Genomic DNA, 72,089 nt, shown 5'->3' with positions numbered 1-72,089 from the left:
GAGCTGATTGGTATGCCCTGTGTTGATTGTTGCTGGGGGGCTGATTGGTATGCCCTGTGTTGATTGTTGCTGGGGAGCTGATTGGTATGTCCTGTGTTGATTGTTGCTGGGGAGCTGATTGGTATGTCCTGTGTTTATTGTTGCTGGGGAGCTGATTGGTATGTCCTGTGTTGATTGTTGCTGGGGAGCTGATTGGTATGTCCTGTGTTGATTGTTGCTGGGGAGCTGATTGGTATGTCCTGTGTTGATTGTTGCTGGGGAGCTGATTGGTATGTCCTGTGTTGATTGTTGCTGGGGAGCTGATTGGTATGTCCTGTGTTGATTGTTGCTGGGGAGCTGATTGGTATGTCCTGTGTTGATTGTTGCTGGGGAGCTGATTGGTATGCCCTGTGTTGATTGTTGCTGGGAGCTGATTGGTATGTCCTGTGTTGATTGTTGCTGGGGAGCTGATTGGTATGTCCTGTGTTGATTGTTGCTGGGGAGCTGATTGGTATGTCCTGTGTTTATTGTTGCTGGGGAGCTGATTGGTATGTCCTGTGTTGCTGGGGTGCTGATTGGTATGTCCTGTGTTGCTGGGGAGCTGATTGGTATGCCCTGTATTGATTGTTGCTGGGGGCTGATTGGTATGCCCTGTGTTGATTGTTGCTGGGGAGCTGATTGGTATGTCCTGTGTTGATTGTTGCTGGAGGGCTGATTGGTATGTCCTGTGTTGCTGGGAGGCTGATTGGTATGCCCTGTGTTGATTGTGGCTGGGGAGCTGATTGGTATGTCCTGTGTTGATTGTTGCTGGAGGGCTGATTGGTATGTCCTGTGTTGATTGTTGCTGGGGAGCTGATTGGTATGTCCTGTGTTGATTGTTGCTGGGGAGCTGATTGGTATGCCCTGTGATGATTGTTGCTTGGGAGCTGATTGGTATGTCCTGTGTTGATTGTTGCTGGAAGCTGATTGGTATGCCATGTGTTGATTGTTGCTGGGGAGCTGATTGGTATGCCCTGTGTTGATTGTTGCTGGGGAGCTGATTGGTATGCCCTGTGTTGATTGTTGCTGGGAGGCAGATTGGAATGCCCTGTGTTGATTTTTATTCCGGAGCTGATTGGTATGTCCTGTGTTGATTGTTGCTGGGAGGCAGATTGGAATGCCCTGTGTTGATTGTTGCTGGGGAGCTGATTGGTATGTCCTTTGTTGCTGGGGAGCTGATTGGTATGCCCTGTGTTGATTGTTGCTGGGGGGCTGATTGGTATGTCCTGTGTTGATTGTTGCTGGGGAGCTGATTGGTATGCCCTGTGTTGATTGTTGCTGGGGAGCTGATTGGTATGTCCTGTGTTGATTGTTGCTGGGGGGCTGATTGGTATGTCCTGTGTTGATTGTTGCTGGGGAGCAGATTGGTATGTCCTGTGTTGATTGTTGCTGGGGAGCTGATTGGTATGTCCTGTGTTGATTGTTGCTGGGGAGCTGATTGGTATGTCCTGTGTTGATTGTTGCTGGGGAGCTGATTGGTATGCCCTGTGTTGATTGTTGCTGGGGAGCTGATTGGTATGTCCTGTGTTGGTTGTTGCTGGGGAGCTGATTGGTATGCCCTGTGTTGATTGTTGCTGGGGAGCTGATTGGTATGTCCTGTGTTTATTGTTGCTGGGGAGCTGATTGGTATGTCCTGTGTTTATTGTTGCTGGGGAGCTGATTGGTATGTCCTGTGTTGCTGGGGAGCTGATTGGTATGTCCTGTGTTGCTGGGGAGCTGATTGGTATGCCCTGTGTTGATTGTTGCTGGGGAGCTGATTGGTATGTCCTGTGTTGATTGTTGCTGGGGAGCTGATTGGTATGCCCTGTGTTGATTGTTGCTGGGGAGCTGATTGGTATGTCCTGTGTTGCTGGGGAGCTGATTGGTATGCCCTGTGTTGATTGTTGCTGGGGAGCTGATTGGTATGTCCTGTGTTGATTGTTGCTGGGGGGCTGATTGGTATGTCCTGTGTTGATTGTTGCTGGGGAGCTGATTGGTATGTCCTGTGTTGATTGTTGCTGGGGAGCTGATTGGTATGCCCTGTGATGATTGTTGCTGGGGAGCTGATTGGTATGTCCTGTGTTGATTGTTGCTGGGGAGCTGATTGGTATGTCCTGTGTTGATTGTTGCTGGGGAGCTGATTGGTATGTCCTGTGTTTATTGTTGCTGGGGAGCTGATTGGTATGTCCTGTGTTGATTGTTGCTGGGGAGCTGATTGGTATGTCCTGTGTTGCTGGGGTGCTGATTGGTATGTCCTGTGTTGCTGGGGAGCTGATTGGTATGCCCTGTGTTGATTGTTGCTGGGGAGCTGATTGGTATGTCCTGTGTTGATTGTTGCTGGGGAGCTGATTGGTATGCCCTGTGTTGATTGTTGCTGGGGGCTGATTGGTATGTCCTGTGTTGCTGGGAGGCTGATTGGTATGCCCTGTGTTGATTGTTGCTGGGGAGCTGATTGGTATGTCCTGTGTTGATTGTTGCTGGGGAGCTGATTGGTATGTCCTGTGTTGATTGTTGCTGGGGAGCTGATTGGTATGTCCTGTGTTGATTGTTGCTGGGGAGCTGATTGGTATGCCCTGTGTTGATTGTTGCTTGGGAGCTGATTGGTATGTCCTGTGTTGATTGTTGCTGGAAGCTGATTGGTATGCCATGTGTTGATTGTTGCTGGGGAGCTGATTGGTATGCCCTGTGTTGATTGTTGCTGGGGAGCTGATTGGTATGCCCTGTGTTGATTGTTGCTGGGGGGCAGATTGGAATGCCCTGTGTTGATTTTTAATTCGGAGCTGATTGGTATGTCCTGTGTTGATTGTTGCTGGGAGGCAGATTGGAATGCCCTGTGTTGATTGTTGCTGGGGAGCTGATTGGTATGTCCTTTGTTGCTGGGGAGCTGATTGTTATGCCCTGTGTTGATTGTTGCTGGGGGGCTGATTGGTATGTCCTGTGTTGATTGTTGCTGGGGAACTGATTGGTATGCCCTGTGTTGATTGTTGCTGGGGAGCTGGTTGGTATGTCCTGTGTTTATTGTTGCTGGGGGGCTGATTGGTTTGTCCTGTGTTTATTGTTACTGGGGAGCAGATTGGTATGTCCTGTGTTGATTGTTGCTGGGGAGCTGATTGGTATGTCCTGTGTTGATTGTTGCTGGGGTGCTGATTGGTATGTCCTGTGTTGATTGTTGCTGGGGAGCTGATTGGTATGTCCTGTGTTGATTGTTGCTGGGGAGCTGATTGGTATGCCCTGTGAGGGGTGTTGCTGGGAAGCTGATTTTGTAGGTCCTGTGTTGATTGTTGCTGGGTAGCTGATTGGTATGTCCTGTGTTTATTGTTGTTGGTGAGCTGATTGGTATGTCCTGTGTTTATTGTTGCTGGGGAGCTGATTGGTATGTCCTGTGTTGCTGGGGTGCTGATTGGTATGTCCTGTGTTGCTGGGGAGCTGATTGGTATGCCCTGTATTGATTGTTGCTGGCGGCTGATTGGTGTGCCCTGTGTTGATTGTTGCTGGGGAGCTGATTGGTATGCCCTGTGTTGATTGTTGCTGGAGGGCTGATTGGTATGTCCTGTGTTGCTGGGAGGCTGATTGGTATGCCCTGTGTTGATTGTGGCTGGGGAGCTGATTGGTATGTCCTGTGTTGATTGTTGCTGGAGGGCTGATTGGTATGTCCTGTGTTGATTGTTGCTGGGGAGCTGATTGGTATGTCCTGTGTTGATTGTTGCTGGGGAGCTGATTGGTATGCCCTGTGATGATTGTTGCTTGGGAGCTGATTGGTATGTCCTGTGTTGATTGTTGCTGGAAGCTGATTGGTATGCCATGTGTTGATTGTTGCTGGGGAGCTGATTGGTATGCCCTGTGTTGATTGTTGTTGGAGGGCTGATTGGTATGTCCTGTGTTGCTGGGAGGCTGATTGGTATGTCCTGTGTTGATTGTTGCTGGGGAGCTGATTGGTATGCCCTGTGTTGATTGTTGCTGGGGGGCTGATTGGTATGCCCTGTGTTGATTGTTGCTGGGGAGCTGATTGGTATGTCCTGTGTTGATTGTTGCTGGGGAGCTGATTGGTATGCCCTGTGTTGATTGTTGCTGGGGAGCTGATTGGTATGTCCTGTGTTGATTGTTGCTGGGGAGCAGATTGGAATGCCCTGTGTTGATTGTTGCTTGGGAGCTGATTGGTATGTCCTGTGTTGATTGTTGCTGGGGAGCTGATTGGTATGCCCTGTGTTGATTGTTGCTGGGGAGCTGATTGGTATGTCCTGTGTTGCTGGGGAGCTGATTGGTATGCCCTGTGTTGATTGTTGCTGGGGGGCTGATTGGTATGTCCTGTGTTGATTGTTGCTGGGGAGCTGATTGGTATGCCCTGTGTTGATTGTTGCTGGGGAGCTGATTGGTATGTCCTGTGTTGATTGTTGCTGGGGGAGCTGATTGGTATGTCCTGTGTTGATTGTTGCTGGGGAGCTGATTGGTATGTCCTGTGTTGATTGTTGCTGGGGAGCTGATTGGTATGTCCTGTGTTGATTGTTGCTGGGGAGCTGATTGGTATGTCCTGTGTTGATTGTTGCTGGGGAGCTGATTGGTATGTCCTGTGTTGATTGTTGCTGGGGAGCTGATTGGTATGTCCTGTGTTGATTGTTGCTGGGGAGCTGATTGGTATGTCCTGTGTTGATTGTTGCTGGGGAGCAGATTGGTATGCCCTGTGTTGATTGTTGCTGGGGAGCTGATTGGTATGTCCTGTGTTGATTGTTGCTGGGTAGCTGATTGGTATGTCCTGTGTTTATTGTTGTTGGGGAGCTGATTGGTATGTCCTGTGTTTATTGTTGCTGGGGAGCTGATTGGTATGTCCTGTGTTGCTGGGGTGCTGATTGGTATGTCCTGTGTTGCTGGGGAGCTGATTGGTATGCCCTGTATTGATTGTTGCTGGGGGCTGATTGGTATGCCCTGTGTTGATTGTTGCTGGGGAGCTGATTGGTATGCCCTGTGTTGATTGTTGCTGGAGGGCTGATTGGTATGTCCTGTGTTGTTGGGAGGCTGATTGGTATGCCCTGTGTTGATTGTGGCTGGAGGCTGATTGGTATGTCCTGTGTTGATTGTTGCTGGGGGGCTGATTGGTATGTCCTGTGTTGATTGTTGCTGGGGAGCTGATTGGTATGTCCTGTGTTGATTGTTGCTGGGGAGCTGATTGGTATGTCCTGTGTTGATTGTTGCTGGGGAGCTGATTGGTATGTCCTGTGTGTTGTTGCTGGGGAGCTGATTGGTATGCCCTGTGTTGATTGTTGCTGGGGAGCTGATTGGTATGTCCTGTGTTTGTTGCTGGGGAGCTGATTGGTATGCCCTGTGTTGATTGTTGCTGGGGAGCTGATTGGTATGCCCTGTGTTGATTGTTGCTGGGGAGCTGATTGGTATGTCCTGTGTTGATTGTTGCTGGGGAGCTGATTGGTATGTCCCTGTGTTGATTGTTGCTGGGGAGCTGATTGGTATGTCCTGTGGTGTTGCTGGGGAGCTGATTGGTATGCCCTGTGTTGATTGTTGCTGGGGAGCTGATTGGTATGTCCTGTGTTGATTGTTGCTGGGGAGCTGATTGGTATGCCCTGTGTTGATTGTTGCTGGGGAGCTGATTGGTATGCCCTGTGTTGATTGTTGCTGGGGTGCTGATTGATATGCCCTGTGTTGATTGTTGCTGCGGAGCTGATTGGTATGTCCTGTGTTGATTGTTGCTGGGGAGCTGATTGGTATGCCCTGTGTTGATTGTTGCTGGGGAGCTGATTGGTATGTCCTGGTGTTGCTGGGGAGCTGATTGGTATGCCCTGTGTTGATTGTTGCTGGGGAGCTGATTGGTATGCCCTGTGTTGATTGTTGCTGGGGAGCTGATTGGTATGTCCTGTGTTGGTTGTTGCTGGGGAGCTGATTGGTATGTCCTGTGTTGATTGTTGCTGGGGAGCTGATTGGTATGTCCTGTGTTGCTGGGGTGCTGATTGGTATGCCCTGTGTTGATTGTTGCTGGGAAGCTGATTGGTATGCCCTGTGTTGATTGTTGCTGGGGAGCTGATTGGTATGCCCTGTGTTGGTTGTTGCTGGGGAGCTGATTGGTATGCCCTGTGTTGATTGTTGCTGGGGAGCTGATTGGTATGTCCTGTGTTGATTGTTGCTGGGGAGCTGATTGGTATGCCCTGTGTTGATTGTTGCTGGGGAGCTGATTGGTATGCCCTGTGTTGATTGTTGCTGGGAAGCTGATTGGTATTCCCTGTGTTGATTGTTGCTGGGGAGCTGATTGGTATGCCCTGTGTTGATTGTTGCTGGGGGGCTGATTGGTATGTCCTGTGTTGATTGTTGCTGGGGGGCTGATTGGTATGTCCTGTGTTGATTGTTGCTGGGGAGCTGATTGGTATGTCCTGTGTTGCTGGGGAGCTGATTGGTATGCCCTGTGTTGATTGTTGCTGGGGAGCTGATTGGTATGTCCTGTGTTGATTGTTGCTGGGGAGCTGATTGGTATGTCCTGTGTTGATTGTTGCTGGGGAGCTGATTGGTATGCCCTGTGTTGATTGTTGCTGGGGAGCTGATTGGTATGCCCTGTGTGGGGTGTTGCTGGGGAGCTGATTGGTATGCCCTGTGTTGATTGTTGCTGGGGAGCTGATTGGTATGCCCTGTGTTGATTGTTGCTGGGGAGCTGATTGGTATGCCCTGTGTTGATGGTTGCTGGGGAGCTGATTGGTATGCCCTGGGATGTTGCTGGGGAGCTGATTGGTATGTCCTGTGTTGCTGGGGAGCTGATTGGTATGTCCTGTGTTGCTGGGGGGCTGATTGGTATGTCCTGTGTTGATTGTTGCTGGGGGGCTGATTGGTATGTCCTGTGTTGATTGTTGCTGGGGAGCTGATTGGTATGCCCTGTGTTGATTGTTGCTGGGGAGCTGATTGGTATGTCCTGTGTTGATTGTTGCTGGGGAGCTGATTGGTATGTCCTGTGTTGATTGTTGCTGGGGAGCTGATTGGTATGCCCTGTGTTGATTGTTGCTGGGGAGCTGATTGGTATTGTTGCTGGGGAGCTGATTGGTATGCCCTGTGTGGGTTGTTGCTGGGGAGCTGATTGGTATGTCCTGTGTTGATTGTTGCTGGGGAGCTGATTGGTATGTCCTGTGTTGCTGGGGAGCTGATTGGTATGCCCTGTGTTGATTGTTGCTGGGGAGCTGATTGGTATGCCCTGTGTTGATTGTTGCTGGGGAGCTGATTGGTATGCCCTGTGTTGATTGTTGCTGGGGGGCTGATTGGTATGCCCTGTGTTGATTGTTGCTGGGGGGCTGATTGGTATGTCCTGTTTTGATTGTTGCTGGGGGGCTGATTGGTATGTCCTGTGTTGATTGTTGCTGGGGAGCTGATTGGTATGTCCTGTGTTGCTGGGGAGCTGATTTGTATGCCCTGTGTTGATTGTTGCTGGGGAGCTGATTGGTATGTCCTGTGTGGGGTGTTGCTGGGGAGCTGATTGGTATGTCCTGTGTTGATTGTTGCTGGGGAGCTGATTGGTATGTCCTGTGTTGATTGTTGCTGGGGAGCTGATTGGTATGCCCTGTGTTGATTGTTGCTGGGGAGCTGATTGGTATGTCCTGTGTTGATTGTTGCTGGGGAGCTGATTGGTATGCCCTGTGTTGATTGTTGCTGGGGAGCTGATTGGTATGTCCTGTGTTGCTGGGGAGCTGATTGGTATGCCCTGTGTTGATTGTTGCTGGGGAGCTGATTGGTATGTCCTGTGTTGATTGTTGCTGGGGAGCTGATTGGTATGTCCTGTGTTGATTGTTGCTGGGGAACTGATTGGTATGCCCTGTGTTGATTGTTGCTGGGGGGCTGATTGGTATGTCCTGGGTGTTGCTGGGGAGCTGATTGGTATGCCCTGTGTTGATTGTTGCTGGGGAGCTGATTGGTATGTCCTGTGTTGATTGTTGCTGGGGAGCTGATTGGTATGCCCTGTGTTGATTGCTGCTGGGGAGCTGATTGGTATGTGTTGCTGGGGAGCTGATTGGTATGCCCTGTGAGGTGTTGCTGGGGAGCTGATTGGTATGCCCTGTGTTGATTGTTGCTGGGGAGCTGATTGGTATGTCCTGTGTTGATTGTTGTTGGGGAGCTGATTGGTATGCCCTGTGTTGATTGTTGCTGGGGAGCTGATTGGTATGTCCTGTGTTGCTGGGGAGCTGATTGGTATGTCCTGTGTTGCTGGGGGAGCTGATTGGTATGCCCTGTGTTGATTGTTGCTGGGGGCTGATTGGTATGCCCTGTGTTGATTGTTGCTGGGGAGCTGATTGGTATGCCCTGTGTTGATTGTTGCTGGGGGGCTGATTGGTATGTCCTGGTTGTTGCTGGGGAGGCTGATTGGTATGCCCTGTGTTGATTGTTGCTGGGGAGCTGATTGGTATGTCCTGTGTTGATTGTTGCTGGGGGGCTGATTGGTATGTCCTGTGTTGATTGTTGCTGGGGAGCTGATTGGTATGTCCTGTGTTGATTGTTGCTGGGGAGCTGATTGGTATGCCCTGTGATGATTGTTGCTTGGGAGCTTATTGGTATGTCCTGTGTTGATTGTTGCTGGGGAGCTGATTGGTATGTCCTGTGTTGATTGTTGCTGGGGAGCTGATTGGTATGCCCTGTGTTGATTGTTGCTGGGGAGCTGATTGGTATGCCCTGTGTTGATTGTTGCTGGGGGGCAGATTGGTATGCCCTGTGTTGATTGTTGCTGGGGAGCTGATTGGTATGCCCTGTGTTGATTGTTGCTGGGGAGCTGATTGGTATGCCCTGTGTTGATTGTTGCTGGGGGGCTGATTGGTATGTCCTTTGTTGCTGGGGAGCTGATTGTTATGCCCTGTGTTGATTGTTGCTGGGGGGCTGATTGGTATGTCCTGTGTTGATTGTTGATAGGGAGCTGATTGGTATGTCCTGTGTTGCTGGGGAGCTGATTGGAATGTCCTGTGTTGATTGTTGCTGGGGAGCTGGTTGGTATGTCCTGTGTTTATTGTTGCTGGGGGGCTGATTGGTTTGTCCTGTGTTTATTGTTGCTGGGGAGCTGATTGGTATGTCCTGTGTGGGGTGTTGCTGGGGAGCTGATTGGTATGTCCTGTGTTGATTGTTGCTGGGGAGCTGATTGGTATGTCCTGTGTTGATTGTTGCTGGGGTGCTGATTGGTATGTCCTGTGTTGATTGTTGCTGGGGAGCTGATTGGTATGTCCTGTGTTGATTGTTGCTGGGGAGCTGATTGGTATGTCTTGTGTTGATTGTTGCTGGGGAGCTGATTGGTATGTCCTGTGTTGCTATGGAGCTGATTGGTATGCCCTGTGTTGATTGTTGCTGGGAAGCTGATTGGTATGCCCTGTGTTGATTGTTGCTGGGGAGCTGATTGGTATGCCCCGTGTTGATTGTTGCTGGGGAACTGATTGGTATGTCCTGTGTTGATTGTTGCTGGGGAGCTGATTGGTATGTCCTGTGTTGCTGGGTCGCTGATTGGTATGCCCTGTGTTGATTGTTGCTGGGAAGCTGATTGGTATGTCCTGTGTTGCTGGGGAGCTGATTTGTATGCCCTGTGTTGATTGTTGCTGGGGAACTGATTGGTATGTCCTGTGTGGGGTGTTGCTGGGGAGCTGATTGGTATGTCCTGTGTTGATTGTTGCTGGGGTGCTGATTGGTATGCCCTGTGTTGATGGTTGATGGGGAGCTGATTGGTATGCCCTGTGTTGCTGGGGAGCTGATTGGTATGTCCTGTGTTGCTGGGGAGCTGATTGGAATGTCCTGTGTTGATTGTTGCTGGGGAGCTGGTTGGTATGTCCTGTGTTTATTGTTGCTGGGGGGCTGATTGGTATGCCCTGTCTTGGTTGTTGCTGGGGAGCTGATTGGTATGTCCTGTGTTGATTGTTGCTGGGGAGCTGATTGGTATGTCCTGTGTTGCTGGGTAGCTGATTGGTATGCCCTGTGTTGATTGTTGCTGGGGAGCTGATTGGTATGTCCTGTGTTGATTGTTGCTGGGGAGCTGATTGGTATGCCCTGTGTGGGGTGTTGCTGGGGAGCTGATTGGTATGTCCTGTGTTGATTGTTGCTGGGGAGCTGATTGGTATGTCCTGTGTTGCTGGGGAGCTGATTGGTATGTCCTGTGTTGATTGTTGCTGGGGAGCTGATTGGTATGTCCTGTGTTGATTGTTGCTGGGGAGCTGATTGGTATGTCCTGTATTGATTGTTGCTGGGGAGCTGATTGGTATGCCCTGTGAGGGGTGTTGCTCGGAGGCTGATTGGTATGTCCTGTGTGGGGTGTTGCTGGGACGCTGATTGGTATGTACTGTGTTGATTGTTGCTGGGGAGCTGATTGGTATGTCCTGTGTTGATTGTTGCTGGGGAGCTGATTGGTATGTCCTGTGTTGATTGTTGTTGGGGAGCTGATTGGTATGTCCTGTGTTGATTGTTGCTGAGGAGCTGATTTGTATGTCTTGTGTTGATTGTTGCTGGGGTCCTGATTGGTATGTCCTGTGTTGCTGGGGAGCTGATTGGTATGCCCTGTGTTGATTGTTGCTGGGGAGCTGATTGGTATGCCCTGTGTTGATTGTTGCTGGGGAGCTGATTGGTATGCCCTGTGTTGATTGTTGCTGGGGAGCTGATTGGTATGTCCTGTGTTGATTGTTGCTGGGGAGCTGATTGGTATGTCCTGTGTTGCTGGGTAGCTGATTGGTATGCCCTGTGTTGATTGTTGCTGGGGAGCTGAGTTTGGTGTGTATGCCTGTGTAGCTGGGCGCTGATTGGTATGTCCTGTGTGTTGCTGGGAGCTGATTGGTAGTGTTGATTGTTGCATTGTTTTTGTTATGCTCTGTTATTGTTGCTGGGGGGGAAGGGAAGGCACCTAGGGAGTGCTTAGGCAAGAGTCTTGCGGGCATACATAACCCGTAGTATATACTCTGTCTATGCACACTAGGAAAGACCTGGGCGGACCACCCCTGTACTTTTGTTAGTGCACCAGGTGGTGCTAGTTAGGTCAGTAGTGGGTAGGTCACCAGGTGGTGCTAGTTAGGTCAGTAGTGGGTAGGTCACCAGGTGGTGCTAGTTAGGTCAGTAGTGGGTAGGTCACTAGGTGGTGCTAGTTAGGTCAGTAGTTGGTAGGTCACCAGGTGGTGCTAGTTAGGTCAATAGTGCGTAGGTCACCAGGTGGTGCTAGTTAGGTCAGTAGTGGGTAGGTCACCAGGTGGTGCTAGTTGGGTCAGTAGTGGGTAGGCAGGTAAGGTAAGAGAGGGGCTTTGATATTTACTTTCTTTGCATTTGGTTCCGTCCAGACCCTTTTCCCCAAAATTACTGTGTGATGGAATAAATACCATGTAAACGGTAATTCTCTGCCTCTTCTCATCCTTACTCGCACCTACAATCCCATACAGCTATAACTCTTTACCTACAGTCACATACCTCTATACCTCCACCTACAGTCCCATACCTCTATACCTACAGTCACATACCTCTATACCTCTTTACATACAGTCCCATACCTCTTTACCTACAGTCCCATATCTCTATACCTCCACCTACAGTCACATACCTCCACCTGCAGTCCCATACCTCTATACATCCACCTGCAGTCCCATACCTATATACCTCCACCTGCAGTCCCATACCTCTACACCTCCACCTACAGTCCCATACCTCCACCTACAGTCCCATACCTCCACCTGCAGTCCCATACCTCTATACCTCCAATAACAGTCCCATACCTCTATACCTCCACCTGCAGTCCCATACCTCTATACCTCCACCTCTAGTCCCATACCTCTATACCTCCACCTACAGTCCCATACCTCTATACCTCCACCTGCAGTCCCATACCTCTATACCTCCACATGCAGTCCCATACCTCTATACCTCCACCTGCAGTCCCATACCTCTATACCTCCACCTACAGTCCCAAACCTCTATACCTCCTCCTGCAGTCCCAAACCTCTATACCTCCACCTGCAGTCCCATATCTCTATACCTCCACCTACAGTCCCGTACCTCTATACCTCCACCTAAAGTCCCATACCTCTTTACACCCACCTGCAGTCCCATACCGCCACCTACAGTCCCATACCTCTATACCTCCACCTACAGTCCCATACCTCAATACCTCCACCTACAGTCCCATACCTTCACCTACAGTTCCATACCTCTTTACCTCCACCTGCAGTCCCATACCTCCACCTGCAGTCCCATACCTCTATAACTCCACCTACAGTCCCATACCTCCACCTGCAGTTCCATACCTTTATACCTACGCCTGCAGTCCCATACCTCTACCTCCACCTACAGTCCCATACCTCTATACCTCCACCTAAAGTCACATACCTCCAACGGCAGTCCTATACCTATTTACATCCACCTACAGTCCCATACCTCTATACCTCCACCTACAGTCCCGTACCTCTATACCTCCACCTAAAGTCCCGTACCTCTGTACCTCCACCTACAGTCCCATACCTCCACCTACAGTCCCATACCTCTTTACCTCCACCTGCAGTCCCATACCTCTATACCTCCACCTAAAGTCCCGTACCTCTGTACCTCCACCTACAGTCTCATACCTCCAACTACAGTCCCATACCTCTATACCTCCACCTACAGTCCCATACCTCCACCTACAGTCCCATACCTCCACCTACAGTCCCATACCTCCACCAACAGTCCCAAACCTCCACCCACAGTCCCGTACCTCTATACCTCCACCTACAGTCCCATACCTCTATACCTCCACCTACAGTCCTATACCTCCACCTACAGTCCCATACCTCCACCTACAGTCCCGTACCTCTATACCTCCACCTACAGTCCCACACCTCTATACCTCCACCTACAGTCCCGCACCTCTATACCTCCACCTACAGTCCCACACCTCTATACCTCCACCTACAGTCCCACACCTCTATACGTCCACCTGCAGTCCCATACCTCTTTACCTCCACCTGCAGTCCAGTACCTCTTTACCTCCACCTGCAGTCCCGTACCTCTTTACCTCCACCTGCAGTCCCATACCTCTTTACCTCCACCTGCAGTCCCATACCTCTATACCTCCACCTACAGTCCTATACCTACAGTCCTATACCTCCACCTACAGTCCTATACCTCCACCTACAGTCCTGTTCCTCTATACCTCCACCTACAGTCCCATACCTCTATACCTCCACCTACAGTCCCGTGCCTCTATACCTCCACCTAAAGTCCCGTACCTCTGTACCTCCACCTACAGTCCCATACCTCCACCTACAGTCCCATACCTCTTTACCTCCACCTGCAGTCCCATACCTCTATACCTCCACCTAAAGTCCCGTACCTCTGTACCTCCACCTACAGTCTCATACCTCCAACTACAGTCCCATACCTCTATACCTCCACCTACAGTCCCATACCTCCACCTACAGTCCCATACCTTCACCTACAGTCCCATACCTCCACCAACAGTCCCAAAAATCCACCCACAGTCCCGTACCTCTATACCTCCACCTACAGTCCCATACCTCTATACATCCACCTACAGTCCTATACCTCCACCTACAGTCCCATACCTCCACCTACAGTCCCGTACCTCTATACCTCCACCTACAGTCCCACACCTCTATACCTCCACCTACAGTCCCGCACCTCTATACCTCCACCTACAGTCCCACACCTCTATACCTCCACCTACAGTCCCACACCTCTATACGTCCACCTGCAGTCCCATACCTCTTTACCTCCACCTGCAGTCCAGTACCTCTTTACCTCCACCTGCAGTCCCGTTACCTCTTTACCTCCACCTGCAGTCCCATACCTCTTTACCTCCACCTGCAGTCCCATACCTCTTTACCTCCACCTGCAGTCCCATACCTCTATACCTCCACCTACAGTCCTATACCTACAGTCCTATACCTCCACCTACAGTCCTATACCTCCACCTACAGTCCTGTTCCTCTATACCTCCACCTACAGTCCCATACCTCTATACCTCCACCTACAGTCCCATACCTCCACCTACAGTCCCATCCTCTATACCTCCTCCTGCAGTCCCAAACCTCTATACCTCCACCTGCAGTCCCATATCTCTATACCTCCACCTACAGTCCCGTACCTCTATACCTCCACCTAAAGTCCCATACCTCTTTTCACCCACCTGCAGTCCCATACCGCTACCTACAGTCCCATACCTCTATATCTCCACCTACAGTCCCATACCTCAATACCTCCACCTACAGTCCCATACCTTCACCTACAGTCCCATACCTCTTTACCTCCACCTGCAGTCCCATACCTCCACCTGCAGTCCCATACCTCTATACCTCCACCTACAGTCCCATACATCCACCTGCAGTTCCATACCTTTATACCTCCGCTTGCAGTCCCATACCTCTACCTCCACCTACAGTCCCATACCTCTATACCTCCACCTAAAGTCACATACCTCCACCGACAGTCCTATACCTATTTACCTCCACCTACAGTCCCATACCTCTATACCTCCACCTACAGTCCCGTGCCTCTATACCTCCACCTACAGTCCCATACCTCCACCTACAGTCCCATACCTCTTTACATCCACCTGCAGTCCCATACCTCTATACCTCCACCTAAAGTCCCGTACCTCTGTACCTCCACCTACAGTCCCATACCTCCACCTACAGTCCCATACCTCTATACCTCCACCTACAGTCCCATACCTCCACCTACAGTCCATACCTCCACCTACAGTCCCATACCTCCACCAACAGTCCCAAACCTCCACCCACAGTCCCGTACCTCTATACCTCCACCTACAGTCCCATACCTCTATACCTCCACCTACAGTCCTATACCTCCACCTACAGTCCCATACCTCCACCTACAGTCCCGTACCTCTATACCTCCACCTACAGTCCCACACCTCTATACCTCCACCTACAGTCCCGCACCTCTATACCTCCACCTACAGTCCCACACCTCTATACCTCCACCTACAGTCCCACACCTCTATACCTCCACCTGCAGTCCCATACCTCTTTACCTCCACCTGCAGTCCAGTACCTCTTTACCTCCACCTGCAGTCCCGTACCTCTTTTACCTCCACCTGCAGTCCCATACCTCTTTACCTCCACCTGCAGTCCCATACCTCTATACCTCCACCTACAGTCCTATACCTACAGTCCTATACCTCCACCTACAGTCCTATACCTCCACCTACAGTCCTGTACCTCTATACCTCCACCTACAGTCCCGTACCTCTATACCTCCTCCTCCAGTCCCATACCTCCACCTGCAGTCCCATACCTCTATACCTCCACCTACAGTCCCATACCTCTATACCTCCACCTGCAGTCCCATACCTCCACCTACAGTCCTGTACCTCTATACCTCCACCTGCAGTCCCATACCTCCACCTACAGTCCTGTACCTCTATACCTCCACCTGCAGTCCCATACCTCCACCTACAGTCCCGTACCTCTATACCTCCACCTACAGTCCCGTACCTCCACCTACAGTCCCATACCTCCACCTACAGTGACATACCTCCATACCTCCTCCTCCAGTCCCATACCTCCACCTGCAGTCCCATACCTCTATACCTCCACCTGCAGTCCCATACCTCTATACCTCCACCTGCAGTCCCATACCTCTATACCTCCACCTGCAGTCCCATACCTCTATACCTCCACCTACAGTCCCTAAACTCCACCTACAGTCCCATACCTCCACCTGCAGTCCCATACCTCTTTACCACCACCTACAGTCCCATACCTCTATACCTCCACCTACAGTCCCATACCTCTATACCTCCACCTGCAGTCCCATACCTCTATACCTCCACCTACAGTCCCATACCTCTATACCTCCACCTGCAGTCCCATACCTCTATACCTCCACCTGCAGTCCCATACCTCTATACCTCCACCTGCAGTCCCATACCTCTTAACCTCCACCTGCAGTCCCATACCTCTATACCTCCACCTACAGTCCCATACCTCTATACCTCCACCTACAGTCCCATACCTCCACCTACAGTCCCAAACCTCTATACCTCCACCTGCAGTCCCATACCTCTATAACTCCACCTACAGTCCCATACCTCCACCTGCAGTTCCATACCTTTATACCTCCGCCTGCAGTCCCATACCTCTACCTCCACCTACAGTCCCATACCTCTATACCTCCACCTAAAGTCACATACCTCCACCGGCAGTCCTATACCTATTTACCTCCACCTACAGTCCCATACCTCTATACCTCCACCTACAGTCCCGTACCTCTATACCTCCACCTAAAGTCCCGTACCTCTATACCTCCACCTGCAGTCCCATACCTCTACACCTCCACCTACAGTCCCATACCTCTATACCTCCACCTACAGTCCCATACCTCCACCTACAGTCCCAAACCTCTATACCTCCACCTGCAGTCCCAAACCTCTATACCTCCACCTGCAGTCCCATATCTCTACACCTCCACCTGCAGTCCCATATCTCTATACCTCCACCTACAGTCCCGTACCTCTATACCTCCACCTACAGTCCCATACCTCTTTACACCCACCTGCAGTCCCATACCGCCACCTACAGTCCCATACCTCTATCCCTCCACCTACAGTCCCGTACCTCAATACCTCAACCTACAGTCCCATACCTTCACCTAACGTCCCATACCTCTTTACCTCCACCTGCAGAACCATACCTCCACCTGCAGTCCCATTCCTCTATACCTCCACCTACAGTACCATACCTGGTATGATGACTCCTTACTGTCCCCAGTCCACCTGGCCGTGCTGCTGCTCCAGTTTCAACTGTTCTGCCTGCGGCTATGGAACCCTGACCTGTTCACCGGACGTGCTTGTTGCACCCTCGACAACTACTATGATTATTATTATTTGACCATGCTGGTCATTTATGAACATTTTAACATCTTGACTATGTTCTGTTATAATATCCACCCTGCACAGCCAGAAGAGGACTGGGAACCCTTCATAGCCTGGTTCCTCTCTAGGTTTCTTCCTAGGTCTTTGGCCTTTCTAGGGAGTTTTTCCTAGGGAGTTTTTCCTAGCCACCGTGCTTCTTTCACATGCTTTGCTTGCTGTTTGGGGTTTTAGGCTGGGTTTCTGTACAGCACTTTGAGAATATCAGCTGATGTACGAAGGGCTATATAAAAATAAATTTGATTTGATTTTGATTTGATTTCATACCTCCACCTGCAGTACCATACCTTTATACCTCCGCCTGCAGTCCCATACCTCTACCTCCACCTACAGTCCCATACCTCTATACCTCCACCTAAAGTCACATACCTCCACCGACAGTCCTATACCTCTTTACCTCCACCTACAGTCCCATACCTCTATACCTCCACCTACAGTCCCGTACCTCTATACCTCCACCTACAGTCCCATACCTCCACCTACATTCCCATACCTCTTTACCTCCACCTGCAGTCCCATACCTCTATACCTCCACCTAAAGTCCCGTACCTCTGTACCTCCACCTACAGTCCCATACCTCCACCTACAGTCCCATACCTCTATACCTCCACCTACAGTCCCATACCTCCACCTACAGTTCCATACCTCCACCTACAGTCCCATACCTCCACCTACAGTCCCATACCTCCACCATCAGTCCCAAACCTCCACCTACAGTCCCGTACCTCTATACCTCCACCTACAGTCCGATACCTCTATACCTCCAAATACAGTCCTATACCTCCACCTACAGTCCCATAACTCCACCTACAGTCCCGTACCTCTATACCTCCACCTACAGTCCCACACCTCTATACCTCCACCTACAGTCCCACACCTCTATACCTCCACCTGCAGTCCCATACCTCTTTACCTCCACCTGCAGTCCAGTACCTCTTTACCTCCACCTGCAGTCCCGTGCCTCTTTTACCTCCACCTGCAGTCCCATACCTCTTTACCTCCACCTGCAGTCCCATACCTCTATACCTCCACCTACAGTCCTATACCTACAGTCCTATACCTCCACCTACAGTCCTATACCTCCACCTACAGTCCTGTACCTCTATACCTCCACCTACAGTCCCGTACCTCTATACCTCCTCCTCCAGTCCCATACCTCCACCTGCAGTCCCATACCTCTATACCTCCACCTACAGTCCCATTCCTCTATACCTCCACCTGCAGTCCCATACCTCCACCTACAGTCCTGTACCTCTATACCTCCACCTGCAGTCCCATACCTCCACATACAGTCCTGTACCTCTATACCTCCACCTGCAGTCCCATACCTCCACCTGCAGTCCCATACCTCCACCTGCAGTCCCATACCTCCACCTGCTGTCCCATACCTCCACCTGCAGTCCAATACCTCCACCTGCAGTCCCATACCTCTATACCTCCACCTGCAGTCCCATACCTCTATACCTCCACCTGCAGTCCCATACCTCCACCTACAGTCCTATACCTCCACCTACAGTCCCATACCTCCACCTACAGTCCCGTACCTCTATACCTCCACCTACAGTCCCATACCTCTATACCTCCACCTACATTCCCATACCTCCACCTACAGTCCCATACCTCCACCAACAGTCCCAAACCTCCACCCACAGTCCCGTACCTCTGTACCTCCACCTACAGTCCCATACCTCTATACCTCCACCTACAGTCCTATACCTCCACCTACAGTCCCATACCTCCACCTACAGTCCCGTACCTCAATACCTCCACCTACAGTCCCACACCTCTATACCTCCACCTACAGTCCCGCACCTCTATACCTCCACCTACAGTCCCACACCTCTATACCTCCACCTACAGTCCCACACCTCTATACCTCCACCTGCAGTCCCATACTCTTTACCTCCACCTGCAGTCCAGTACCTCTTTACCTCCACCTGCAGTCCCGTACCTCTTTACCTCCACCTGCAGTCCCATACCTCTATACCTCCACCTACAGTCCTATACCTACAGTCCTTTACCTCCACCTACAGTCCTATACCTCCACCTACAGTCCTGTACCTCTATACCTCCACCTACAGTCCCGTACCTCTATACCTCCTCCTCAAGTCCCATACCTCCACCTGCAGTCCCATACCTCTATACCTCCACCTACAGTCCCATACCTCTATACCTTCACCTGCAGTCCCATACCTCCACCTACAGTCCTGTACCTCTATACCTCCACCTGCAGTCCCATACCTCCACCTACAGTCTTGTACCTCTATACCTCCACCTGCAGTCCCATACCTCCACCTACAGTCCCGTACCTCTATATCTCCACCTACAGTCCCGTACCTCCACCTACAGTCCCATAACTCCACCTACAGTCCCGTACCTCTATACCTCCACCTACAGTCCCACACCTCTATACCTCCACCTACAGTCCCACACCTCTATACCTCCACCTGCAGTCCCATACCTCTTTACCTCCACCTGCAGTCCAGTACCTCTTTACCTCCACCTGCAGTCCCGTACCTCTTTACCTCCACCTGCAATCCCATACCTCTTTACCTCCACCTGCAGTCCCATACCTCTATACCTCCACCTACAGTCCTATACCTACAGTCCTATACCTCCACCTACAGTCCTATACCTCCACCTACAGTCCTGTACCTCTATACCTCCACCTACAGTCCCGTACCTCTATACCTCCTCCTCCAGTCCCATACCTCCACCTGCAGTCCCATACCTCTATACCTCCACCTACAGTCCCATTCCTCTATACCTCCACCTGCAGTCCCATACCTCCACCTACAGTCCTGTACCTCTATACCTCCACCTGCAGTCCCATACCTCCACATACAGTCCTGTACCTCTATACCTCCACCTGCAGTCCCATACCTCCACCTGCAGTCCCATACCTCCACCTGCAGTCCCATACCTCCACCTGCTGTCCCATACCTCCACCTGCAGTCCAATACCTCCACCTGCAGTCCCATACCTCTATACCTCCACCTGCAGTCCCATACCTCTATACCTCCACCTGCAGTCCCATACCTCCACCTACAGTCCTATATCTCCACCTACAGTCCCATACCTCCACCTACAGTCCCGTACCTCTATACCTCCACCTACAGTCCCATACCTCTATACCTCCACCTACAGTCCCAAACCTCCACCCACAGTCCCGTACGTCTATACCTCCACCTACAGTCCCATACCTCTATACCTCCACCTACAGTCCTATACCTCCACCTACAGTCCCATACCTCCACCTACAGTCCCGTACCTCTATACCTCCACCTACAGTCCCACACCTCTATACCTCCACCTACAGTCCCGCACCTCTATACCTCCACCTACAGTCCCACACCTCTATACCTCCACCTACAGTCCCACACCTCTATACCTCCACCTGCAGTCCCATACCTCTTTACCTCCACCTGCAGTCCAGTACCTCTTTACCTCCACCTGCAGTCCCGTACCTCTTTACCTCCACCTGCAGTCCCATACCTCTATACCTCCACCTACAGTCCTATACCTACAGTCCTTTACCTCCACCTACAGTCCTATACCTCCACCTACAGTCCTGTACCTCTATACCTCCACCTACAGTCCCGTACCTCTATACCTCCTCCTCCAGTCCCATACCTCCACCTGGAGTCCCATACCTCTATACCTCCACCTACAGTCCCATACCTCTATACCTCCACCTGCAGTCCCATACCTCCACCTACAGTCCTGTACCTCTATACCTCCACCTGCAGTCCCATACCTCCACCTACAGTCTTGTACCTCTATACCTCCACCTGCAGTCCCATACCTCCACCTACAGTCCCGTACCTCTATACCTCCACCTACAGTCCCGTACCTCCACCTACAGTCCCATACCTCCACCTACAGTGACATACCTCCATACCTCCTCCTCCAGTCCCATACCTCCACCTGCAGTCCCATACCTCTATACCTCCACCTGCAGTCCCGTACCTCTATACCTCCACCTACAGTCCCGCACCTCTATACCTCCACCTACAGTCACGCACCTCTATACCTCCACCTACAGTCCCACACCTCTATACCTCCACCTACAGTCCCACACCTCTATACCTCCATCTGCAGTCCCATACCTCTTTACCTCCACCTGCAGTCCAGTACCTCTTTACCTCCACCTGCAGTCCAGTACCTCTTTACCTCCACCTGCAGTCCCGTACCTCTTTACCTCCACCTGCAGTCCCATACCTCTTTACCTCCACCTGCAGTCCCATACCTCCACCTGCAGTCGCATACCTCTATACCTCCACCTACAGTCCTATAGCTACAGTCCTTTACCTCCACCTACAGTCCTATACCTCCACCTACAGTCCTGTACCTCTATACCTCCACCTACAGTCCCGTACCTCTATACCTCCTCCTCCAGTCCCATACCTCCACCTGCAGTCCCATACCTCTATACCTCCACCTACAGTCTCATACCTCTATACCTCCACCTGCAGTCCCATACCTCCACCTACAGTCCTGTACCTCTATACCTCCACCTGCAGTCCCATACCTCCACCTACAGTCCCGTACCTCCACCTACAGTCCTGTACCTCTATACCTCCACCTGCAGTCCCATACCTCCACCTACAGTCCCGTACCTCTATACCTCCACCTACAGTCCCGTACCTCCACCTACAGTCCATTACCTCCACCTGCAGTCCCATACCTCCACCTGCAGTCCCATACCTCTATACCTCCACCTGCAGTCCCATACCTCTATACCTCCACCTGCAGTCCCATACCTCTATACCTCTACCTGCAGTCCCATACCTCTATACCTCCACCTGCAGTCCCATACCTCTATACCTCCACCTACAGTCCCATACCTCTATACCTCCACTTACAGTCCCATACCTCTTTACCTCCACCTACAGTCCCATACCTCTATACCTCCACCTGCAGTCCCATACCTCTATACCTCCACCTACAGTCCCATACCTTTATACCTCCACCTGCAGTCCCATACCTCTATACCTCCACCTACAGTCCCGTACCTCCACCTACAGTCCATTACCTCCACCTGCAGTCCCATACAACTATACCTCCACCTGCAGTCCCATACCTCTATACCTCCACCTGCAGTCCCATACCTCTATACCTCCACCTGCAGTCCCATACCTCTATACCTCCACCTGCAGTCCCATACCTCTATACCTCCACCTGCAGTCCCATACCTCTATACCTCCACCTGCAGTCCCATACCTCTATACCTCCACCTGCAGTCCCATACCTCCACCTACAGTCCTGTACCTCTATACCTCCACCTGCAGTCCCATACCTCCACCTACAGTCCCGTACCTCTATATCTCCACCTACAGTCCCGTACCTCCACCTACAGTCCCATAACTCCACCTACAGTCCCGTACCTCTATACCTCCACCTACAGTCCCACACCTCTATACCTCCACCTACAGTCCCACACCTCTATACCTCCACCTGCAGTCCCATACCTCTTTACTCTCCACCTGCAGTCCAGTACCTCTTTACCTCCACCTGCAGTCCCGTACCTCTTTACCTCCACCTGCAGTCCCATACCTCTTTACCTCCACCTGCAGTCCCATACCTCTATACCTCCACCTACAGTCCTATACCCACAGTCCTATACCTCCACCTACAGTCCTATACCTCCACCTACAGTCCTGTACCTCTATACCTCCACCTACAGTCCCTGTACCTCTATACCTCCTCCTCCAGTCCCATACCTCCACCTGCAGTCCCATACCTCTATACCTCCACCTACAGTCCCATTCCTCTATACCTCCACCTGCAGTCCCATACCTCCACCTACAGTCCTGTACCTCTATACCTCCACCTGCAGTCCCATACCTCCACATACAGTCCTGTACCTCTATACCTCCACCTGCAGTCCCATACCTCCACCTGCAGTCCCATACCTCCACCTGCAGTCCCATACCTCCACCTGCTGTCCCATACCTCCACCTGCAGTCCAATACCTCCACCTGCAGTCCCATACCTCTATACCTCCACCTGCAGTCCCATACCTCTATACCTCCACCTGCAGTCCCATACCTCCACCTACAGTCCTATATCTCCACCTACAGTCCCATACCTCCACCTACAGTCCCGTACCTCTATACCTCCACCTACAGTCCCATACCTCATACCTCCACCTACAGTCCCATACCTCCACCTACAGTCCCATACCTCCACCAACAGTCCCCAGTCACTGCTCTATACCTCCACCTACAGTCCCATACCTCTATACCTCCACCTACAGTCCTATACGCTCCACCTACAGTCCCATACCTCCACCTACAGTCCCGTACCTCTATACCTCCACCTACAGTCCCACACCTCTATACCTCCACCTACAGTCCCGCACCTCTATACCTCCACCTACAGTCCCACACCTCTATACCTCCACCTACAGTCCCACACCTCTATACCTCCACCTGCAGTCCCATACCTCTTTACCTCCACCTGCAGTCCAGTACCTCTTTACCTCCACCTGCAGTCCCGTACCTCTTTACCTCCACCTGCAGTCCCATACCTCTATACCTCCACCTACAGTCCTATACCTACAGTCCTTTACCTCCACCTACAGTCCTATACCTCCACCTACAGTCCTGTACCTCTATACCTCCACCTACAGTCCCGTACCTCTATACCTCCTCCTCCAGTCCCATACCTCCACCTGGAGTCCCATACCTCTATACCTCCACCTACAGTCCCATACCTCTATACCTCCACCTGCAGTCCCATACCTCCACCTACAGTCCTGTACCTCTATACCTCCACCTGCAGTCCCATACCTCCACCTACAGTCTTGTACCTCTATACCTCCACCTGCAGTCCCATACCTCCACCTACAGTCCCGTACCTCTATACCTCCACCTACAGTCCCGTGCACCTCCACCTACAGTCCCATACCTCCACCTACAGTGACATACCTCCATACTCTTCCTCCAGTCCCATACCTCCACCTGCAGTCCCATACCTCTATACCTCCACCTGCAGTCCCGTACCTCTATACCTCCACCTACAGTCCCGCACCTCTATACCTCCACCTACAGTCACGCACCTCTATACCTCCACCTACAGTCCCACACCTCTATACCTCCACCTACAGTCCCACACCTCTATACCTCCATCTGCAGTCCCATACCTCTTTACCTCCACCTGCAGTCCAGTACCTCTTTACCTCCACCTGCAGTCCAGTACCTCTTTACCTCCACCTGCAGTCCCGTGCACTCTTTACCTCCACCTGCAGTCCCATACCTCTTTACCTCCACCTGCAGGTATACCTCTATACCTCCACCTACAGTCCTATACCTACAGTCCTATACCTCCACCTACAGTCCTCTACCTCCACCTACAGTCCTGTACCTCTATACCTCCACCTACAGTCCCGTACCTCTATACCTCCTCCTCCAGTCCCATACCTCCACCTGCAGTCCCATACCTCTATACCTCCACCTACAGTCCCATACCTCTATACCTCCACCTGCAGTCCCATACCTCCACCTACAGTCCTGTACCTCTATACCTCCACCTGCAGTCCCATACCTCCACCTACAGTCCCGTACCTCCACCTACAGTCCTGTACCTCTATACCTCCACCTGCAGTCCGACATACCTCCACCTACAGTCCCGTATCTCTATACCTCCACCTACAGTCCCGTACCTCCACCCACAGTCCATTACCTCCACCTGCAGTCCCATACCTCCACCTGCAGTCCCATACCTCTATACCTCCTTCTGCAGTCCCATACCTCTATACCTCCACCTGCAGTCCCATACCTCTATACCTCCACCTGCAGTCCCATACCTCTATACCTCCACCTACAGTCCCAGCCATACCTCCACCTACAGTCCCATACTCATACCTCCACCTGCAGTCCCATACCTCTTTACCTCCACCTGCAGTCCCATACCTCTATACCTCCACCTGCAGTCCCATACCTCTATACCTCCACCTGCAGTCCCATACCTCTATACCTCTACCTGCAGTCCCATACCTCTATACCTCCACCTGCAGTCCCGTACCTTCAGCATACCTCCACCTGCAGTCCCATACCTCTATACCTCCACCTGCAGTCCCATACCTCTATACCTCCACCTACAGTCCCATACCTCTATACCTCCACCTGCAGTCCCATACCTCTATACCTCCACCTACAGTCCCATACCTCTATACCTCCACCTGCAGTCCCATACCTCTATACCTCCACTGCAGTCCCATACCTCTATACCTCCACCTGCAGTCCCATAGCCTCTATACCTCCACCTGCAGTCCCATACCTCCACCTACAGTCCCTGCCTCTATACTCCATACAGTCCCTGCCTCACACCTACAGTCCATACACTCCACCTACAGTCCCATACCTCTATACCTCCACCTGCAGTCCCACACCTCTATACCTCCACCTACAGTCCCACACCTCTATACCTCCACCTGCAGTCCCATACCTCTATACCTCCACCTGCAGTCCAGTACCTCTTTACCTCCACCTGCAGTCCCATGCACTCTATACCTCCACCTGCAGTCCCATACCTCTATACCTCCACTCTGCAGTCCCATACCTCTATACCTCCACTTACAGTCCACCTACAGTCTATACCTCCACCTACAGTCCCATTCACCATACCTCTATACCTCCACCTGCAGTCCCTACCCATACCTCCTCCTCCAGTCCCATACCCTCCACCTGCAGTCCCATACCTCTATACCTCCACCCTGCAGTCCCATTCCTCTATACTCCACCTGCAGTCCCATACTATCTCCACCTACAGTCCTGTACCTCTATACCTCCACTGCAGTCCCATACCTCCACATACAGTCCTAGCCTCTATACTCCACCTGCAGTCCATACCTCCACCTGCAGTCCCATACCTCCACCTGCAGTCCCATACCTACTGCGTCCATACTCCACCTGCAGCTCAATACCTCCACCTGCAGTCCCATACCTCTATACCTCCACCTGCAGTCCCATACCTCTATACTCTCCACCTGCAGTCCCATACCTCCAGCCTATACCTCCACCTACAGTCCCATACTCCTCCACCTGCAGTCCCGACCTCTATACCTCCACCTACAGTCCCATACCTCTATACCTCCACCTACAGTCCCATACCTCCACCTACAGTCCCATACCTCCACCAGCAGTCCCAAATCTCCACCACAGTACTCTATACCTCCACCTACAGTCCCATACCTCTATACCTCCACCTGCAGTCCCATACTCCACCTCACAGTCCCATACCTCCACCTACAGTCCATGCCTCTATACTCCACCTACAGTCCCATACCTCTATACCTCCACCTACAGTCCCGCACTCTCTATACCTCACCTACAGTCCCGCACCTCTATACTCCACCTACAGTCCCATACCTCTATACCTTCACCTGCAGTCCCATACCTCTTTCCTCCACCTGCAGTCCGAGTACTTTACCTACACCTGCAGTCCCGACTCTTTTACCTCCACCTGCAGTCCCATACCTCTATACCTCCACCTGCAGTCCCATACCTACAGTCACTCACCTACAGTCATACCTCCACCTACAGTCGACCTCTATACCTCCACCTACAGTCCCATACCTCTATACCTCCACCTACAGTCCCATACCTCCACCTGCAGTCCCATACCTCTATACCTCCACCTGCAGTCCCATACCTCTATACTTCCACCTGCAGTCATACCTCCACCTACAGTCCCGTACCTCTATACCTCCACCTGCAGTCCCATTCCACCTACAGTCTGTACCTCTATACCTCCACCTGCAGTCCCATACCTCCACCCTACAGTCCTGCACTCTATACCTCCACCTACAGTCCCGTACCTCCACCACAGTCCACGTGACACCTCGTACTCCTCTCAGTCCCATACCTCCACCTGCAGTCCCATACTTTACCTCCACCTGCAGTCCTTGCCTCTATACCTCCACCTACAGCCCGCATCCTCCACCTACAGTCGCACCTCTATACCTCCACCTACAGTCCCACACCCTATACCTCACCTACAGTCCCACACCTCTACCTCCACCTGCAGTCCCATACCTCTTTACCTCCACCTGCAGTCCAGTACCTCTTTACCTCCACTCCTGCAGTCCAGTACCTCTTTACCTCACACTGCGGTCGCCTTACCTCCACCTGCAGTCCCATACCTCTTTACCTCCACCTGCAGTCCCATACCTCTATACCTCCCACCTGCAGTCCTATACCTACAGTCCTATACCCTCCACCCGCAGTCCTATACCTCCACCACAGTCCACCTCATACCTCCACCTACAGTCCCGGACTCTATACCTCCTCCTCCAGTCCATACCTCCACCTGCAGTTCCCTCTATACTCCACCTGCAGTCCCATACCTCTATACCTCCACCTGCAGTCCCATACCTCCACCTACAGTCCTGTACCTATACCTCCACCTGCAGTCCCATACCTCCACCTACAGTCCCTGCCTCCACCTGCAGTCCTGTACCTCTATACCTCACCTGCAGTCCATACCTCCACCTGCAGTTCTATACCTCCACCTGCTGTCCCATACCTCCACCTACAGTCCATTACCTCCACCTGCAGTCCCATACCTCCACCTGCAGTCCCATACCTCTATACCCACCTGCAGTCCCATACCTCTATACTCCACCTGCAGTCCCTACCTCTATACTTCCACCTGCAGTCCCTATACCTCCACCTGCAGTCCCATACCTCTATACTCTCCACCTACAGTCCCGTACCTCTATACCTCCACCTACAGTCCCGCACCTCTTTACCTCCACCTACAGTCCCATACCTCTATACTTCCACCTGCAGTCCCATACCTCTGTACCTCCACCTGCAGTCCCATATCTATACCTCCACCTGCAGTCCCGTACCTCTATACCTCCACCTGCAGTCCCGTACCTCCACCTACAGTCCAATACCTCCACCTGCAGTCCCATACCTCTATACCTCCACCTGCAGTCCCATACCTCTATACCTCCACCTGCAGTCCCATACCTCCATACCTCCACCTGCAGTCCCACCTCTATACTCTCCACCTGCAGTCCCATACCTCTATACCTCCACCTGCAGTCCCATACCTCTATACCTCCACCTGCAGTCCCATACCTCTATACCTCCACCTGCAGTCCCATACCTCTATACCTCCACCTACAGTCCCATACCTCTACACCTCCACTTGCAGTCCCATACCCTGCATATACCTCCACCTACAGTCCCATCACCTCTATACCTCCACCTGCAGTCCCATACTCTATACCTCCACCTACAGTCCCATACCTCTATACTCTCCACTTGCAGTCCCATACCTCTATACTCCACCTGCAGTCCCATACCTCTATACCTCCACCTACAGTCCCGTACTTCCACCTACAGTCCCACATTACTCCACCTGCAGTCCCATACCTCTATACCTCCACCTGCAGTCCCATACCTCTATACCTCCACCTGCAGTCCCATACCTCTATACCTCCACCTACAGTCCCATACCTCTATACCTCCACCTACAGTCCCATACCTCTTTACTCTCACCTACAGTCCCATACCTCTATACCTCCACCTGCAGTCCCATACCTCTATACCTCCACATACAGTCCCATACTCTATACCTCCATTTACATTCCCATACCTCATACCTCCACCTGCAGTCCCATACCTCTATACCTCCACCTGCAGTCCCAACCTCTATACCTCCAACTACAGGCCCATACCTCTATACCTCCACCTGCAGTCCCATACCTCTATACCTCCACCTGCAGTCCCATACCTCTATACCTCCACCTGCAGTCCCATACCTCTATACCTCCACCTGCAGTCCCACACTCTATACCTCCACCTGCAGTCCCATACCTCTATACCTCCACCTACAGTCCCATACCTCTACACCTCCACTTACAGTCCCATACCTCTTTACCTCCACCTACAGTCCCATACCTCTATACCTCCACCTGCAGTCCCATACCTCTATACCTCCACCTACAGTCCCATACCTCTATACTCCACTTGCAGTCCCATACCTCTATACTCTCCACCTGCAGTCCCATACCTCTATACCTCCACCTACAGTCCCGTACTTCCACCTACAGTCCATTACCTCCACCTGCAGTCCATACCTCTATACCTCCACCTGCAGTCCCATACCTCTATACCTCCACCTGCAGTCCCATACCTCTATACCCTCCACCTACAGTCCCATACCTCTATACCTCCACTTACAGTCCCATACCTCTTTACCTCCACCTACAGTCCCATACCTCTATACCTCCACCTGCAGTCCCATACCTCTATACCTCCACATACAGTCCCATACCTCTATACCTCCATTTACATTCCCATACCTCTATACTCTCCACCTGCAGTCCCATACCTCTATACCTCCACCTGCAGTCCCATACCTCTATACCTCCAACTACAGGCCCATACCTCTATACCTCCACCTACAGTCCCATACCTCACCTACAGTCCCAAACCTCTATACCTCCACCTACAGTCCCAAACCTCGATACCTCCACCTGCAGTCCCAAACCTCTATGCCTCCACCTACAGTCCCATACCTCTATACCTTCACCTACAGTCCTATACCTCTATACCTCCACCTACAGTCCCATACCTATATACCTTCACCTGCAGTCCCATACCTCTATACCTCCACCTACAGTCCCATACCTCCACCTGCAGTCCCATACCTCTATACCTCCACTTACAGTCCCATACCTCTTTACCTCCACCTACAGTCCCATACCTCTATACCTCCACCTGCAGTCCCATATCTCTATACCTATACCTACAGTCCCGTACCTCTATACCTCCACCTACAGTCCCATATCTCTATTCCTCCACCTACAGTCCCATACCTCTTTACACCCACCTGCAGTCGATACCTCCACCTACAGTCCAGTACCTCGATACCTCCACCTGCAGTCCCATACCTCTATACCTCCACCTACAGTCCCATACCTTCACCAACAGTCCCATACCTCTTTACCTCCACCTGCAGTCCCATACCTCTATACTCTCCACCTACAGTCCCATTCCTCCGCCTGCAGTCCCATACCTTTATACCTCCGCCTGCAGTCCCATACCTCTACTTCCACCTGCAGTCCCATACCTCTATACTCTCCACCTAAAGTCCCATACCTCTATACCTCCACCTGCAGTCACATACCTCCACCGACAGTCCTATACCTCTTTACCTCCACCGACAGTCCTATACCTCTTTACCTCCACCTACAGTCCCATACCTCTTTACCTCCACCTACAGTCCCGTACCTCTATACCTCCACCTACAGTCCTGCCTCTATACCTCCACCTACAGTCCCATACCTCCACCTACAGTCCCATACCTCTATACCTCCACCTACAGTCCCATACCTCTATACCTCCACCTACAGTCCCATACTCACCTACAGTCCCATACCTCCACCTGCAGTCCCATACCTCTTTACCTCCACCTGCAGTCCCATACCTCTATACCTCCACCTACAGTCCCATACCTCTATACCTCTATACGTCACCTACAGTCCTATACCTCTATACCTCCACCTGCAGTCCTATACCTCCACCTACAGTCCTATACCTCCGCCACAGTCCTATACCTCCCAGTGCAGTCCTATACCCGCCTACAGTCCTATCTCCGCCTACAGTCCTATACCTCCGCCTACAGTCCTATACCTCCGCCCAGTCCTATACCACCGCCTACAGTCCTATACCACTGCCTACAGTCCTATACCTCTATACCTCCACCCACAGTCCTATACCTCTATACCTCCACCTACAGTCCCATACCTCCACCTACAGTCACATACCTCTGTTCCTCCACCTGTAGTCCCATATCTCCAACTACAGTCCCGTGCCCTCTATACCTCCATCTACAGTCCCGTGACCTCTATACCTCCACCTGCAGTCCCGTACCTCTATACCTCCACCTGCAGTCCCGTGCCTCTATACCTCCACCTGCAGTCCCATACCTCCACCTGCAGTCCCATACCTCCACCTGCAGTCCCATACCTCCACCTGCTGTCCCATACCTCCACCTGCAGTCCAATACCTCCACCTGCAGTCCCATACCTCTATACCTCCAGCTGCAGTCCCATACCTCCAAACCTGCAGTTCCATACCACCACCTGCAGTCCCATACCTCCACCCGCTGTCCCATACCTCCACCTGCAGTTCCATACCTCCACCTGCAGTTCCATACCTCCACCTGCAGTCCCATACCTCCACCTGCAGTGACATACCCAACTCAGTCCCATACTCCACTGCAGTCCCAACTCCACCTGCAGTCCCTGCCTCTATACCTCCACCTACAGTCCCGCACCTCTATACCTCCACCTACAGTCACGCACCTCTATACCTCCACCTACAGTCCCGCACCTCTATACCTCCACCTACAGTCCCACACCTCTATACCTCCATCTGCAGTCCCATACCTCTTTACCTCCACCTGCAGTCCAGTACCTCTTTACCTCCACCTGCAGTCCAGTACCTCTTTACCTCCACCTGCAGTCCCGTACCTCTTTACCTCCACCTGCAGTCCCATACTCTTTACCTCCACCTGCAGTCCCGTACCTCTATACCTTCACCTACAGTCCTGTACCTACAGTCCTATACCTCCACCTGCAGTCCTATACCTTCACCTGCAGTCCTGTCCTCTATACCTCCACCTGCAGTCCCGGCCTCTATACCTCCTCCTGCAGTCCCATACCTCCACCTGCAGTCCCATACCTCTATACCTCCACCTACAGTCCCATACTCTATACCTTCACCTGCAGTCCCATACCCCACCTACAGTCCTGTACCTCTATACCTCCACCTGCAGTCCCATACCTCCACCTCAGTCGTACCTCCACCTGCAGTCCTGTACCTCTATACCTCCACCTGCAGTCCCATACCTCACCTACAGTCCCGTATCTCTATACCTCCACCTACAGTCCGCACTCCACCTACAGTCCATTACCTCCACCTGCAGTCCCATACCTCCACCTGCAGTCCCATACCTCTATACCTCCACCTGCAGACCCAACCTCTATACCTCCACCTGCAGTCCCATACCTCTATACCTCCACCTGCAGTCCCATACCTCTATACCTCCACCTGCAGTCCCATACCTCTATACCTCCACCTACAGTCCCAACCTCTATACCTCCACTTACAGTCCCATACCTCTTTTACCTCCACCTACAGTCCCGATACCTCTATACCTCCACCTGCAGTCCCATACCTCTATACCTCCACCTACAGTCCCATACCTCTATACCTCCACCTGCAGTCCCATACCTCTATACCTCCACCTACAGTCCCGTCCTCCACCTACAGTCCATTACCTCCACCTGCAGTCCCATACCTCTATACCTCCACCTGCAGTCCCATACTCTATACCTCCACCTGCAGTCCCATACCTCTATACCTCCACCTGCAGTCCCATGCCTCTATACCTCCACCTGCAGTCCCAACTCTATACCTCCACCTGCAGTCCCATACCTCTATACCTCACCTGCAGTCCCATACCTCTATACCTCCACCTGCAGTCCGGTACCTCTATACCTCCACCTGCAGTCCCATACCTTACACCTCCACTTACAGTCCCATACCTCTATACCTCCACCTGCAGTCCCATACCTCTATACCTCCACCTGCAGTCCCATACCTCTATACCTCCACCTACAGTCCCATACCTCTATACCTCCACCTGCAGTCCATACCTCTATACCTCCACCTGCAGTCCCATACCTCTATACCTCCACCTGCTGTCCCATACCTCTACACCTCCTCCTCCAGTCCCATACCTCCACCTGCAGTCCCGCCTCTATACCTCCACCTACAGTCCCATACCTCTATACCTCCACCTGCAGTCCCATACCTCCACCTACAGTCCTGTGCCTCTATACCTCCACCTGCAGTCCCATACCTCCACCTACAGTCCCGTACCTCCACCTACAGTCCTGTACCTCTATACCTCCACCTGCAGTCCCATACCTCCACCTACAGTCCCGATCTCTATACCTCCACCTACAGTCCCGTACCTCCACCTACAGTCCATTACCTCCACCTGCAGTCCCATACCTCCACCTGCAGTCCCGTACCTCTATACCTCCACCTGCAGTCCCATACCTCTATACCTCCACCTGCAGTCCCATCTCTATACCTCCACCTGCAGTCCCATACCTCTATACCTCCACCTGCAGTCCCGTACCTCTATACCTCCACCTACAGTCCCATACCTATACCTCCACCTACAGTCCCATACCTCTTTACCTCCACCTACAGTCCCATACCTCTATACCTCCACCTGCAGTCCATACCTCTATACCTCCACCTACAGTCCCATACCTCTATACCTCCACCTGCAGTCCCATACCTCTATACCTCCACCTACAGTCCCGTACCTCCACCTACAGTACATTACCTCCACCTGCAGTCCCATACCTCTATACCTCCACCTGCAGTCCCATACCTCTATACCTCCACCTGCAGTCCCATACCTCTATACCTCCACCTGCAGTCCCATACCTCTATACCTCCACCTGCAGTCCCATACCTCTATACTCTCCACCTGCAGTCCCATACCTCTATACCTTCACCTGCAGTCCCATACCTCTATACCTTCACCTGCAGTCCCATACCTCTATACCTCCACCTACTGTCCCATACCTCTACACCTCCACTTACAGTCCCATACCTCTTTACCTCCACCTACAGTCCCATACCTCTATACCTCACCTGCAGTCCCATACCTCTATACCTCCACCTACAGTCCCATACCTCTATACCTCCACTTGCAGTCCCATACCTCTATACCTCCACCTGCAGTCCCATACCTCTATACCTCCACCTACAGTCCCGTACTTCCACCTACAGTACATTACCTCCACCTGCAGTCCCATACCTCTATACCTCCACCTGCAGTCCCATACCTCTATACTCTCCACCTGCAGTCCCATACCTCTATACCTCCACCTACAGTCCCATACCTCTATACCTCCACTTACAGTCCCATACCTCTTTACCTCCACCTACAGTCCCATACCTCTATACCTCCACCTGCAGTCCCATACCTCTATACCTCCACATACAGTCCCATACCTCTATACCTCCATTTACATTCCCATACCTCTATACCTCCACCTGCAGTCCCATACCTCTATACCTCCACCTGCAGTCCCATACCTCTATACCTCCAACTACAGGCCCATACCTCTATACCTCCACCTGCAGTCCCATACCTCTATACCTCCACCTGCAGTCCCATACCTCTATACCTCCACCTGCAGTCCCATACCTCTATACCTCCACCTGCAGTCCCATACCTCTATACCTCCACCTGCAGTCCCATACCTCTATACCTCCACCTACAGTCCCATACCTCTACACCTCCACTTACAGTCCCATACCTCTTTACCTCCACCTACAGTCCCATACCTCTATACCTCCACCTGCAGTCCCATACCTCTATACCTCCACCTACAGTCCCATACCTCTATACCTCCACTTGCAGTCCCATACCTCTATACCTCCACCTGCAGTCCCATACCTCTATACTTCCACCTACAGTCCCGTACTTCCACCTACAGTCCATTACCTCCACCTGCAGTCCCATACCTCTATACCTCCACCTGCAGTCCCATACCTCTATACCTCCACCTGCAGTCCCATACCTCTATACCTCCACCTACAGTCCCATACCTCTATACCTCCACTTACAGTCCCATACCTCTTTACCTCCACCTACAGTCCCATACCTCTATACCTCCACCTGCAGTCCCATACCTCTATACCTCCACATACAGTCCCATACCTCTATACCTCCATTTACATTCCCATACCTCTATACCTCCACCTGCAGTCCCATACCTCTATACCTCCACCTGCAGTCCCATACCTCTATACCTCCAACTACAGGCCCATACCTCTATACCTCCACCCTACAGTCCCATACCTTCACCTACAGTCCCAAACCTCTATACCTCCACCTACAGTCCCAAACCTCGATACCTCCACCTGCAGTCCCAAACCTCTATGCCTCACCTACAGTCCCATACCTCTATACCTCCACCTACAGTCCTATACCTCTATACCTCCACCTACAGTCCCATACCTATATACCTCCACCTGCAGTCCCATACCTCTATACTCTCCACCTACAGTCCCATACCTCCACCTGCAGTCCCATACCTCTATACCTCCACTTACAGTCCCATACCTCTTTACCTCCACCTACAGTCCCATACCTCTATACCTCCACCTGCAGTCCCATATCTCTATACCTATACCTACAGTCCCGTACCTCTATACCTCCACCTACAGTCCCATATCTCTATTCCTCCACCTACAGTCCCATACCTCTTTACACCCACCTGCAGTCGCATACCTCCACCTACAGTCCAGTACCTCGATACCTCCACCTACAGTCCCATACCTCTATACCTCCACCTACAGTCCCATACCTTCACCAACAGTCCCATACCTCTTTACCTCCACCTGCAGTCCCATACCTCTATACCTCCACCTACAGTCCCATTCCTCCGCCTGCAGTCCCATACCTTTATACCTCCGCCTGCAGTCCCATACCTCTACTTCCACCTACAGTCCCATACCTCTATACCTCCACCTAAAGTCCCATACCTCTATACCTCCACCTACAGTCACATACCTCCACCGACAGTCCTATACCTCTTTACCTCCACCGACAGTCCTATACCTCTTTACCTCCACCTACAGTCCCATACCTCTTTACCTCCACCTACAGTCCGTGCCTCTATACCTCCACCTACAGTCCCGTACCTCTATACCTCCACCTACAGTCCCATACCTCCACCTACAGTCCCATACCTCTATACCTCCACCTACAGTCCCATACCTCTATACCTCCACCTACAGTCCCATACCTCCACCTACAGTCCCATACCTCCACCTACAGTCCCATACCTCTTTACCTCCACCTGCAGTCCCATACCTCTATACCTCACCTACAGTCCCATACCTCTATACCTCTATACGTCCACCTACAGTCCTATACCTCTATACCTCCACCTACAGTCCTATACCTCCACCTACAGTCCTATACCTCCGCCTACAGTCCTATACCTCCGCGTGCAGTCTCTATACCTCCGCCTTACAGTCCTATACCTCCGCCTACAGTCCTATACCTCCGCCTACAGTCCTATACCTTTCGCCTACAGTCCTATACCACCGCCTACAGTCCTATACCACTGCCTACAGTCCTGTACCTCTATACCTCCACCCACAGTCCTATACCTCTATACCTCCACCTACAGTCCCATACCTCCACCTACAGTCACATACCTCTGTTCCTCCACCTGTAGTCCCATATCTCCAACTACAGTCCCGTACCTCTATACCTCCATCTACAGTCCCGTACCTCTATACCTCCACCTGCAGTCCCGTACCTCTATACCTCCACCTGCAGTCCCGTTACCTCTATACCTCCACCTGCAGTCCCGTACCTCCACCTGCAGTCCCATACCTCCACCTGCAGTCCCATACCTCCACCTGCTGTCCCATACCTCCACCTGCAGTCCAATACCTCCACCTGCAGTCCCATACCTCTATACCTCCAGCTGCAGTCCCATACCTCCACCTGCAGTTCCATACCACCACCTGCAGTCCCATACCTCCACCTGCTGTCCCATACCTCCACCTGCAGTTCCATACCTCCACCTGCAGTTCCATACCTCCACCTGCAGTCCCATACCTCCACCTGCTGTCACATACCTCCACCTACAGTCCTATACCTCCACCTACAGTCCCATACCTCCACCTACATTCCCGTACCTCTATACCTCCACCTACAGTCCCGCACCTCTATACCTCCACCTACAGTCCCGCACCTCTATACCTCCACCTACAGTCCCACACCTCTATACTCTCCACCTGCAGTCCCATACCTCTTTACCTCCACATGCAGTCCAGTACCTCTTTACCTCCACCTGCAGTCCAGTACCTCTTTACCTCCACCTCCAGTCCCGTACCTCTATACCTCCTCCTCCAGTCCAATACCTCCGCCTGCAGTCCCATACCTCTATACTTCCACCTACAGTCCTGTACCTCTATACCTCCACCTGCAGTTCCATACCTCCACCTGCAGTTCCATACCTCCACCTGCAGTCCCATACCTCCACCTGCAGTCCCATACCTCCACCTGCTGTCCCATACCTCCACCTACAGTCCTATACCTCCACCTACATTCCCGTACCTCTATACCTCCACCTACAGTCCCACACCTCTATACCTCCACCTGCAGTCCCATACCTCTTTACCTCCACATGCAGTCCCATACCTCCACCTGCAGTCCCATACCTCCACCTGCAGTCCCATACCTCCACCTGCTGTCCCATACCTCCACCTGCAGTTCCATACCTCCACCTGCAGTTCCATACCTCCACCTGCAGTCCCATACCTCCACCTGCAGTCCCATACCTCCACCTGCTGTCCCATACCTCCACCTACAGTCCTATACTCTCCACCTACAGTCCCATACCTCCACCTACATTCCCCGCACCTCTATACCTCCACCTACAGTCCCGCACCTCTATACCTCCACCTACAGTCCCGCACCTCTATACCTCCACCTACAGTCCCACACCTCTATACCTCCACCTGCAGTCCCATACCTCTTTACCTCCACATGCAGTCCAGTACCTCTTTACCTCCACCTGCAGTCCAGTACCTCTTTACCTCCACCTCCAGTCCCGTACCTCCACCTACAGTCCCATACCTCTTTACCTCCACCTACAGTCCCATACCTCTATACCTCCACCAGCAGTCCCATACCTTTATACCTCCACCTACAGTCCCATACCTCTATACCTCCACCTGCAGTCCCATACCTCTATACCTCCACCTACAGTCCGTGCACTCCACCTACAGTCCATTACCTCCACCTGCAGTCCCATACCTCTATACCTCCACCTGCAGTCCCATACCTCTATACCTCCACCTGCAGTCCCATACCTCTATACCTCCACCTGCAGTCCCATACCTCTATACCTCCACCTGCAGTCCCATACCTCTATACCTCCACCTGCAGTCCCATACCTCTATACTCTCCACCTGCAGTCCCATACCTCTATACCTCCACCTGCAGTCCCATACCTCTATACCTCCACCTACAGTCCCATACCTCTACACCTCCACGTACAGTCCCATACCTCTTTACCTCCACCTACAGTCCCATACCTCTATACTCCACCTGCAGTCCCATACCTCTATACCTCCACCTACAGTCCCATACCTCTACACCTCCACTTGCAGTCCCATACCTCTATACCTCCACCTGCAGTCCCATACCTCTATACCTCCACCTACAGTCCCGTACCTCCACCTACAGTCCATTACCTCCACCTGCAGTCCCATACCTCTATACCTCCACCTGCAGTCCCATACCTCTATACCTCCACCTGCAGTCCCATACCTCTATACCTCCACCTACAGTCCCATACCTCTATACCTCCACTTACAGTCCCATACCTCTTTACCTCCACCTACAGTCCCATACCTCTATACCTCCACCTGCAGTCCCATACCTCTATACCTCCACATACAGTCCCCTACCTCTATACCTCCATTTACATTCCCATACCTCTATACCTCCACCTGCAGTCCCATACCTCTATACCTCCACCTGCAGTCCCATACCTCTATACCTCCAACTACAGGCCCATACCTCTATACCTCCACCTACAGTCCCATACCTCCACCTACAGTCCCAAACCTCTATACCTCCACCTACAGTCCCAAACCTCGATACCTCCACCTGCAGTCCCAAACCTCTATGCCTCCACCTACAGTCCCATACCTCTATACCTCCACCTACAGTCCTATACCAATATACCTCCACCTACAGTCCCATACCTATATACCTCCACCTGCAGTCCCATACCTCTATACCTCCACCTACAGTCCCATACCTCCACCTGCAGTCCCATACCTCTATACCTCCACTTACAGTCCCATACCTCTTTACCTCCACCTACAGTCCCATACCTCTATACCTCCACCTGCAGTCCCATATCTCTATACCTATACCTACAGTCCCGTACCTCTATACCTCCACCTACAGTCCCATATCTCTATTCCTCCACCTACAGTCCCATACCTCTTTACACCCACCTGCAGTCGCATACCTCCACCTACAGTCCAGTACCTCGATACCTCCACCTACAGTCCCATACCTCTATACCTCCACCTACAGTCCCATACCTTCACCAACAGTCCCATACCTCTTTACCTCCACCTGCAGTCCCATACCTCTATACCTCCACCTACAGTCCCATACCTCCGCCTGCAGTCCCATACCTTTATACCTCCGCCTGCAGTCCCATACCTCTACTTCCACCTACAGTCCCATACCTCTATACCTCCACCTAAAGTCCCATACCTCTATACCTCTACCTACAGTCACACACCTCCACCGACAGTCCTATACCTCTTTACCTCCACCGACAGTCCTATACCTCTTTACCTCCACCTACAGTCCCATACCTCTTTACCTCCACCTACAGTCCCGTACCTCTATACCTCCACCTGCAGTCAGGTACCTCTATACCTCCACCTACAGTCCCATACCTCCACCTACAGTCCCATACCTCTATACCTCCACCTGCAGTCCCATACCTCTATACCTCCACCTACAGTCCCATACCTCCACCTACAGTCCCATACCTCCACCTACAGTCCCATACCTCTTTACCTCCACCTGCAGTCCCATACCTCTATACCTCCACCTACAGTCCCATACCTCTATACCTCTATACGTCCACCTACAGTCCTATACCTCTATACCTCCACCTGCAGTCCTGTACCTCCACCTGCAGTCCTATACCTCCGCCTGCAGTCCTATACCTCGCGTGCAGTCCTATACCTCCGCCTACAGTCCTATACCTCCGCCTGCAGTCCTATACCTCCGCCTGCAGTCCTATACCTCCGCCTACAGTCCTATACCTTCGCCTACAGTCCTATACCACCGCCTACAGTCCTATACCACTGCCTGCAGTCATATACCTCTATACCTCCACCCACAGTCCTATACCTCTATACCTCCACCTACAGTCCCATACCTCCACCTACAGTCACATACCTCTGTTCCTCCACCTGTAGTCCCATATCTCCAACTACAGTCCCGTACCTCTATACCTCCATCTACAGTCCCGTACCTCTATACCTCCACCTGCAGTCCCGTGCCTCTATACCTCCACCTGCAGTCCCGTGCCTCTATACCTCCACCTGCAGTCCCATACCTCCACCTGCAGTCCCATACCTCCACCTGCAGTCCCATACCTCCACCTGCTGTCCCATACCTCCACCTGCAGTCCAATACCTCCACCTGCAGTCCCATACCTCTATACCTCCAGCTGCAGTCCCATACCTCCACCTGCAGTTCCATACCTCCACCTGCAGTCCCATACCTCCACCTGCTGTCCCATACCTCCACCTGCAGTTCCATACCTCACCTGCAGTTCCATACCTCCACCTGCAGTCCCATACCTCCACCTGCTGTCACATACTTTCACCTACAGTCCTATACCTTCACCTACAGTCCCATACCTCCACCTACATTCCCGTGCCTCTATACCTCCACCTACAGTCCCGCACCTCTATACCTCCACCTACAGTCCCGCACCTCTATACCTCCACCTACAGTCCCACACCTCTATACCTCCACCTGCAGTCCCATACCTCTTTACCTCCACATGCAGTCCAGTACCTCTTTACCTCCACCTGCAGTCCAGTACCTCTTTACCTCCACCTCCAGTCCTGCACTCTATACCTCCTCCTCCAGTCCAATACCTCCACCTGCAGTCCCATACCTCTATACCTCCACCTACAGTCCTGTACCTCTATACCTCCACCTGCAGTTCCATACCTCCACCTGCAGTTCCATACCTCCACCTGCAGTCCCATACCTCCACCTGCAGTCCCATACCTCCACCTGCTGTCCCATACCTCCACCTACAGTCCTATACCTCCACCTACATTCCCGTACCTCTATACCTCCACCTACAGTCCCGCAGCTCTATACCTCCACCTACAGTCCCGCACCTCTATACCTCCACCTACAGTCCCATACCTCTATACCTCCACCTGCAGTCCCATACCTCTATACCTCCACCTGCAGTCCCAGTACCTCTATACCTCCAACTACAGGCCCATACCTCTATACCTCCACCCTACAGTCCCATACCTCCACCTACAGTCCCAAACCTCTGTACCTCCACCTACAGTCCCAAACCTCGATACCTCCACCTGCAGTCCCAAACCTCTATGCCTCCACCTACAGTCCCATACCTCTATACCTCCACCTGCAGTCCTATACCTCTATACCTCCACCTACAGTCCCATACCTATATACCTCCACCTGCAGTCCCATACCTCTATACCTCCACCTACAGTCCCATACCTCCACCTGCAGTCCCATACCTCTATACCTCCACTTACAGTCCCATACCTCTTTACCTCCACCTACAGTCCCATACCTCTATACCTCCACCTGCAGTCCCATATCTCTATACCTATACCTACAGTCCCGTGCTCTCTATACCTCCACCTACAGTCCCATATCTCTGTTCCTCCACCTACAGTCCCATACCTCTTTACACCCACCTGCAGTCGCATACCTCCACCTACAGTCCAGTACCTCGATACCTCCACCTACAGTCCCATACCTCTATACCTCCACCTACAGTCCCATACCTTCACCAACAGTCCCATACCTCTTTACCTCCACCTGCAGTCCCATACCTCTATACTCTCCACCTACAGTCCCATACCTCCGCCTGCAGTCCCATACCTTTATACCTCCGCCTGCAGTCCCATACCTCTACTTCCACCTACAGTCCCATACCTCTATACCTCCACCTAAAGTCCCATACCTCTATACCTCTACCTACAGTCACACACCTCCACCGACAGTCCTATACCTCTTTACCTCCACCGACAGTCCTATACCTCTTTACCTCCACCTACAGTCCCATACCTCTTTACCTCCACCTACAGTCCGTGCACCTCTATACCTCCACCTACAGTCAGGTACCTCTATACCTCCACCTACAGTCCCATACCTCCACCTACAGTCCCATACCTCTATACCTCCACCTACAGTCCCATACCTCCACCTACAGTCCCATACCTCCACCTACAGTCCCATACCTCTTTACTCTCCACCTGCAGTCCCATACCTCTATACCTCCACCTACAGTCCCATACCTCTATACCTCTATACGTCCACCTACAGTCCTATACCTCTATACCTCCACCTGCAGTCCTATACCTCCACCTACAGTCCTATACCTCCGCCTACAGTCCTATACCTCCGCGTGCAGTCCTATACCTCCGCCTACAGTCCTATACCTCCGCCTACAGTCCTATACCTCCGCCTACAGTCCTATACCTCCGCCTACAGTCCTATACTTTCGCCTACAGTCCTATACCACCGCCTACAGTCCTATACCACTGCCTGCCAGTCATATACCTCTATACCTCCACCCACAGTCCTATACCTCTATACCTCCACCTACAGTCCCATACCTCCACCTACAGTCACATACCTCTGTTCCTCCACCTGTAGTCCCATATCTCCAACTACAGTCCCGTACCTCTATACCTCCATCTACAGTCCCGTGCACTCTATACCTCCACCTGCAGTCCCGTGCCTCTATACCTCCACCTGCAGTCCCGTGCCTCTATACCTCCACCTGCAGTCCCATACCTCCACCTGCAGTCCCATACCTCCACCTGCAGTCCCATACCTCCACCTGCTGTCCCATACCTCCACCTGCAGTCCAATACCTCCACCTGCAGTCCCATACCTCTATACCTCCAGCTGCAGTCCCATACCTCCACCTGCAGTTCCATACCTCCACCTGCAGTCCCATACCTCCACCTGCTGTCCCATACCTCCACCTGCAGTTCCATACCTCCACCTGCAGTTCCATACCTCCACCTGCAGTCCCATACCTCCACCTGCTGTCACATACCTCCACCTACAGTCCTATACCTCCACCTACAGTCCCATACCTCCACCTACATTTCCCTTACCTCTATACCTCCACCTACAGTCCCGCACCTCTATACCTCCACCTACAGTCCCGCACCTCTATACCTCCACCTACAGTCCCACACCTCTATACCTCCACCTGCAGTCCCATACCTCTTTACCTCCACATGCAGTCCAGTACCTCTTTACCTCCACCTGCAGTCCAGTACCTCTTTACCTCCACCTCCAGTCCCGTACCTCTATACCTCCTCCTCCAGTCCAATACCTCCACCTGCAGTCCCATACCTCTATACCTCCACCTACAGTCCTGTACCTCTATACCTCCACCTGCAGTTCCATACCTCCACCTGCAGTTCCATACCTCCACCTGCAGTCCCATACCTCCACCTGCAGTCCCATACCTCCACCTGCTGTCCCATACCTCCACCTACAGTCCTATACCTCCACCTACATTCCCGTACCTCTATACCTCCACCTACAGTCCCGCAGGCTCTATACCTCCACCTACAGTCCCGCACCTCTATACCTCCACCTACAGTCCCACACCTCTATACCTCCACCTGCAGTCCCATACCTCTTTACCTCCACATGCAGTCCCATACCTCCACCTGCAGTCCCATACCTCCACCTGCAGTCCCATACTCTCCACCTGCTGTCCCATACCTCCACCTGCAGTTCCATACCTCCACCTGCAGTTCCATACCTCCACCTGCAGTCCCATACCTCCACCTGCAGTCCCATACCTCCACCTGCTGTCCCATACCTCCACCTACAGTCCTATACCTCCACCTACAGTCCCATACCTCCACCTACATTCCCGTGCACTCTATACCTCCACCTACAGTCCCGCACCTCTATACCTCCACCTACAGTCCCGCACCTCTATACCTCCACCTACAGTCCCACACCTCTATACCTCCACCTGCAGTCCCATACCTCTTTACCTCCACATGCAGTCCAGTACCTCTTTACCTCCACCTGCAGTCCAGTACCTCTTTACCTCCACCTCCAGTCCCGTGACCTCTATACCTCCTCCTCCAGTCCCATACCTCCACCTGCAGTCCCATACCTCTATACCTCCACCTACAGTCCTATACCTACAGTCCTGAACCTCCACCTACAGTCCTATACCTCCACCTACAGTCCTGTACCTCTATACCTCACCTGCAGTCCCATACTCTATACCTCCACCTACAGTCCCATACTCTAAACCTCCACCTACAGTCCTATACCTCTATACCTCCACCTACAGTCCCATACCTATATACCTCCACCTGCAGTCCCATACCTCTATACCTCCACCTACAGTCCCATACCTCCACCTGCAGTCCCATACCTCTATACCTCCACTTACAGTCCCATACCTCTTTACCTCCACCTACAGTCCCATACCTCTATACCTCCACCTGCAGTCCCATATCTCTATACCTATACCTACAGTCCCGTGCCTCTATACCTCCACCTACAGTCCCATATCTCTGTTCCTCCACCTACAGTCCCATACCTCTTTACACCCACCTGCAGTCGCATACCTCCACCTACAGTCCAGTACCTCGATACCTCCACCTACAGTCCCATACCTCTATACCTCCACCTACAGTCCCATACCTTCACCAACAGTCCCATACCTCTTTACCTCCACCTGCAGTCCCATACCTCTATACCTCCACCTACAGTCCCATACCTCCGCCTGCAGTCCCATACCTTTATACCTCCGCCTGCAGTCCCATACCTCTACTTCCACCTACAGTCCCATACCTCTATACCTCCACCTAAAGTCCCATACCTCTATACCTCTACCTACAGTCACACACCTCCACCGACAGTCCTATACCTCTTTACTCTCCACCGACAGTCCTATACCTCTTTACCTCCACCTACAGTCCCATACCTCTTTACCTCCACCTACAGTCCCGTACCTCTATACCTCCACCTACAGTCAGGTACCTCTATACCTCCACCTACAGTCCCATACCTCCACCTACAGTCCCATAACTCTATACCTCCACCTACAGTCCCATACCTCTATACCTCCACCTACAGTCCCATACCTCCACCTACAGTCCCATACCTCCACCTACAGTCCCATACCCCTTTACCTCCACCTGCAGTCCCATACCTCTATACCTCCACCTACAGTCCCATGCCTCTATACTCTATACGTCCACCTACAGTCCTATGACTCTATACCTCCACCTACAGTCCTATACCTCCACCTACAGTCCTATACCTCCGCCTACAGTCCTGTACCTCCGCGTGCAGTCCTATACCTCCGCCTACAGTCCTATACCTCCGCCTACAGTCCTATACCTCCGCCTGCAGTCCTATACCTCCGCCTACAGTCCTATACCGCCTACAGTCCTATACCACCGCCTACAGTCCTATACCACTGCCTGCAGTCATATACCTCTATACCTCCACCCACAGTCCTATACCTCTATACCTCCACCTACAGTCCCATACCTCCACCTACAGTCACATACCTCTGTTCCTCCACCTGTAGTCCCATACCTCCAACTACAGTCCCGCCTCTATACCTCCATCTACAGTCCCGCTCTATACCTCCACCTGCAGTCCGTGCCTCTATACCTCCACCTGCAGTCCCGTACCTCTATACCTCCACCTGCAGTCCCGTAGCCTCTATACCTCCACCTGCAGTCCCATACCTCCACCTGCAGTCCCATACCTCCACCTGCAGTCCCATACCTCCACCTGCTGTCCCATACCTCCACCTGCAGTCCAATACCTCCACCTGCAGTCCCATACCTCTATACCTCCAGCTGCAGTCCCATACTTCCACCTGCAGTCCCATACCTCTATACCTCCACCTGCAGACCCATACCTCTATACCTCCACCTGCAGTCCCATCCCTATACCTCCACCTGCAGTTCCATACCTCTATACCTCCACCTACAGTCCCATACCTCTATACCTCCACCTACAGTCCTATACCTCTATACCTCCACCTACAGTCCCATACCTCTATACCTCCACCTGCAGTCCCATACCTCTATACCTCCACCTACAGTCCCATACCTCCACCTACAGTCCCGTACCTCCACCTGCAGTCCCGTACCTCTATACCTCCACCTACAGTCCCATACTCTATACCTCCACCTGCAGTCCCATATCTCTATACCTCCACCTACAGTCCCATACCTCTTTACCTCCACCTGCAGTCCCGTACCTCTTTACCTCCACCTGCAGTCCCGTACCTCTTTACCTCCACCTGCAGTCCCATACCTCTATACCTACGCCTCAGTCCTTTACCTACAGTCCTGAACCTCCACCTGCAGTCCTATACCTCCACCTACAGTTCTGTACCTCTATACCTCCACCTGCAGTCCCATACCACTATTCCTCCACCTACAGTTCCATACCTCTATACCTCCACCTGCAGTCCCATACCTCTATACCTCCACCTACAGTCCTATACCTCTATACCTCCACCTACAGTCCCTACCTCTATACCTCCACCTGCAGTCCCGTACCTCTATACCTCCACCTACAGTCCCTACCTCCACCTGCAGTCCCATACCTCCACCTGCAGTCCCATACCTCTATACCTCCACCTACAGTCCCATACCTCTATACCTCCACCTGCAGTCCCATACCTCCACCTGCCGTCCCATACCTCCACCTGCAGTCCCATACCTCCACCTGCTGTCCCATACCTCCACCTGCAGTCCAATACCTCCACCTGCAGTCCCATACCTCTATACCTCCAGCTGCAGTCCCATACCTCCACCTGCAGTTCCATACCTCCACCTGCAGTCCCATACCTCCACCTGCTGTCCCATACCTCCACCTGCAGTTCCATACCTCCACCTGCAGTTCCATACCTCCACCTGCAGTCCCATACCTCCACCTGCAGTCCCATACCTCCACCTGCGATCCCATACCTCCACCTACAGTCCTATACCTCCACCTACATTCCCGTACCTCTATACCTCCACCTACAGTCCCGCACCTCTATACCTCCACCTACAGTCCCGCACCTCTATACCTCCACCTACAGTCCCACACCTCTATACCTCCACCTGCAGTCCCATACCTCTTTACCTCCACATGCAGTCCAGTACCTCTTTACCTCCACCTGCAGTCCAGTACCTCTTTACCTCCACCTCCAGTCCCGCACCTCTATACCTCCTCCTCCAGTCCCATACCTCCACCTGCAGTCCCATACCTCTATACCTCCACCTACAGTCCCATACCTCCCACAGTCCTGTACCTCTATACCTCCACCTGCAGTCCCATACCTCCACCTACAGTCCTGTACCTCTATACCTCCACCTGCAGTCCCATACCTCCACCTGCTGTCCCATACCTCCACCTACAGTCCTATACCTCCATCTACAGTCCCATACCTCCACCTACATTCCCGTGCACCTCTATACCTCCACCTACAGTCCCGCACCTCTATATCTCCACCTACAGTCCCGCACCTCTATACCTCCACCTACAGTCCCACACCTCTATACCTCCACCTGCAGTCCCATACCTCTTTACCTCCACATGCAGTCCAGTACCTCTTTACCTCCACCTGCAGTCCAGTACCTCTATACCTCCACCTGCAGTCCCGTGCCTCTTTACCTCCACCTGCAGTCCCATACCTCTATACCTCCACCTACAGTCCCATACTCTCCACCTACAGTCCTGTACCTCTATACCTCCACCTGCAGTCCCATACCTCCACCTACAGTCCTGTACCTCTATAACTCCACCTGCAGTCCCATACCTCCATCTACAGTCCTGTACCTCTATACCTCCACCTGCAGTCCCATACCTCCACCTGCTGTCCCATACCTCCACCTACAGTCCTATACCTCCATCTACAGTCCCATACCTCCACCTACATTCCCGTACCTCTATACCTCCACCTACAGTCCCGCACCTCTATACCTCCACCTACAGTCCCGCACCTCTATACCTCCACCTACAGTCCCACACCTCTATACCTCCACCTGCAGTCCCATACCTCTTTACCTCCACATGCAGTCCAGTACCTCTTTACCTCCACCTGCAGTCCAGTACCTCTTTACCTCCACCTGCAGTCCCGTACCTCTTTACCTCCACCTGCAGTCCCATACCTCTATACCTCCACCTACAGTCCCATACCTCCACCTACAGTCCTGTACCTCTATACCTCCACCTGCAGTCCCATACCTCCACCTACAGTCCTGTACCTCTATAACTCCACCTGCAGTCCCATACCTCAACCTGCAGTCCCATACCTCAACCTGCAGTCCCATACCTCCACCTGCTTCCCATACCTCCACCTGCAGTTCTATACCTCCATCTACAGTCCCATACCTCCACCTACATTCCCGTACCTCTATACCTCCACCTACAGTCCCGCACCTCTATACCTCCACCTACAGTCCCGCACCTCTATACCTCCACCTACAGTCCCACACCTCTATACCTCCACCTGCAGTCCCATACCTCTTTACCTCCACATGCAGTCCAGTACCTCTTTACCTCCACCTGCAGTCCAGTACCTCTTTACCTCCACCTGCAGTCCCGTACCTCTTTACCTCCACCTGCAGTCCCATACCTCTATACCTCCACCTGCAGTCCCATACCTCCACCTACAGTCCTGTACCTCTATAACTCCACCTGCAGTCCCATACCTCCATCTACAGTCCTGTACCTCTATACCTCCACCTACAGTCCCCGTGCCTCCACCTACAGTCCCATACCTCCACCTACAGTCCCATACCTCCATACCTCCTCCTCCAGTCCTATACCTCCACCTGCAGTCCCATACCTCTATACCTCCACCTGCAGTCCCATACCTCCACCTGCAGTCCCATACCTCTTTACCTCCACCTGCAGTCCCATTCCTCTATACCTCCACCTGCAGTCCCATTCCTCTATACCTCCACCTGCAGTCCCATACCCCTATACCTCCACCTACAGTTTCATACCTCTATACCTCCACCTACAGTCCCATACCTCTATACCTCCACCTACAGTCCTATACCTCTATACCTCCACCTACAGTCCCATACCTCTATACTCTCCACCTGCAGTCCCATACCTCTATACCTCCGCCTACAGTCCCTTACCTCCACCTACAGTCCCATACCTCCACCTGCAGTCCCATACCTCTATACCTCCACTTACAGTCCCATACCTCTATACATCCACCTGCAGTCCCATATCTCTATACCTCCACCTACAGTCCCATACCTCTTTACCTCCACCTGCAGTCCCGTACCTCTTTACCTCCACCTGCAGTCCCATACCTCTTTACCTCCACCTGCAGTCCCATACCTCTATACCTCCACCTACAGTCCCTTTACCTACAGTCCTGAACCTCCACCTACAGTCCTATACCTCCACCTACAGTTCTGTACCTCTATACCTCCACCTACAGTCCCGCCTCTATACCTCCTCCTCCAGTCCCATACCTCCACCTGCAGTCCCATACCTCTATACCTCCACCTACAGTCCCATACCTCCACCTACAGTCCTGTACCTCTATACCTCCACCTGCAGTCCCATACCTCTTCACCTACAGTCCTGTACCTCTATACCTCCAGCTGCAGTCCCATACCTCCACCTGCTGTTCCATACCTCCACCTGCAGTCCCATACCTCCACCTGCCGTCCCATACCTCCACCTGCAGTTCCATACCTCCACCTGCAGTTCCATACCTCCACCTGCAGTCCCATACCTCCACCTGCAGTCCCATACCTCCACCTGCTGTCCCATACCTCCGCCTACAGTCCTATACCTCCACCTACATTCCCGTGCCTCTATACCTCCACCTACAGTCCCGCACCTCTATACCTCCACCTACAGTCCCGCACCTCTATACCTCCACCTACAGTCCCACACCTCTATACCTCCACCTGCAGTCCCATACCTCTTTACCTCCACATGCAGTCCAGTACCTCTTTACCTCCACCTGCAGTCCAGTACCTCTTTACCTCCACCTCCAGTCCCGTACCTCTATACCTCCTCCTCCAGTCCCATACCTCCACCTGCAGTCCCATACCTCTATACCTCCACCTACAGTCCCATACCTCCACCTGTAGTCCTGTACCTCTATACCTCCACCTGCAGTCCCATACCTCCACCTGCTGTCCCATACCTCCACCTACAGTCCTATACCTCCATCTACAGTCCCATACCTCCACCTACATTCCCGTACCTCTATACCTCCACCTACAGTCCCGCACCTCTATACCTCCACCTACAGTCCCGCACCTCTATACCTCCACCTACAGTCCCACACCTCTATACCTCCACCTGCAGTCCCATACCTCTTTACCTCAACATGCAGTCCAGTACCTCTTTACCTCCACCTGCAGTCCAGTACCTCTTTACCTCCACCTGCAGTCCCGTGCCTCTTTACCTCCACCTGCAGTCCCATACCTCTATACCTCCACCTACAGTCCCATACCTCCACCTACAGTCCTGTACCTCTATACCTCCACCTGCAGTCACATACCTCCACCTACAGTCCTGTACCTCTATACCTCCACCTGCAGTCCCATACCTCCACCTACAGTCCTGTACCTCTATACCTCCACCTACAGTCCCGTACCTCCACCTATAGTCCCATACCTCCACCTACAGTCCCATACCTCCATACCTCCTCCTCCAGTCCCATACCTCCACCTGCAGTCCCATACCTCTATACCTCCACCTGCAGTCCCATACCTCCACCTGCAGTCCCATACCTCTATACCTCCACCTGCAGTCCCGCCTCTATACCTCCACCTGCAGTCCCGTACCTCTATACCTCCACCTGCAGTCCCGTACCTCTATACCTCCACCTGCAGTCCCATACCTCCACCTGCAGTCCCATACCTCCACCTGCAGTCCCATACCTCCACCTGCCGTCCCATACCTCCACCTGCAGTCCCATACATCCACCTGCTGTCCCATACCTCCACCTGCAGTCCAATACCTCCACCTGCAGTCCCATACCTCTATACCTCCAGCTGCAGTCCCATACCTCCACCTGCAGTCCCATACCTCCACCTGCAGTCCCATACCTCCACCTGCAGTCCCATACCTCCACCTGCAGTTCCATACCTCCACCTGCAGTTCCATACCTCCACCTGCAGTCCCATACCTCCACCTGCAGTCCCATACCTCCACCTGCTGTCCCATACCTCCACCTACAGTCCTATACCTCCACCTACAGTCCCATACCTCCACCTACATTCCCGCACCTCTATACCTCCACCTACAGTCCCGCACCTCTATACCTCCACCTACAGTCCCACACCTCTATACCTCCACCTGCAGTCCCATACCTCTATACCTCCACCTGCAGTCCCATACCTCTTTACCTCCACATGCAGTCCAGTACCTCTTTACCTCCACCTGCAGTCCAGTACCTCTTTACCTCCACCTCCAGTCCCGTACCTCTTTACCTCCTCCTCCAGTCCAATACCTCCACCTGCAGTCCCATACCTCTATACCTCCACCTACAGTCCTGTACCTCTATACCGCCACCTGCAGTTCCATACCTCCACCTGCAGTTCCATACCTCCACCTGCAGTCCCATACCTCCACCTGCAGTCCCATACCTCAACCTGCTGTCCCATACCTCCACCTACAGTCCTATACCTCCACCTACATTCCCCGGACCTCTATACCTCCACCTACAGTCCCGCAGCTCTATACCTCCACCTACAGTCCCGCACCTCTATACCTCCACCTACAGTCCCACACCTCTATACCTCCACCTGCAGTCCCATACCTCTTTACCTCCACATGCAGTCCCATAGCTCCACCTGCAGTCCCATACCTCAACCTGCAGTCCCATACCTCCACCTGCTTCCCATACCTCCACCTGCAGTTCCATACCTCCACCTGCAGTCCCATACCTCAACCTGCAGTCCCATACCTCAACCTGCAGTCCCATACCTCCACCTGCTGTCCCATACCTCCACCTGCAGTCCTATACCTCCATCTACAGTCCCATACCTCCACCTACATTCCCGTACCTCTATACCTCCACCTACAGTCCCGCACCTCTATACCTCCACCTACAGTCCCGCACCTCTATACCTCCACCTACAGTCCCACACCTCTATACCTCCACCTGCAGTCCCATACCTCTTTACCTCCACATGCAGTCCAGTACCTCTTTACCTCCACCTGCAGTCCAGTACCTCTTTACCTCCACCTGCAGTCCCGTTACCTCTTTACCTCCACCTGCAGTCCCATACCTCTATACCTCCACCTACAGTCCCATACCTCCACCTACAGTCCTGTACCTCTATACCTCCACCTGCAGTCCCATACCTCCACCTACAGTCCTGTACCTCTATACCTCCACCTGCAGTCCCATACCTCCACCTACAGTCCTGTACCTCTATACCTCCACCTACAGTCCCGTACCTCCACCTACAGTCCCATACCTCCACCTACAGTCCCATACCTCCATACCTCCTCCTCCAGTCCCATACCTCCACCTGCAGTCCCATACCTCTATACCTCCACCTGCAGTCCCATACCTCCACCTGCAGTCCCATACCTCTATACCTCCACCTGCAGTCCCATACCTCTATACCTCCACCTGCAGTCCCATACCTCTATACCTCCACCTGCAGTCCCATACCCTATACCTCCACCTACAGTTCCATACCTCTATACCTCCACCTACAGTCCCATACCTCTATACCTCCACCTACAGTCCTATACCTCTATACCTCCACCTACAGTCCCATACCTCTATACCTCCACCTGCAGTCCCATACCTCTATACCTCCACCTACAGTCCCTTACCTCCACCTACAGTCCCATACCTCCACCTGCAGTCCCATACCTCTATACCTCCACTTACAGTCCCATACCTCTATACCTCCACCTGCAGTCCCATATCTCTATACCTCCACCTACAGTCCCATACCTCTTTACCTCCACCTGCAGTCCTTGCACTCTTTACCTCCACCTGCAGTCCCATACCTCTTTACCTCCACCTGCAGTCCCATACCTCTATACCTACACCTACAGTCCTTTACCTACAGTCCTGAACCTCCACCTACAGTCCTATACCTCCACCTACAGTTCTGTACCTCTATACCTCCACCTGCAGTCCCATACCACTATTCCTCCACCTACAGTTCCATACCTCTATACCTCCACCTACAGTCCCATACCTCTATACCTCCACCTACAGTCCTATACCTCTATACCTCCACCTACAGTCCCATACCTCTATACCTCCACCTGCAGTCCCATACCTCTATACCTCCACCTACAGTCCCTTACCTCCACCTACAGTCCCATACCTCCACCTGCAGTCCCATACCTCTATACCTCCACTTACAGTCCCATACCTCTATACCTCCACCTGCAGTCCCATACCTCCACCTGCCGGTCCCATACCTCCACCTGCAGTCCCATACCTCCACCTGCTGTCCCATACCTCCACCTGCAGTCCAATACCTCCTCCTGCAGTCCCATACCTCTATACCTCCAGCTGCAGTCCCATACCTCCACCTGCAGTTCCATACCTCCACCTGCAGTCCCATACCTCCACCTGCTGTCCCATACCTCCACCTGCAGTTCCATACCTCCACCTGCAGTTCCATACCTCCACCTGCAGTCCCATACCTCCACCTGCAGTCCCATACCTCCACCTGCGATCCCATACCTCCACCTACAGTCCTATACCTCCACCTACATTCCCGTACCTCTATACCTCCACCTACAGTCCCGCACCTCTATACCTCCACCTACAGTCCCGCACCTCTATACCTCCACCTACAGTCCCACACCTCTATACCTCCACCTGCAGTCCCATACCTCTTTACCTCCACATGCAGTCCAGTACCTCTTTACCTCCACCTGCAGTCCAGTACCTCTTTACCTCCACCTCCAGTCCCGTGCCTCTATACCTCCTCCTCCAGTCCCATACCTCCACCTGCAGTCCCATACCTCTATACCTCCACCTACAGTCCCATACCTCCACCTACAGTCCTGTACCTCTATACCTCCACCTGCAGTCCCATACCTCCACCTACAGTCCTGTACCTCTATACCTCCACCTGCAGTCCCATACCTCCACCTGCTGTCCCATACCTCCACCTACAGTCCTATACCTCCATCTACAGTCCCATACCTCCACCTACATTCCCGTACCTCTATACCTCCACCTACAGTCCCGCACCTCTATATCTCCACCTACAGTCCCGCACCTCTATACCTCCACCTACAGTCCCACACCTCTATACCTCCACCTGCAGTCCCATACCTCTTTACCTCCACATGCAGTCCAGTACCTCTTTACCTCCACCTGCAGTCCAGTACCTCTTTACCTCCACCTGCAGTCCCGTGCACTCTTTACCTCCACCTGCAGTCCCATACCTCTATACCTCCACCTACAGTCCCATACCTCCACCTACAGTCCTGTACCTCTATACCTCCACCTGCAGTCCCATACCTCCACCTACAGTCCTGTACCTCTATAACTCCACCTGCAGTCCCATACCTCCATCTACAGTCCTGTACCTCTATACCTCCACCTGCAGTCCCATACCTCCACCTGCTGTCCCATACCTCCACCTACAGTCCTATACCTCCATCTACAGTCCCATACCTCCACCTACATTCCCGTGCCTCTATACCTCCACCTACAGTCCCGCACCTCTATACCTCCACCTACAGTCCCGCACCTCTATACCTCCACCTACAGTCCCACACCTCTATACCTCCACCTGCAGTCCCATACCTCTTTACCTCCACATGCAGTCCAGTACCTCTTTACCTCCACCTGCAGTCCAGTACCTCTTTACCTCCACCTGCAGTCCCGTACCTCTTTACCTCCACCTGCAGTCCCATACCTCTATACCTCCACCTACAGTCCCATACCTCCACCTACAGTCCTGTACCTCTATACCTCCACCTGCAGTCCCATACCTCCACCTACAGTCCTGTACCTCTATAACTCCACCTGCAGTCCCATACCTCAACCTGCAGTCCCATACCTCAACCTGCAGTCCCATACCTCCACCTGCTTCCCATACCTCCACCTGCAGTTCTATACCTCCATCTACAGTCCCATACCTCCACCTACATTCCCGTGCCTCTATACCTCCACCTACAGTCCCGCACCTCTATACCTCCACCTACAGTCCCGCACCTCTATACCTCCACCTACAGTCCCACACCTCTATACCTCCACCTGCAGTCCCATACCTCTTTACCTCCACATGCAGTCCAGTACCTCTTTACCTCCACCTGCAGTCCAGTACCTCTTTACCTCCACCTGCAGTCCCGTACCTCTTTACCTCCACCTGCAGTCCCATACCTCTATACCTCCACCTGCAGTCCCATACCTCCACCTACAGTCCTGTACCTCTATAACTCCACCTGCAGTCCCATACCTCCATCTACAGTCCTGTACCTCTATACCTCCACCTGCAGTCCCATACCTCCACCTACAGTCCCATACCTCCACCTACAGTCCCATACCTCCATACCTCCTCCTCCAGTCCCATACCTCCACCTGCAGTCCCATACCTCTATACCTCCACCTGCAGTCCCATACCTCCACCTGCAGTCCCATACCTCTATACCTCCACCTGCAGTCCCATACCTCTATACCTCCACCTGCAGTCCCGTACCTCTATACCTCCACCTGCAGTCCCATACCCCTATACCTCCACCTACAGTTTCATACCTCTATACCTCCACCTACAGTCCCATACCTCTATACCTCCACCTACAGTCCTATACCTCTATACCTCCACCTACAGTCCCATACCTCTATACCTCCACCTGCAGTCCCATACCTCTATACCTCCACCTACAGTCCCTTACCTCCACCTACAGTCCCATACCTCCACCTGCAGTCCCATACCTCTATACCTCCACTTACAGTCCCATACCTCTATACATCCACCTGCAGTCCCATATCTCTATACCTCCACCTACAGTCCCATACCTCTTTACCTCCACCTGCAGTCCCGTGCACTCTTTACCTCCACCTGCAGTCCCATACCTCTTTACCTCCACCTGCAGTCCCATACCTCTATACCTCCACCTACAGTCCTTTACCTACAGTCCTGAACCTCCACCTACAGTCCTATACCTCCACCTACAGTTCTGTACCTCTATACCTCCACCTACAGTCCCGTACCTCTATACCTCCTCCTCCAGTCCCATACCTCCACCTGCAGTCCCATACCTCTATACCTCCACCTACAGTCCCATACCTCCACCTACAGTCCTGTACCTCTATACCTCCACCTGCAGTCCCATACCTCCACCTACAGTCCTGTACCTCTATACCTCCAGCTGCAGTCCCATACCTCCACCTGCTGTTCCATACCTCCACCTGCAGTCCCATACCTCCACCTGCTGTCCCATACCTCCACCTGCAGTTCCATACCTCCACCTGCAGTTCCATACCTCCACCTGCAGTCCCATACCTCCACCTGCAGTCCCATACCTCCACCTGCTGTCCCATACCTCCACCTACAGTCCTATACCTCCACCTACATTCCCGTGCACTCTATACCTCCACCTACAGTCCCGCACCTCTATACCTCCACCTACAGTCCCGCACCTCTATACCTCCACCTACAGTCCCACACCTCTATACCTCCACCTGCAGTCCCATACCTCTTTACCTCCACATGCAGTCCAGTACCTCTTTACCTCCACCTGCAGTCCAGTACCTCTTTACCTCCACCTCCAGTCCCGTACCTCTATACCTCCTCCTCCAGTCCCATACCTCCACCTGCAGTCCCATACCTCTATACCTCCACCTACAGTCCCATACCTCCACCTATAGTCCTGTACCTCTATACCTCCACCTGCAGTCCCATACCTCCACCTGCTGTCCCATACCTCCACCTACAGTCCTATACCTCCATCTACAGTCCCATACCTCCACCTACATTCCCGTACCTCTATACCTCCACCTACAGTCCCGCACCTCTATACCTCCACCTACAGTCCCGCACCTCTATACCTCCACCTACAGTCCCACACCTCTATACCTCCACCTGCAGTCCCATACCTCTTTACCTCAACATGCAGTCCAGTACCTCTTTACCTCCACCTGCAGTCCAGTACCTCTTTACCTCCACCTGCAGTCCCGTACCTCTTTACCTCCACCTGCAGTCCCATACCTCTATACCTCCACCTACAGTCCCATACCTCCACCTACAGTCCTGTACCTCTATACCTCCACCTGCAGTCACATACCTCCACCTACAGTCCTGTACCTCTATACCTCCACCTGCAGTCCCATACCTCCACCTACAGTCCTGTACCTCTATACCTCCACCTACAGTCCCGTACCTCCACCTATAGTCCCATACCTCCACCTACAGTCCCATACCTCCATACCTCCTCCTCCAGTCCCATACCTCCACCTGCAGTCCCATACCTCTATACCTCCACCTGCAGTCCCATACCTCCACCTGCAGTCCCATACCTCTATACCTCCACCTGCAGTCCCGTACCTCTATACCTCCACCTGCAGTCCCGTACCTCTATACCTCCACCTGCAGTCCCGTACCTCTATACCTCCACCTGCAGTCCCATACCTCCACCTGCAGTCCCATACCTCCACCTGCAGTCCCATACCTCCACCTGCCGTCCCATACCTCCACCTGCAGTCCCGTACATCCACCTGCTGTCCCATACCTCCACCTGCAGTCCAATACCTCCACCTGCAGTCCCATACCTCTATACCTCCAGCTGCAGTCCCATACCTCCACCTGCAGTTCCATACCTCCACCTGCAGTCCCATACCTCCACCTGCTGTCCCATACCTCCACCTGCAGTTCCATACCTCCACCTGCAGTTCCATACCTCCACCTGCAGTCCCATACCTCCACCTGCAGTCCCATACCTCCACCTGCTGTCCCATACCTCCACCTACAGTCCTATACCTCCACCTACAGTCCCATACCTCCACCTACATTCCCGTACCTCTATACCTCCACCTACAGTCCCGCACCTCTATACCTCCACCTACAGTCCCGCACCTCTATACCTCCACCTACAGTCCCATACCTCTATACCTCCACCTGCAGTCCCATACCTCTTTACCTCCACATGCAGTCCAGTACCTCTTTACCTCCACCTGCAGTCCAGTACCTCTTTACCTCCACCTCCAGTCCCGTACCTCTATACCTCCTCCTCCAGTCCAATACCTCCACCTGCAGTCCCATACCTCTATACCTCCACCTACAGTCCTGTACCTCTATACCTCCACCTGCAGTTCCATACCTCCACCTGCAGTTCCATACCTCCACCTGCAGTCCCATACCTCCACCTGCAGTCCCATACCTCAACCTGCTGTCCCATACCTCCACCTACAGTCCTATACCTCCACCTACATTCCCGTACCTCTATACCTCCACCTACAGTCCCGCAGCTCTATACCTCCACCTACAGTCCCGCACCTCTATACCTCCACCTACAGTCCCACACCTCTATACCTCCACCTGCAGTCCCATACCTCTTTACCTCCACATGCAGTCCCATAGCTCCACCTGCAGTCCCATACCTCAACCTGCAGTCCCATACCTCCACCTGCTTCCCATACCTCCACCTGCAGTTCCATACCTCCACCTGCAGTCCCATACCTCAACCTGCAGTCCCATACCTCAACCTGCAGTCCCATACCTCCACCTGCTTCCCATACCTCCACCTGCAGTTCTATACCTCCATCTACAGTCCCATACCTCCACCTACATTCCCGTACCTCTATACCTCCACCTACAGTCCCGCACCTCTATACCTCCACCTACAGTCCCGCACCTCTATACCTCCACCTACAGTCCCACACCTCTATACCTCCACCTGCAGTCCCATACCTCTTTACCTCCACATGCAGTCCAGTACCTCTTTACCTCCACCTGCAGTCCAGTACCTCTTTACCTCCACCTGCAGTCCCGGCACTCTTTACCTCCACCTGCAGTCTCATACCTCTATACCTCCACCTACAGTCCCATACCTCCACCTACAGTCCTGTACCTCTATACCTCCACCTGCAGTCCCATACCTCCACCTACAGTCCTGTACCTCTATACCTCCACCTGCAGTCCCATACCTCCACCTACAGTCCTGTACCTCTATACCTCCACCTACAGTCCCGTACCTCCACCTACAGTCCCATACCTCCACCTACAGTCCCATACCTCCATACCTCCTCCTCCAGTCCCATACCTCCACCTGCAGTCCCATACCTCTATACCTCCACCTGCAGTCCCATACCTCCACCTGCAGTCCCATACCTCTATACCTCCACCTGCAGTCCCATACCTCTATACCTCCACCTGCAGTCCCATACCTCTATACCTCCACCTGCAGTCCCATACCCTATACCTCCACCTACAGTTCCATACCTCTATACCTCCACCTACAGTCCCATACCTCTATACCTCCACCTACAGTCCTATACCTCTATACCTCCACCTACAGTCCCATACCTCTATACCTCCACCTGCAGTCCCATACCTCTATACCTCCACCTACAGTCCCTTACCTCCACCTACAGTCCCATACCTCCACCTGCAGTCCCATACCTCTATACCTCCACTTACAGTCCCATACCTCTATACATCCACCTGCAGTCCCATATCTCTATACCTCCACCTACAGTCCCATACCTCTTTACCTCCACCTGCAGTCCCGTACCTCTTTACCTCCACCTGCAGTCCCATACCTCTTTACCTCCACCTGCAGTCCCATACCTCTATACCTCCACCTACAGTCCTTTACCTACAGTCCTGAACCTCCACCTACAGTCCTATACCTCCACCTACAGTTCTGTACCTCTATACCTCCACCTACAGTCCCGTACCTCTATACCTCCTCCTCCAGTCCCATACCTCCACCTGCAGTCCCATACCTCTATACCTCCACCTACAGTCCCATACCTCCACCTACAGTCCTGTACCTCTATACCTCCACCTGCAGTCTCATACTTCCACCTACAGTCCTGTACCTCTATACCTCCAGCTGCAGTCCCATACCTCCACCTGCAGTTCCATACCTCCACCTGCAGTCCCATACCTCCACCTGCTGTCCCATACCTCCACCTGCAGTTCCATACCTCCACCTGCAGTTCCATACCTCCACCTGCAGTCCCATACCTCCACCTGCAGTCCCATACCTCCACCTGCTGTCCCATACCTCCACCTACAGTCCTATACCTCCACCTACATTCCCGTACCTCTATACCTCCACCTACAGTCCCGCACCTCTATACCTCCACCTACAGTCCCGCACCTCTATACCTCCACCTACAGTCCCACACCTCTATACCTCCACCTGCAGTCCCATACCTCTTTACCTCCACATGCAGTCCAGTCCCATACCTCTATACCTCCTCCTCCAGTCCCATACCTCCACCTGCAGTCCCATACCTCTATACCTCCACCTACAGTCCTATACCTACAGTCCTGAACCTCCACCTACAGTCCTATACCTCCACCTACAGTCCTGTACCTCTATACCGCCACCTGCAGTTCCATACCTCCACCTGCAGTTCCATACCTCCACCTGCAGTCCCATACCTCCACCTGCAGTCCCATACCTCCACCTGCTGTCCCATACCTCCACCTACAGTCCTATACCTCCACCTACATTCCCGTACCTCTATACCTCCACCTACAGTCCCGCACCTCTATACCTCCACCTACAGTCCCGCACCTCTATACCTCCACCTACAGTCCCACACCTCTATACCTCCACCTGCAGTCCCATACCTCTATACCTCCACCTACAGTCCCTTACCTCCACCTACAGTCCCATACCTCCACCTGCAGTCCCATACCTCTATACCTCCACTTACAGTCCCATACCTCTATACATCCACCTGCAGTCCCATATCTCTATACCTCCACCTACAGTCCCATACCTCTTTACCTCCACCTGCAGTCCCGTACCTCTTTACCTCCACCTGCAGTCCCATACCTCTTTACCTCCACCTGCAGTCCCATACCTCTATACCTCCACCTACAGTCCTTTACCTACAGTCCTGAACCTCCACCTACAGTCCTATACCTCCACCTACAGTTCTGTACCTCTATACCTCCACCTACAGTCCCGTACCTCTATACCTCCTCCTCCAGTCCCATACCTCCACCTGCAGTCCCATACCTCTATACCTCCACCTACAGTCCCATACCTCCACCTACAGTCCTGTACCTCTATACCTCCACCTGCAGTCCCATACCTCCACCTACAGTCCTGTACCTCTATACCTCCAGCTGCAGTCCCATACCTCCACCTGCAGTTCCATACCTCCACCTGCAGTCCCATACCTCCACCTGCTGTCCCATACCTCCACCTGCAGTTCCATACCTCCACCTGCAGTTCCATACCTCCACCTGCAGTCCCATACCTCCACCTGCAGTCCCATACCTCCACCTGCTGTCCCATACCTCCACCTACAGTCCTATACCTCCACCTACATTCCCGTACCTCTATACCTCCACCTACAGTCCCGCACCTCTATACCTCCACCTACAGTCCCGCACCTCTATACCTCCACCTACAGTCCCACACCTCTATACCTCCACCTGCAGTCCCATACCTCTTTACCTCCACATGCAGTCCAGTCCCATACCTCTATACCTCCTCCTCCAGTCCCATACCTCCACCTGCAGTCCCATACCTCTATACCTCCACCTACAGTCCTATACCTACAGTCCTGAACCTCCACCTACAGTCCTATACCTCCACCTACAGTCCTGTACCTCTATACCGCCACCTGCAGTTCCATACCTCCACCTGCAGTTCCATACCTCCACCTGCAGTCCCATACCTCCACCTGCAGTCCCATACCTCCACCTGCTGTCCCATACCTCCACCTACAGTCCTATACCTCCACCTACATTCCGTGCCTCTATACCTCCACCTACAGTCCCGCACCTCTATACCTCCACCTACAGTCCCGCACCTCTATACCTCCACCTACAGTCCCACACCTCTATACCTCCACCTGCAGTCCCATACCTCTTTACCTCCACATGCAGTCCAGTACCTCTTTACCTCCACCTGCAGTCCAGTACCTCTTTACCTCCACCTCCAGTCCTTGACCTCTATACCTCCTCCTCCAGTCCCATACCTCCACCTGCAGTCCCATACCTCTATACCTCCACCTACAGTCCCATACCTCCACCTATAGTCCTGTACCTCTATACCTCCACCTGCAGTCCCATACCTCCACCTACAGTCCTGTACCTCTATACCTCCACCTGCAGTCCCATACCTCCACCTGCTGTACCATACCTCCACCTACAGTCCTATACCTCCATCTACAGTCCCATACCTCCACCTACATTCCCGTACCTCTATACCTCCACCTACAGTCCCGCACCTCTATACCTCCACCTACAGTCCCACACCTCTATACCTCCACCTGCAGTCCCATACCTCTTTACCTCCACATGCAGTCCAGTACCTCTTTACCTCCACCTGCAGTCCAGTACCTCTTTACCTCCACCTGCAGTCCCATACCTCTATACCTCCACCTACAGTCCCATACCTCCACCTACAGTCCTGTACCTCTATACCTCCACCTGCAGTCACATACCTCCACCTACAGTCCTGTACCTCTATACCTCCACCTGCAGTCCCATACCTCCACCTACAGTCCTGTACCTCTATACCTCCACCTACAGTCCCGTACCTCCACCTATAGTCCCATACCTCCACCTACAGTCCCATACCTCCATACCTCCTCCTCCAGTCCCATACCTCCACCTGCAGTCCCATACCTCTATACCTCCACCTGCAGTCCCATACCTCCACCTGCAGTCCCATACCTCTATACCTCCACCTGCAGTCCCGTACCTCTATACCTCCACCTGCAGTCCCGTACCTCTATACCTCCACCTGCAGTCCCGTACCTCTATACCTCCACCTGCTGTCCCATACCTCCACCTGCAGTTCCATACCTCCACCTGCAGTTCCATACCTCCACCTGCAGTCCCATACCTCCACCTGCAGTCCCATACCTCCACCTGCTGTCCCATACCTCCACCTACAGTCCTATACCTCCACCTACATTCCCGTACCTCTATACCTCCACCTACATTCCCGCACCTCTATACCTCCACCTACAGTCCCACACCTCTATACCTCCACCTGCAGTCCCATACCTCTTTACCTCCACATGCAGTCCAGTCCCATACCTCTATACCTCCTCCTCCAGTCCCATACCTCCACCTGCAGTCCCATACCTCTATACCTCCACCTACAGTCCTATACCTACAGTCCTGAACCTCCACCTACAGTCCTATACCTCCACCTACAGTCCTGTACCTCTATACCGCCACCTGCAGTTCCATACCTCCACCTGCAGTTCCATACCTCCACCTGCAGTCCCATACCTCCACCTGCAGTCCCATACCTCCACCTGCTGTCCCATACCTCCACCTACAGTCCTATACCTCCACCTACATTCCCGTACCTCTATACCTCCACCTACAGTCCCGCACCTCTATACCTGCACCTACAGTCCCGCACCTCTATACCTCCACCTACAGTCCCACACCTCTATACCTCCACCTGCAGTCCCATACCTCTTTACCTCCACATGCAGTCCAGTACCTCTTTACCTCCACCTGCAGTCCAGTACCTCTTTACCTCCACCTCCAGTCCCGTACCTCTATACCTCCTCCTCCAGTCCCATACCTCCACCTGCAGTCCCATACCTCTATACCTCCACCTACAGTCCCATACCTCCACCTATAGTCCTGTACCTCTATACCTCCACCTGCAGTCCCATACCTCCACCTACAGTCCTGTACCTCTATACCTCCACCTGCAGTCCCATACCTCCACCTGCTGTCCCATACCTCCACCTACAGTCCTATACCTCCATCTACTGTCCCATACCTCCACCTACATTCCCGTACCTCTATACCTCCACCTACAGTCCCGCACCTCTATACCTCCACCTACAGTCCCGCACCTCTATACCTCCACCTACAGTCCCACACCTCTATACCTCCACCTGCAGTCCCATACCTCTTTACCTCCACATGCAGTCCAGTACCTCTTTACCTCCACCTGCAGTCCAGTACCTCTTTACCTCCACCTGCAGTCCCGTACCTCTTTACCTCCACCTGGTGTCCCATACCTCTATACCTCCACCTACAGTCCCATACCTCCACCTACAGTCCTGTACCTCTATACCTCCACCTGCAGTCACATACCTCCACCTACAGTCCTGTACCTCTATACCTCCACCTGCAGTCCCATACCTCCACCTACAGTCCTGTACCTCTATACCTCCACCTACAGTCCCGCACCTCCACCTATAGTCCCATACCTCCACCTACAGTCCCATACCTCCATACCTCCTCCTCCAGTCCCATACCTCCACCTGCAGTCCCATACCTCTATACCTCCACCTGCAGTCCCATACCTCCACCTGCAGTCCCATACCTCTATACCTCCACCTGCAGTCCCGTACCTCTATACCTCCACCTGCAGTCCCGTGCACTCTATACCTCCACCTGCAGTCCCGTGCCTCTATACCTCCACCTGCAGTCCCATACCTCCACCTGCCGTCCCATACCTCCACCTGCAGTCCCATACATCCACCTGCTGTCCCATACCTCCACCTGCAGTCCAATACCTCCACCTGCAGTCCCATACCTCTATACCTCCAGCTGCAGTCCCATACCTCCACCTGCAGTTCCATACCTCCACCTGCAGTCCCATACCTCCACCTGCTGTCCCATACCTCCACCTGCAGTTCCATACCTCCACCTGCAGTTCCATACCTCCACCTGCAGTCCCATACCTCCACCTGCAGTCCCATACCTCCACCTGCTGTCCCATACCTCCACCTACAGTCCTATACCTCCACCTACAGTCCCATACCTCCACCTACATTCCCGTTGCCTCTATACCTCCACCTACAGTCCCGCACCTCTATACCTCCACCTACAGTCCCGCACCTCTATACCTCCACCTACAGTCCCATACCTCTATACCTCCACCTGCAGTCCCATACCTCTTTACCTCCACATGCAGTCCAGTACCTCTTTACCTCCACCTGCAGTCCAGTACCTCTTTACCTCCACCTCCAGTCCCGTACCTCTATACCTCCTCCTCCAGTCCAATACCTCCACCTGCAGTCCCATACCTCTATACCTCCACCTACAGTCCTGTACCTCTATACCTCCACCTGCAGTTCCATACCTCCACCTGCAGTTCCATACCTCCACCTGCAGTCCCATACCTCCACCTGCAGTCCCATACCTCAACCTGCTGTCCCATACCTCCACCTACAGTCCTATACCTCCACCTACATTCCCGTACCTCTATACCTCCACCTACAGTCCCGCAGCTCTATACCTCCACCTACAGTCCCGCACCTCTATACCTCCACCTAAAGTCCCACACCTCTATACCTCCACCTGCAGTCCCATACCTCTTTACCTCCACATGCAGTCCCATACCTCCACCTGCAGTCCCATACCTCAACCTGCAGTCCCATACCTCCACCTGCTTCCCATACCTCCACCTGCAGTTCCATACCTCCACCTGCAGTTCCATACCTCCACCTGCAGTCCCATACCTCCTCCTGCAGTCCCATACCTCCACCTGCTGTCCCATACCTCCACCTACAGTCCTATACCTCCACCTACAGTCCCATACCTCCACCTACATTCCCGTACCTCTATACCTCCACCTACAGTCCCGCACCTCTATACCTCCACCTACAGTCCCGCACCTCTATACCTCCACCTACAGTCCCACACCTCTATACCTCCACCAGCAGTCCCATACCTCTTTACCTCCACATGCAGTCCAGTACCTCTTTACCTCCACCTGCAGTCCAGTACCTCTTTACCTCCACCTCCAGTCCCGTACCTCTATACCTCCTCCTCCAGTCCCATACCTCCACCTGCAGTCCCATACCTCTATACCTCCACCTACAGTCCTATACCTACAGTCCTGAACCTCCACCTACAGTCCTATACCTCCACCTACAGTCCTGTACCTCTATACCGCCACCTGCAGTTCCATACCTCCACCTGCAGTTCCATACCTCCACCTGCAGTCCCATACCTCCACCTGCAGTCCCATACCTCCACCTGCTGTCCCATACCTCCACCTACAGTCCTATACCTCCACCTACATTCCCGTACCTCTTTACCTCCACCTGCAGTCCAGTACCTCTTTACCTCCACCTCCAGTCCCGTACCTCTATACCTCCTCCTCCAGTCCCATACCTCCACCTGCAGTCCCATACCTCTATACCTCCACCTACAGTCCCATACCTCCACCTACAGTCCTGTACCTCTATACCTCCACCTGCAGTCCCATACCTCCACCTACAGTCCTGTACCTCTATACCTCCACCTGCAGTCCCATACCTCCACCTGCTGTCCCATACCTCCACCTACAGTCCTATACCTCCATCTACAGTCCCATACCTCCACCTACATTCCCGTACCTCTATACCTCCACCGACAGTCCCGCACCTCTATACCTCCACCTACAGTCCCGCACCTCTATACCTCCACCTACAGTCCCACACCTCTATACCTCCACCTGCAGTCCCATACCTCTTTACCTCCACATGCAGTCCAGTACCTCTTTACCTCCACCTGCAGTCCAGTACCTCTTTACCTCCACCTGCAGTCCCGTGCACTCTTTACCTCCACCTGCAGTCCCATACCTCTATACCTCCACCTACAGTCCCATACCTCCACCTACAGTCCTGTACCTCTATACCTCCACCTGCAGTCCCATACCTCCACCTACAGTCCTGTACCTCTATACCTCCACCTACAGTCCCGTGCCCTCCACCTACAGTCCCATACCTCCACCTACAGTCCCATACCTCCATACCTCCTCCTCCAGTCCCATACCTCCACCTGCAGTCCCATACCTCTATACCTCCACCTGCAGTCCCATACCTCCACCTGCAGTCCCATACCTCTATACCTCCACCTGCAGTCCCATACCTCTATACCTCCACCTGCAGTCCCATACCTCTATACCTCCACCTGCAGTCCCATACCCCTATACCTCCACCTACAGTTCCATACCTCTATACCTCCACCTACAGTCCCATACCTCTATACCTCCACCTACAGTCCTATACCTCTATACCTCCACCTACAGTCCCATACCTCTATACCTCCACCTGCAGTCCCATACCTCTATACCTCCACCTACAGTCCCTTACCTCCACCTACAGTCCCATACCTCCACCTGCAGTCCCATACCTCTATACCTCCACTTACAGTCCCATACCTCTATACATCCACCTGCAGTCCCATATCTCTATACCTCCACCTACAGTCCCATACCTCTTTACCTCCACCTGCAGTCCCGTACCTCTTTACCTCCACCTGCAGTCCCATACCTCTTTACCTCCACCTGCAGTCCCATACCTCTATAGCTCCACCTACAGTCCTTTACCTACAGTCCTGAACCTCCACCTACAGTCCTATACCTCCACCTACAGTTCTGTACCTCTATACCTCCACCTACAGTCCCGTACCTCTATACCTCCTCCTCCAGTCCCATACCTCCACCTGCAGTCCCATACCTCTATACCTCCACCTACAGTCCCATACCTCCACCTACAGTCCTGTACCTCTATACCTCCACCTGCAGTCCCATACCTCCACCTACAGTCCTGTACCTCTATACCTCCAGCTGCAGTCCCATACCTCCACCTGCAGTTCCATACCTCCACCTGCAGTCCCATACCTCCACCTGCTGTCCCATACCTCCACCTGCAGTTCCATACCTCCACCTGCAGTTCCATACCTCCACCTGCAGTCCCATACCTCCACCTGCAGTCCCATACCTCCACCTGCTGTCCCATACCTCCACCTACAGTCCTATACCTCCACCTACATTCCCGTGCCTCTATACCTCCACCTACAGTCCCGCACCTCTATACCTCCACCTACAGTCCCGCACCTCTATACCTCCACCTACAGTCCCACACCTCTATACCTCCACCTGCAGTCCCATACCTCTTTACCTCCACATGCAGTCCAGTCCCATACCTCTATACCTCCTCCTCCAGTCCCATACCTCCACCTGCAGTCCCATACCTCTATACCTCCACCTACAGTCCTATACCTACAGTCCTGAACCTCCACCTACAGTCCTATACCTCCACCTACAGTCCTGTACCTCTATACCGCCACCTGCAGTTCCATACCTCCACCTGCAGTTCCATACCTCCACCTGCAGTCCCATACCTCCACCTGCAGTCCCATACCTCCACCTGCTGTCCAATACCTCCACCTACAGTCCTATACCTCCACCTACATTCCCTTACCTCTATACCTCCACCTACAGTCCCGCACCTCTATACCTCCACCTACAGTCCCACACCTCTATACCTCCACCTGCAGTCCCATACCTCTTTACCTCCACATGCAGTCCAGTACCTCTTTACCTCCACCTGCAGTCCAGTACCTCTTTACCTCCACCTCCAGTCCCGTACCTCTATACCTCCTCCTCCAGTCCCATACCTCCACCTGCAGTCCCATACCTCTATACCTCCACCTACAGTCCCATACCTCCACCTATAGTCCTGTACCTCTATACCTCCACCTGCAGTCCCATACCTCCACCTACAGTCCTGTACCTCTATACCTCCACCTGCAGTCCCATACCTCCACCTGCTGTCCCATACCTCCACCTACAGTCCTATACCTCCATCTACAGTCCCATACCTCCACCTACATTCCCGTACCTCTATACCTCCACCTACAGTCCCGCACCTCTATACCTCCACCTACAGTCCCGCACCTCTATACCTCCACCTACAGTCCCACACCTCTATACCTCCACCTGCAGTCCCATACCTCTTTACCTCCACATGCAGTCCAGTACCTCTTTACCTCCACCTGCAGTCCAGTACCTCTTTACGTCCACCTGCAGTCCCGTGCCTCTTTACCTCCACCTGCAGTCCCATACCTCTATACCTCCACCTACAGTCCCATACCTCCACCTACAGTCCTGTACCTCTATACCTCCACCTGCAGTCACATACCTCCACCTACAGTCCTGTACCTCTATACCTCCACCTGCAGTCCCATACCTCCACCTACAGTCCTGTACCTCTATACCTCCACCTACAGTCCCGTACCTCCACCTATAGTCCCATACCTCCACCTACAGTCCCATACCTCCATACCTCCTCCTCCAGTCCCATACCTCCACCTGCAGTCCCATACCTCTATACCTCCACCTGCAGTCCCATACCTCCATTTTGCAGTCCCATACCTCTATACCTCCACCTGCAGTCCCGTACCTCTATACCTCCACCTGCAGTCCCGTACCTCTATACCTCCACCTGCAGTCCCGTACCTCTATACCTCCACCTGCAGTCCCATACCTCCACCTGCAGTCCCATACCTCCACCTGCAGTCCCATACCTCCACCTGCCGGTCCCATACCTCCACCTGCAGTCCCATACCTCCACCTGCTGTCCCATACCTCCACCTGCAGTCCAATACCTCCACCTGCAGTCCCATACCTCTATACCTCCAGCTGCAGTCCCATACCTCCACCTGCAGTTCCATACCTCCACCTGCAGTCCCATACCTCCACCTGCTGTCCCATACCTCCACCTGCAGTTCCATACCTCCACCTGCAGTTCCATACCTCCACCTGCAGTCCCATACCTCCACCTGCAGTCCCATACCTCCACCTGCTGTCCCATACCTCCACCTACAGTCCTATACCTCCACCTACAGTCCCATACCTCCACCTACATTCCCGCACTCTCTATACCTCCACCTACAGTCCCGCACCTCTATACCTCCACCTACAGTCCCGCACCTCTATACTTCCACCTACAGTCCCATACCTCTATACCTCCACCTGCAGTCCCATACCTCTTTACCTCCACATGCAGTCCAGTACCTCTTTACCTCCACCTGCAGTCCAGTACCTCTTTACCTCCACCTCCAGTCCCGTACCTCTATACCTCCTCCTCCAGTCCAATACCTCCACCTGCAGTCCCATACCTCTATACCTCCACCTACAGTCCTGTACCTCTATACCTCCACCTGCAGTTCCATACCTCCACCTGCAGTTCCATACCTCCACCTGCAGTCCCATACCTCCACCTGCAGTCCCATACCTCAACCTGCTGTCCCATACCTCCACCTACAGTCCTATACCTCCACCTACATTCCCGTACCTCTATACCTCCACCTACAGTCCCGCAGCTCTATACCTCCACCTACAGTCCCGCACCTCTATACCTCCACCTACAGTCCCACACCTCTATACCTCCACCTGCAGTCCCATACCTCTTTACCTCCACATGCAGTCCCATACCTCCACCTGCAGTCCCATACCTCAACCTGCAGTCCCATACCTCCACCTGCTTCCCATACCTCCACCTACAGTCCCATACCTCTATACCTCCACCTACAGTCCTATACCTCTATACCTCCACCTACAGTCCCATACCTCTATACCTCCACCTGCAGTCCCATACCTCTATACCTCCACCTACAGTCCCTTACCTCCACCTACAGTCCCATACCTCCACCTGCAGTCCCATACCTCTATACCTCCACTTACAGTCCCATATCTCTATACCTCCACCTACAGTCCCATACCTCTTTACCTCCACCTGCAGTCCCGTACCTCTTTACCTCCACCTGCAGTCCCATACCTCTTTACCTCCACCTGCAGTCCCATACCTCTATACCTCCACCTACAGTCCTTTACCTACAGTCCTGAACCTCCACCTACAGTCCTATACCTCCACCTACAGTTCTGTACCTCTATACCTCCACCTACAGTCCCGTACCTCTATACCTCCTCCTCCAGTCCCATACCTCCACCTGCAGTCCCATACCTCTATACCTCCACCTACAGTCCCATACCTCCACCTACAGTCCTGTACCTCTATACCTCCACCTGCAGTCCCATACCTCCACCTACAGTCCTGTACCTCTATACCTCCACCTGCAGTCCCATACCTCCACCTACAGTCCTGTACCTCTATACCTCCAACTTCAGTCCCGTACCTCCACCTACAGTCCCATACCTCCACCTACAGTCCCATACCTCCATACCTCCTCCTCCAGTCCCATACCTCCACCTGCAGTCCCATACCTCTATACCTCCACCTGCAGTCCCATACCTCCACCTGCAGTCCCATACCTCTATACCTCCACCTGCAGTCCCATACCTCTATACCTCCACCTGCAGTCCCATACCTCTATACCTCCACCTGCAGTCCCATACCTCTCTACCTCCACCTACAGTTCCATACCTCTATACCTCCACCTACAGTCCCATACCTCTATACCTCCACCTACAGTCCTATACCTCTATACCTCCACCTACAGTCCCATACCTCTATACCTCCACCTGCAGTCCCATACCTCTATACCTCCACCTACAGTCCCTTACCTCCACCTACAGTCCCATACCTCCACCTGCAGTCCCATACCTCTATACCTCCACTTACAGTCCCATACCTCTATACCTCCACCTGCAGTCCCATATCTCTATACCTCCACCTACAGTCCCATACCTCTATATCTCCACCTGCAGTCCCATACCTATATACCTCCACCTGCAGTCCCATACCTCTATACCTCCACCTACAGTCCCATACCTCTATACCTCCACCTACAGTCCCATACCTCCACCTACAGTCCCAAACCTCTATACCTCCACCTGCAGTCCCAAACCTCTATACCTCCACCTGCAGTCCCATATCTCTATACCTCCACCTACAGTCCCGTACCTCTATACCTCCACCTACAGTCCCATACCTCTATACCTCCACCAACAGTCCCATACCTCTTTACCTCCACCTGCAGTCCCATACCTCTATACCTCCACCTACAGTCCCATACCTCCACCTACGGTCCCATACCTCTTTACCTCCACCTGCAGACCCATACCTCTATACCTCCACCTACAGTCCCATACCTCTACACCTCCACCTACAGTCCCATACCTCCACCTGCAGTCCCATACCTCTATACCTCCACTTACAGTCCCATACCTCTATACCTCCACCTGCAGTCCCATATCTCTATACCTCCACCTACAGTCCCATACCTCTATATCTCCACCTGCAGTCCCATACCTCTATACCTCCACCTGCAGTCCCATACCTCTATACCTCCACCTACAGTCCCATACCTCTATACCTCCACCTACAGTCCCATACCTCTATACCTCCACCAACAGTCCCATACCTCTTTACCTCCACCTGCAGTCCCATACCTCTATACCTCCACCTACAGTCCCATAC

Source organism: Salmo salar, chromosome ssa15 (genome assembly GCF_905237065.1).
Source record: "Salmo salar chromosome ssa15, Ssal_v3.1, whole genome shotgun sequence".
In the NCBI taxonomy this organism is placed as follows: Eukaryota; Metazoa; Chordata; class Actinopteri; order Salmoniformes; family Salmonidae; genus Salmo; species Salmo salar.
The sequence above is the reverse complement of the archived record's forward strand: the minus strand, read 5'-3'. Positions refer to the sequence as shown.